The following is a 72,089-nucleotide window of genomic DNA, read 5'->3' as shown; positions in this document are numbered from 1 at the left end:
GGCAGGAGAATGTTTTTCCAAAACCCTGGCGCCAGGCTATAATCTTACCTTTCTCTAATCCTGGGAAAGATCCCAAGATTCCTTCAAACAACCATCCAATTGCTTTGATGAGCTGTCTCTGTAAGACCTAAGAGAGAAGGGTCAATGCTCGTCTTGTTTCAAACAACCTCCACTCGCCCACCCAGTGAGGGTTTCGACGACAGCACTCCACTCTGGACCACCTAATTCGACTTGAAACATCAATCAGAGAGGCCTTTCTCAAACGACAACATCTTGTATCAATATTCTTCAACATTGAAAAGGCTTATGACACAACAAGGAGGTATGGCATTTTGCGAGACCTCCATATATATGGGTTATGTGGCCATTTACCCATGTTTATTAAAATGTTTTTCATGGACAGAAGATTCCAAGTTCGTGTGGGTTCGACACTTTCCCGTTCTTTTGTACAGGAACTTGGGGTCTCCAGGGCTGTGTTTTGAGCGTCACACTTTTCAGTATAAAGATTAATGCCATCACTGAACAACTCCTTCTCACTGTTGCAAACGGGCTCTTTGTCGACGACTTTCACATCTCGTGTCAGTCGTCGAACACGAGATATATTGAGCGGCAACTACAAGCTGCCCTCAATCATGTACTGAAGTGGACCACGGCGAACGTCTTTAATTTCTCTCTCTAAAACCGTTTGCATGCACTTTTGCCACCAACGGGTTATTTACCCTGATCCTGAACTCCATATCGGTGAAGTTTCACTGCAAGTGGTCCCTGAGACCAAGTTCTTGGGGCTTATCTTTGACCGTAAGCTGACATTTATACCACATTTAAAGCAGCTACGGGTCAAATGCACAAGAGTACTGAACATCCTCCGTGTTTTCTCCACCACCAGTTGGGGAGCAGATCGATGTTCTATGTTAAAGATATATCGTGCTCTTATTCGATCGAAACTCCACTATGGATCAATGGTCTATGGCTCTGCCAGACCCTCGGCCTTAAAGATGCTGGACCCCATTCATCATCTAGGATTCAACTCTGCACTGGAGCTTTCTGCAACCCCCAGTTCAAATCTTATGTAGAGTCTCATGAACCTTCTCTGCACCTTCGCTGTTTGTAACTGTCTTTACTATATTCTTCGAAATTTCGTTCCTTACCAAAGCATTCCACCTGGGGATGTGTTTTCCTTCCCCAGTGGGCCATACGTTTTCAGAACAGACGATCTGCCACTTCTCATTTTGGCCTTTGCATCCAGGTGCAATTGGATGAATTGGGTCTGTTTTTGGATAACATTGCAGAATTCACTGGTTAGCCAATCCAACCATGGCTTATTACAGTCCCCAAATGTAACCTATCTTTAAGTCATCTGAGAAAAGCAAACGCTCCTGATTGGAAATACTGTCTGCTATTTGCTGAACATCTTTCGAACCATTCTTCCATTCCAATTTATATGGATGGTTCCAAATTAGGTAACTCTGTGTGCTCTGCCATGGTTTGTTGCAGTTGTTGCACGCAAAATCCCCTCTACAGCTTCAGTGTTCACTGTTGAACTGTACGCCATATCTCTTGCCCTGAATTATATTGAAGTTAAGCAGTACTCCAACTGCACTATTTATACTGACTCGCTTAGTTCTCTACTGGCTCTGGAATTGCTTCACGTTGGCTCACACCCTATTCTCGCTGATATTCAAAACCGACTGGCCCATTTCTCATTACATCTACTTCTATCCAGTTTTTCTGGATACCAGGCCACGTTGGTATTCGCGGGAACGAGCTTGCAGACACGGCAGCTAAATCTATCTGCTCTGGCACTATCGCCGCAGTGCCAATTCCATATATAGACTATGGTCCTGTATTCAAGGCTCGGCTCCGTGCCAGCTGGCAGTCGACTTGGAGTGAGCAACATGAAAACAAGCTTTTCCAAATAAAACCCTATATTAAGCTTTGGCCGTCTAGCTTCCGTAAGATTCGGAAGGAGGAAGTTGTTCTAACTAGACTACGCATTGGTCACAATTTTTTAACTCATCATTTTCTTTTATCGGGAGCTGTTGCACCAGTGTGTAGTTTGTGTAACATTCAAATCACTGTAAGCCACATTTTACTTTCTTGCCATCGTTACGACTCTCAACGACGGCACCATTTTCAACACGTTCTGTCCCAAGGTTTATCCGTAACATTGGACAGTGTTATTGGTGACGGTGACACTGTCCACATTGAGAAAGTTTTTAGTTTTTTTAATGGCCATTAATCTTTTTAATCTGATTTAAGTGTTTGATATTTATTCATTACACTTTTTTAATTGTGGTTTCCTTTTCAGAGTCTCAATCTCTCTAATTCAATTTGAAATTGGAAACTGGCCGTAACATTAAATAACTCGACACCAGGACTGGAAAGGCCAATTTCAGGTGACTGGTGGTAGTTCTTGTACTTGCCTTTTAGTATTCCTGGCGGGTTATGATCATTACTATTATACTAGAGAAAGTCCTTTACAACTTCTCTTACTCTGCTTTCTCTCTTAACATTGTGGACGAGGTGTAAACATTGGTTTTATGCATTTTCTGTTTTTCAGTGCTGTTTTGTTTCACCTTCATTTCCATTTATGTATTTTACTACATTTAATTTATTTTTACCTTTTTACCGGACGTTTGGCGCAAATAGCCTTGCTGCTTTGTGCCATAAAATACTAAATCAACCAACCAAATCAAATGTTCATTTGGTAAAAAAAGAGGGCAATGCCTAGCTAATTCTTTCTCTATGTTAAAAGTCCCTTATCCAGAAAGTGACGTCCTCATGGTTGAAGTGAACATTTATTTATATACCAAATTAGCGTTATTTGACTTTTAGGGTTGGATGTAACACATTTCGCATTTTATTATTCATATGGTAAAGTATTACCACTAATTTCACTGTTTTGTAGACAGTACTGATATTGTGGACTCTAAGTTGAAGCTAATTCTTGGACTGTTATGGTCACTTATCCTTCATTATTCCATCTTGCTACCACTTTGGGAGGGAGAAGATGGAGATCTTGGCCACGGATGCAAGAGTGGATCAAATCCTAAGCATAAGCTGTTTGGCTGGATCAAGAACAAAATTCCAGGGTTCTCTCTCAACAACTTTACTTCTGACTGGAATGATGGTAGAGCTTTGGGTGCCTTAGTTGATGCTATGGGTCCAGGTATGTGAGATAAGTGCTCTAACAACAGCAAAAGTAATCTAACAATACTTAATCTCTGGACCTAATTCATTCTTTATTTTGTAATAGTGTAGAATATAGTAAAATAAATGTTTGTTTTTCTGTGTAATGGTAAATGGTACAATATTCATAAAAAAAAAACTGCAAAATACATAACTGAATTTGTATACATCTTCATATGGACCAAACAAAGCATTATACCAATGCCAAATTTGGTTAAGATCGGTCAACAGTGGGTGACTGTGGTAAAAAAAAAAAAAAAAATGTAAAATTGCCCATAAAATCTATAATTGAATTTGTGTATATACCTCTGCATGAACCTCAATACCAATTTTGGTGAAGGTCCATCCATCCATCTATGAAGTAGTTACATAGACAAACAACACTATCATTGATAGAAACATGTATCTAGAATAGAGAGAGAAAAATGTTTTTTCAAAGTAATTCATTATATATTTTTCTATCATACAATCAGAGCTGATTTGAGAGGGGGTAATAGATCTTTTCAGTTTGTTGTTAGGATGTATTTGGAATGATTAGTGAGAACATTTGGAGAAAAATTACTATTAGGGAAGTAATTTTAATATTCTACATATTAATAGAAATGAAAATTAATTTGTTTTTAATTTACTGAAAACCAATTCTCAGTTTTTTTGTTTAAGTCTGGTTCAGGATATTTTTCAGAATTAATATTAATTCAAAGAGTTAATAAAATGAAAGGAAAATGAGCAATATTGAACCTTAGAGGATGTGAAAGACAAATTTTGGAATTGATGACGAATTTGAAAAGTTAAATTTACAAAAGTTAAAAGCACTTACAAAACTATTTGAAAGTTATGAATTTTAGTGAAAAGTAAATTAGGAAATTAAAAAGGGGTGTTGTGAGAAACAGCTGGTTGATAATGTTAAGTATTAACAGCAAGTTTTTACAATTAAAGTAAGAATGGAGATTTGGCCATTAAAGGATGCTGAAAAATTTTTGTTATGGGAGAATACGTCATTTAAATTTACAGCAATCTTTAATTATTGTGTACTATTATAAGGTTGGGAAAATCTTTTGTAGATCTCTTCATAACTACCCATTCTTGCAGAGAGGGAAACATTTTCTAGTTCTTTTCTTCCAACAACTACAACAGAGTTAACTCTGTTGATTAATCATTTTAACTTTGAGAACTCTTCCAGTGGTCATAATTATCTGATATTTTTCCCTTGTTTCATTTAGACTCCAAATACAATTTTATGGGGTCAAAGGTCAAACATCAAATTCATCTTGTGACAATCCATGGAGATTTTTGCTTTTCTTGTAATTTTGTAGCAGTGAACTGTTAAAGAAAATTGTAAGATTTAGATGTTTAGTATCCTATTTCTTTGCACAATGCCAACTCTCTCAAAATAAAGCAGTAAAGTATTAATTTACTTCTTTCTCGTAGGGCTTAAATATCAACATGAAGTTGGCATTTTGTACCCCCATTTCTTTTTTAATTAATTCATGTAAGAATCTGTACAGAGATGTATTGCAACAGTCTTTACTGAAACATACATTTAGGATTCATGAATCTTTTATTTCAGAAGTAAAATGAACAACATTGTGTTTAATAGTATATGCCATGTTCAAATAATCTTATTTACATAATTTAATTGTAAAATTTTGACATTGTGAATAAATTATATATGCAAGTGTACTGTACATTATAAAGTCTCAATTCACTATACTCCAATCAAACTTCATGAAACATCAAGTACATACTGTGTTGAGTTTCCATCCTTCTGTGTTGAATATTATTCTATCATGAACTTAAGGATCTTTTTGAAAAAGTTGAGTGGATTAAAGGGGGTGTGACATACATTTGCTTGCAAATATATAGACTTTTTATATTCAGCCTTTGTTGCATATCTCTTCTATTTTTGAGGTGGGGTTGAGTATATGAAAGTTAATGTTAATTTGTGGAAACTAAAATATGTTAGTTTTAATGTTTAATCATTCAGCAGTGTGATGCCTACTAATTAGGCTTAGGTTTCTGTTTATAAAACACTAACTGCTACAGTATTAAATTAAAAATTTCCATTTTATTAGGGCTGTGCCCTGATTGGTCAGATTGGAATCCTAAAGATGCTTTAAAAAATGTATCTGGAACAATGACTCTAGCAACTGATTGGTTGAATGTACCACAAGTAAGTCTTAGTTTTCTTCTCTGTAATCTTTAGACTTGTGTAATGTTTTTTTTGTCGGTTGATAACTTGAATATAATTTCTAGAAAGTAGCTTATGTGTGTAAAGTTCTAATGATGTGTTAACTAGCACACTGTTTTTATTGATAATTACTAATGACACAAATTATTTTAAATTAATTGGTCATATTTCACATTGGTGTTGAATAATGTAACTGATAATTATGTAATATAAGTTATAACTTTGAAATTTATATGAAACAGTGTATGATAAAATATTTTAATGCCACAAATAGTTCACTGATTTATGTATAAATAAGTTTTCTCATGTAAGAGAGAAACTTATTGATGTACTTCACTTACCCAGAATTCTATTTTAATTAGTTGCTTGTGTAGATAAAATATTTCAAATGAATATTGTTAAAAAGATATTAAGTGTATATTCTGTTCTAGACAGACTGTTGTTAATGTTTCACTTTAGTTGATCAAACCAGAAGATGTAGTAGATTCCAATGTCGACGAACTCTCTATGATGACATACTTATCTCAGTTTCCCAAAGCTACATTAAAACCAAATGCTCCTCTTCACCCTTCTGTTAATTCCAACAGAGTGCGCTGCTATGGTTTAGGTATTGAGCCTACTGGGGTCGTTTGTTATGTTCCCATAAGTTTTACTGTTGAAACTTTCAGTGCTGGCAAGGGTGATGTTAAAGTGTCAATTGAGAATCCCAAAGGACAGTTGGAACTGGTAAGTCTGATTCTATTGGATGTTTTTATACTTTTAGTTTTTAATTATGGAAATAAAGAATTCTACATATAACTGAAAAGTTCACTTAATGAACAGGTATGTCTGACTTGCAAAAAAAAAAAGACTTGGTTTTGATACCCACAGCAGGCACATTATCAGTAACCCATTGTGTAACTTAATGAAGAATGTTTATAAATAATAGGTGCAATTGGAATTTTTTATTATCAACACTTTGTTGTACGTTTCTGATGAATCTTGTGAAAGTAACCATTAAATATTAAAGTTAGCAGTACGTGAGTGACAGGTGACTAAAAACAACTTATAATGATTTCAGGCGGAAGTTAAGTTTAATATTGATGGAAGTGAAACCTACACAGTTAAATATACTCCCAAGATGGAAGGGATGCATAAGGTAATGTTTATTTAACTTAATTTTTCACATGCACATAAGTTCTTGTTAACTTTAGTCTCTTGTATTCATTATGGCTGACTGCAGTATTATAGTTTTTACACCAGACATTCCAAATTTGGTGACCAAGTTAATTAACTTTTATAGGTATATAACTATTAAAGAACTGCGGAGTTGGCTGAAAATAACCTTTTACAGATTTGTTGGAGTTTTTGAATTTTTAATTTTTGTATGAAACCTCCACTATCATGTAACTGGAGGACTGTAGATTTAAATAAATGTTAATTTTTGAGTGTTACTCTTGCAGGTAAATGTACTGTTTGCTGGAGAGGAAGTTCCAAATAGTCCTTACATTGTCAATGTTGAGGCCACTGTTGGTGACTTTAGAAAAGTGTCCACTAGTGGACCTGGGTTAGAACCTACTGGTGTGATGGTTGGCCGACCTACCTACTTTGACGTCTGTACGAAAGGTATATCCAGAGTTGATACATATTTCTTGGCTTTATGCTGGAAGCTATGGTTATTTTCAGTTTGTGTTGGATGCTAATTTGGTACTTTAAAAATACCAACAAAAATCTTAATTGAAGATCTTTTAACTGTGAGGTTGTTTCAATATTAACTAACATATAGACTAGATAGATGAAACAAATTAAAGGATTATAAAAACTGAGCAAAAACATCTAAATTCTGTAATAAGTTACAGTGTTGAAATAAACAGTACATTTCAATGAGTTTCTTTTTTGTTGTAGATGCTGGTAAAGGTCAGTTACAAGTAATTGTTTTTGACCAACAAAATAATCGAAACACCACCATCTGCAGATTAAAGAAAGCATCTGAGTATATCTATCGATGTCAGTATGTTACTCAAACTGTAGGAATCCATTCCATCAATATTTTCTTTTCTGGGCAACAGATTCCTTACAGTCCATTTAGTGTAACAGTTTCTCCTGGTAAGACTTGTTAGCAGTTTGTAAGAAGTGAAGAATTTCCCAGCTGATGTTGTTAGTCATTCTCTGTTCCATTGTATAATACTTGTAGGATATCATTTTCTCTGGTAGGAAACCTTGGGTTTATATATCCAATACCAAATCTTTTATTTGTAAGAAACAAAAACCTATTAAGTGTGATAATTTTGCTATTAAAAATGATTTACAAGTGTCAAAATTTCCATTTTTATATCTTGTGATTGTTACTAAAACACTTGGGTTATTTTAAGTACACAGATGAAAATGAGAAAGTATTAAGCCATTGGGTTTTAAGATTTGAATATATCTTTTAAAAATGGTGAACAGAATGGGTATGAAATTCATTACTATGGGATTTTTCTTCCATCTGTTAAAAGAACTGCACTAATGCACAGATGCACATTTTAGTTTATGCTGTAATAGTCCTTCATACAACATAATGCCTATAACATTGCAACAACCACATTGTTCCCAGCAGTAGTGTGTAATGAATATACTCAAGTCTACCAAGACACATTCCACAAGACAAACATATAAAAAAAATTGGATTTGGTTAAAAAATTCTGTACACAAAGGAGGCAGCATTTCATATTTTGATTGGATCTGCATGGAAACTCTTGACAAAACTAGTACTGTTAATAATGAATGCATTCAAGGTTCAGACTTTTTAAAAGTGTTAAACTATTCAAGGTATGCTTTTTATTAGACCCACAAATTTAGAAAAGATCTTGCCAGTGACTTAAGTTCTGGTGTATTACCTTTATAACAGTAAGATACACATCAACACAGAGTAGGTCCCAGTGGACATTTAACTACTTAAAAAGAAAGTTTAGAAACAACCAAACTAAAATGCTTAAATTACCATTAACTTAAAGCAGTTGGTTGAGCACTACTGAAGGAGAATGATCTTTAGAGATGAATTAAGATTGGTAACAATAAGAGAATATTATTGTGATCCATGTAAAATGGATGTTAAATCATCCTGAGAAACAAACACAAACATGGGCTCTGTTTCGGCCAGTGATGTTAGAGGTGTACACACAATTGACGGCACCCTAACTGGTAACAAATTTTAAATAGGTTCTTATCAATTTGGAACAAGACTGAGTATGGTTTCATCTTCTTGGAGAAGACTATGGTCAAAGGGTAAAGCAAATATGGTAAGAGGATACCTGGAGGGAAATAGAGGCTGATCAAACTAAAGAATGACTGCAAATATTGTTAATCAATATAACAGATGGCTATTAATTACATTATTGGTATCAGATAAATTATTTTAATCAGCTTCTGATTACTACTGTTTTATTCTGAGTATATTGATTTAATGAGCTTGAAGGTTGGTTAAATAAAACTTCCACTGACTTGTCAGAACACAATCTTGGCTTGACCTTGTATAAATATTAAGGCTGGAAGTCTCCTTAAGAGGACTGAGGTCAAAGAGCAACTGAACAGCTTGAAAAGTAAAACTGAACTTTAGGAAAAACATTTTTAAATCATTGCATACTGGTACATGGATGGCAGCATAGCAGTCAGGTTTAACAATGTATGTAAATACTGCAGTATTGTACAACTTGTTCATTTTTGTATATTCTAAAATAATGAGTCTACTAATGGTAAACTACTTGTTATTTGTGATTCCTACATGTATCGGATGTACTTCCGATACTGTACTTATGGTGTTGTCAGCACAAGATGGTTAATCCATACTTTGTTTCAAGTTATCAGCTCAGTGTGTGGAAAGCAACCTGTAAATGATGAATGCCTATAGATTTAGATTTATGACATCCTTTGTACCTGGAACATAGTTTAGCTACTCCTAGTACTACATTATAAAGTTAACCTATATTTACTGTTTGTTACAATCCAGATTATTGCTATTGTATTGTTAATGTGTACATGAGTTTGTTACAATCATCGTATAACACGTGAGGAAGTTTAAAATTTAAGTAGTGGAGAAATCAAATTTGGTTGTTTTCAATTCTTGGTTGGTGCTGATTTTTGAGACCCAATTTTACTAGGTTTAGTAGTGCCACTAAATTATTCTAAAATTCAATTACTATTCATCCAATTTGAATTTTTAGATAATTTCTAAAGACCAGTGTAACTTCTAGCATGTTATCTTTGTTCTGTACATCAGTAATGTCCACATAACATCAAAATGATTAATGATGACCACTCTTTTAGCACTTCATTCGTATCAACAATACTACATAATTTAACATTAAAAAAAAACTAATGTTTCTTAATATCATGAATGGTCAGTGTCTTTTAAGCACAACTAAGTTTAGGATTAATTGTTTTTATTCCATAAAATGTTAAAGTATTCCCTTAATTGTAAATAGAAAGGGAGTGGACAGCACTGATTCTGTGTGTGAATTTCATTTGTTTATAGAAGCCTGGAGTACTGCTACTGTCACTGAATTTTTAATTCTTGCTCCCCAATACATTGTTTTAGAGAACACTGTTAAATCTTTCTTACCAAATATGTTGATCAGACCATACAGCTTCAAGTTTCTTTCATACTAAAATTTGTTTTTGCCATAAAATAGGTTTAATTGACTTAAGTTTTACCTAGCAATCGTTGGGACTTTCAGCACAACTTTAAGGTTAATTCAAAACTCTACATACTTAACCTCGTGCGAGTGGACTAGGTAAGAAACTTTTACTTTAAACACACTAATGTCTGTTTGTTTTATAAACTTCATACAAATTACCACTACAAACATGTTTAGTATGAGAAGCGCGCGCGCACACACACACACACACACAGATTCTCTCTGTAGAAACATGATCTGGCTTTTAAAAAACAAAACTTTTTTTAAAGATACACAATTCAGTAATATATTGTGTTCAGTGATGCTGTCAAACCTTGTTTTATGAAGGTAGGCTACTATCTGATCATAGATTTTGTGTATGATTTAATACAAGCATTTGGTCACTCAATGAAAACATGGTCCTTATGTCAGTGTTTTGTATTCTTAAAGCTCACTTTATGTGTTAATAAAATTAATTCTTTTAATGTTCTGTTTCTTCTGAAAATTATCTCATTTGTATAAATAGAATTGAAATAAAGTTTTAAGAGACATGAATATTTTGGAAACACCTGTCATAATGAACATGCATACTGATTTAATATACTTTAAATTCTGATTTCTGGTAGGTAATCATGATTAGAAATATTTATATTAAAACAATTTTTAATATGTAAATCCAGTCACAACAGCAGCCAATAAATATTTAGTCTCAGTAGAATGACAGGCACTACAGCTATCAAAAATTGAATATTTCTGGTAGAGTATGTAACAGACTTTTCCAATGCCATATATTCATACAATTGACTGTCCCCCTGCTAGCACAGCAGTAAGTATACGGATTTACAATGCTAAAATCAGAGGTTTCTGTCCCCCTATGTGGATTTAGCAGATAGCCTGAGGTGGCTTTGCTATAAGAAAACAATCAGTCAATCATACAATTATATCACAAAGATGTATCCAGATTAGGACTTTAACATTCCTCAGACATGGATATCCCTTATTCTTAATGCCATTAGATATTGTTAAATATGAATCAACTTTAGACATTGGGACCCTCCAAAAAGAAACCTACAAGTGATATACTAACAACAATATCTTCTAACTGGTAAATTCATAAACAAGTCAGCAAGGAGGAACTGTCTACTTATCAGAGGGAACAGAATGCAACATATGTACCCAAGGTCACGAAGTACAATATTATAAGGTAGCCTCTGTTCACAAGCTCAGAATGCCACAAAGTAACTCATCAAACTATAGATAAGTCTTTTGATCTGTCATGTTGGAGTAATACCTCAAGATGAATTATCACAAGCCTTCAACAATGTTTCAGCTTCCAACTGTTCTATATTTTTAATCATGAAAGTTAAGGTATCATCAAGCCATTGACAGTAAGATAACAGATTCACCAGTTTGTAATATTATTAAAGTTACAGAAAAGTAAAAATGAGTAATAACTGTTATAAATCTTTACCATAATTCTGATAAAGAAACAACTTTCATAAAAGTGATAAAAATTATACCTTGCCAATTTACTCTACCTTGCATCATACACTTTTCATTTGTTAATTTAAATAACATCCATTCCATCGAAGCTAACCCTAGCATTGGTATTAACCAAGAGGCCTTGTTGGCACTAGATATAGAACATTGTATAACAATGTCAACCATCCATGATGAAAAGAAACCCACTTGAAATAATGTGTTCTCAAAATAGCTGGTGTGGGTATTAATACTTTAAACTACAGAATAATGTTTTGACCTTCTTAGGTCATCTTCAGCTAACAAAGAGTTTGCACTCTTCATTAACCTGAAGATGGCCTAAGAAGGTTGAAATGTTGTTCTATACTTAAAATAGTTTAAATACTCATACCAGCTGTCTTTAGAATACAATATGTCAACCACTATAATTTCTTAGGAATATAAACCTTCAAAAGTAAGATACATAGAACCCCCAGAAATTACTGGACGAAAACCAGATGCATCTTAATTTCTATTTTGAAAGCCCTCAATGTGAAACACTCAGTAAACAACTTCAAAATGTTCCTATATACTGGGCCTGACAAGGCCAGCTGGTTAAGACACTTGACTTATCATCTGAGGGTTGCAGGTTTGAATCCTTCTCACATTAAACATGCTCACCCTTTCAGCTATAAGGGTATTATAATGTGACAGTTAATCCCATATTTGTTGGTAATAGAGTAACCCAAAAGTTAGTGGTGGGTGGTGATAACTAGCTGCCTTTGCTCTAGTCTTACACTGCTAAATTAGGGATGGCTAGTTCAGATAGCCTTCATAGTTTTGTGCAAAAGTCAAAAACCAAACCTATATACTATGAAAATAAAAACTCTCACAGTTTTGACTAAAACAATGCATGGATTTTGTCATGATTTATGTAAATTCCCACCAATAGTATCTACTTGTACAATGGTAAAGAAAATATATAGAATTTACAATAAAATAGACATTTTAAAATATTGTACAATATTAAGTTTCTAATCTCAAACTTGAGAACTTGCTACCCCAGATTATAAGAATTATCTGTTTATATATTCTTCAAGAAAAATGAAACCACAAAATATTCCATGTGACTATAAGAACCTAGCCTAAAGTATTCTCATGGATTCCAGTGTTCCAAAGGAATTTAATATTTTTAGTTGCCTTTTACCATAAGGAACATGGTCCAACCATATTCCTTAAATTACAGCCAACAAAAAATGAACACGTAGCATGGAATAAAACAACTTATGATGGAATGTAATCTTCCAGATAGTTTTCTCTGAAGTGAATGTGACAGCTGCAGCTCATTTTGCCATTCTTGGTGTTTTGTTAGGCAAGATTTACTTCTAAACTGAGTACAGTTCTACACAAGTTTGTTTTAAGCTTGTGTGCAGCTTCACAGTAGACAAACCATTTAAGTTTTTTACACGTGAAATACTTTGTCTAAATGCTAAGTATTACTTTAAGACATAGTCACTATATTTTAAACAAATTACAAGTCCATTACTTTATTCAATAGAATAGGGCATAGTGCCAATAAACATAAGCAAGTAACTGAATTTAATAATTAACCACAAAAGCTGTAAATATTTAAATTATCTAACATTAATTTTAATGTGAACAAACTTGCACTAATTAAAAGAAATGGTAATTATCATAAATTAGTTTGTTGTCTTCATTAAATTGATTGAATTTTTGTGTAGCTTTAATCATTAATAAACATTCATAAAAACAGAAATGAACATTTTGTTCTGCTGTATTTTTATGTATTGTAGATTTTATCTTTTATAAAAACGATCATTTATCACCAACAATTTAACATTTCACTGAATAAATGTACTTAATTCGTATAGTCTGATAAAACACGAGTTAAACTATATTCCAAACATAGAGACAGATTATAAACTGAGTGAGCTAAAACCATCTCATGAGTTAAACTACAGGGTGTTTGGAAAGTCACTATGCACTTATATATTTATTAACAGACAAAACTGCAAAGTGACTTTCCAAACACCCTGTATATTCGAAACATAGAGACAGATTATAAACTGCTAAAACCATCTCATGAGTTAAACTATATTCCAAACACAGAGACAGACGTTCATTACAATAGTAGTGAGTCTACGACTACAGGAGTATATCAAATTACTAATTCACAGAAAGTCTCTTCAAATTAGAAACTAAACCACCCTGCATGAGTGTCAACTGGACCGAACTAAGCATCTGAAGGTGAAAGGAAATAAATATTTAAATTGTCTGAAGTTAGTTTATAACACTGAAAGATAGTAGTAGAGACCATTTAAAAAGTGTTTACTTTATCTGACAGTGAATACCATCCTTACAATGCTGGAAATAATTAAATTGTGACAAAAAGAAAGTATTCTGAAAATTAAAAACTGAATAAAGATAGGTATTCAAAAATATTTATTGTTACTTGACAATATTCTAGTGCTAATAATGACTTTCTATGGTGTAAAGCATTCTAAACCAAGAGATTGATTGAGTGTCACTTAACCCTTTCCAAACAAGTCAAAGGCCATTTCATTATGTTTGTTCACTTGCATTCAACACTTTATTGAATTACTATTTCATGAATACATGCCAATAAGTTTAAAATCAGACTGGAAATTATAATCTAAATATTAGTATTATACATTACTGAATTTATTAATTTAAAAGTGTTAAAAAACAATTGAATATTGATTTTTGTGAGTCACATGGAATGTTGAGTGTAGCATTGGTTCACATTATATGTTTGTGATGTCAAAACAAAGCCTGTAGTTTTGTAGGAACTCAAATTACTGATATTGACAAAGTAGAACATAAAATAAGGGCCTTGTACTTTTTCTGTTTGTTGAAATAAGGTTTATGTAGTAAATCAAACACAGTGCCCCATTTACCTCTCTCCATTTTTATAGATTGTCCCTTATATACACTTACTACAATATATGATGTGTGAAGAACCAACTGATGGCTTAGAATTTCCCCATAATGGTTTTCTTAGCCATTTTAAAGTGTCAGAAGATCACACTTTTTAGAACCAACATTTCAAGAAGATAAGTTGTGTCTTTAGTCTTCTCAAGATTTCATATTCTTTTTAATCCTAAATACAACTCAGTTACTGAGCTTGATAGATTACAATGGAATTCTGTGATATCGATATAGTAATTTAAGATGTTTTGGTTTATCAACTGTAAATATAAAACCTAAAAAAAAAAATTTTGTTTGATAATCTCCATGTACCATTTTAAAGGCTTAGCAACCTATGTCCAGCAGCAGCCAAGTACAAAGGTCTTAGCTAGAAGACAATTGTTTGCTTTACTTCTTTATTTATTGTTTAAAAAAAAAAGTTTAATAATTTATTTCTAAACAGTATTAATCTATATACATATATATATAATAACTGAAATGTGACTGTATATTACAATATACTAGTAAACTAAAATACAGCCAAGACAGGGAACACTAAAGGTCAGTTTTATATTACTGAATACATAAAATGAATGCATGTGCACTGCATCACTGCAAGTTATGTAATGTAAGCTGGGCATGGCTGAAATGTCAATATTACTAGATGTAAACATTTTAGGCTAAACATTTGTGTTTTTAGTATTATAATTTCTAGAACAAAAGAAGTGTTACTAATATGTACTTCCTATTGTTTTATGGAAGTTATAAGATCGATCAATCCTACTAAACTTGTACAGAGATTCACTCGCAAAATAAAACAAAGTTTTTTTTCTTAAGAAACATTTCATAACTATCTGGACATTATAAGAATATTGCATAAAAATTACTTTGCATGTTGGATAGGCAAAAAGAAAAGACAAAAGTCATGAGAGAAACATTGCTAAACAAACCTCAAGACTTAATAAAAAAAAACTGGTGTCTTTTGTACTATTGCACTGTAATGTTTGCTGATAATCTAACAAGTTTCATTAAAATACACTTACTAATTTAAATGTTATAGCATGAAAACTATGACAAGTACAAAATGGTTACAAGGTCAATTCCATGCAGTACTGAAAGAATCAAAGCTTCTTTGGAAGCTTCATTGTTCAGTGACAACTTAAAGGATCATTATGTTTATACAACATTAACTTTCATCAGAGAAAGCTTCTACTTAAACAACATCCCACTAATGTGTATTGCTAATTACACACAGTGTTTGATTTACAAAGATAAAATTGCATTGTTTCATCCAGTTGGGCATTGTTAGTGTTAGACACAATTTGTTTGTCTGTGTGAACTAATGAACCAAAAACTATTAAACATAAAGAGTCATAAATCAGTTTCTTCCATTTATTTACCTACATGTAACAGCAGAATGTTAGTAAAAAGTCAGTATTTGTTCTAGATTACTGACCAATCATTTTAAACTGGAGTTTTAAAAGACAGGTATAACCACTTACCTATACTACTGGTCTTTATTTTTATCCTGTATCAAATTAATGCATTATAACAACCATTTTTTCAGTGAAAATTGATGAACACAGAAACACGATAAATTAATGGACCTCACCCTTCACAGAGATGGAGAGCACAGTTAAAACCAAGCTGTTTCTTCCACAATTTTCTCTCATGTACACCAGTTTGGTGATTGTCAGTGAGTCAAATTACTATGATCAACTTTTGAACACCTAAAGTCCATTACGTAAAAACAAGGCAACAAAAACTGTTGTTTTGAGTTCAACACTTTATTACTTATGTAGAGCAGCCATGATACCTATTATCAACATTAAATCCATAACACCTGGTACAGAGGAGAATTCTGTAACTTTAACTGCTACAAATGATACAGTAACACTGCACAAGCTATGCCATAAATGTTTGGACAAGGCATTGCTTTCTTACATGTACAAGGTTTAATTTGAAACTTTTAACAAAATATCAATAATGAACTGATGAACACCTAGGAAAAAAAACAACAAAACATTTTGATCTCTGATTTGAAAGAACTTAAAACATTATTCAACAACCAAACACTGAGATTACATACATAATAAACTTTTCATTCCTAAAACATCAGTTTTTAAATAGATGCTGACAGAACCAAAATATTACTACCAGTTAAAAACAACTTGTTTCAATTAGAGCTACATTATCAAACCTAGGCTGACTAATGTCATGTTTCAGTATATCATTCGTAATCCATTATACAGCATTTTTATAAAATTAAAAAAAAATAATTTTTTAACTACAACTTTAACTTTCATTACATCTTTTGTAAAAACACTGGTAGCAGAGAATCACTGCCATCTTCATAAACAAAAGATAAATGAAATAGACAGAGGACCAATCTGATGTTATAACAATGCTGAATTTCAATTCCTTTAGCCTAATATCACTAAAGATAACCTATATTATAATAAACAAATTCTACCTATATGTTAATCATACAATCACGTTTAAAGAAACCAATATAAAAATATAATGACTGCTATAAAAACAAAGTATTTCAACAAACAGTGTCTCTAATAATAACTACTGTTTAATGAGTCTGAACGCAATGATATACCAGCAACTTCAGATAGAAACTAAACACACACATACACCAATCTTTTTAAACTTTACCAAATCATTTCTGTTTTATCTTCAGTTCTGCACTCATGAGTTTCACAAACCATTAACACGTTTTATCATATGACCATCCACACAACACCATACACCAGATACTATAGTTTGTAATGATCCAATAACATATTACATCATCAGACCTCCCACACAACACTGTACATCAGATACTAGTTTTTAATGATCCACTAACATGTTTCATCATCAGACCATCCACACAACACTGTACACGACACTATAGTTTTTAATGACCCATTACATGTTTTTCAACAATCTAAATCTCAGTATTCACACACAGACACACACACAGAGTTTTCATTCAGGTCTTCTTTTACCCTATACCTTAAGGAAGAAATGTTTAACAAACTGTTACTGGGTATGCAGTGAAACTGATGAAAAATAATTTGATAATTGTGTTCATAAACTTAATGAAGATGTTAACATGGTTTCTACAATAAAAGATTAAAATATACAATTATACTAATACATAATTTTAAAAGTTTTAAAACCTATCTCTATACAATACTTGTGAATTACACTGATTTGTACTTTACTTATATCTAGTTCTTTTTTCCTTAAACAAATTTGAGTTATCCTTACCACCACATATAAGAACAGTGACATCTTGCTGTGAAGAGAAACAGAAACAATGTTTTGTGACAAAATTAACCTTAATTAACAACAGACAGTTCCTTAAATTATTACCAGTAACAACACTTTGTTATTTTAACAGATATGTATTAGAGTAAGTTTAGGTAAAAAAACATCCAAATGTTGTGAGCTTTATATTTTTACAATAAAAACTAACTTGTTCCCAGTACCATAACAAAAATAATGGAAAATGTTACAACTATGGTTTTACACTGAGTATTGTAACCATGTGTAAGTAGTAATGATACATAACACAAATAACTTAATTATATATTTCCTGAGCAACTACAATGTTTAAATATTTGAGATACAATGGCTAGATTTTTTTTCACATCACTGCTCTTAATTTTTTGCTAAGCACATTAAATTCACTAAGTGATATGCCACATAGTCTAACCAACTGTAATGTATCAATCTTGAAGCATATAAACACATTCTGGTTAGATTAGCACAAGAGAATGTTAAAGTTAACAATTCTGAGGCAATATTCTTCAACCTGATCCTGGGAAAGCTTGAATTTTAATTACCGTCTACATGAATATGGCATACTGTTACCATGACATACCCTCTAATGATATCACAACTTACCTTTTAGTGATATCATCCCATACCATCTAATGATATTGTGACATATCTTCTACTGTTACCATGACTTACCCTTTAGTGATATCATGACATACCCTCTACTGTTACCATGGCATACCCTCTAATGATATCATGACACATGTTCTACTGTTACCATGACTTTCCCTCTATTGATGTCATAGTATGCGCTTACTCAAGACATATCCTGAACTGATATCACCAAATCACATAAAAATATTAAATATGAATTAAATGTCAATGAATACAGTTTAGCACAATTATAACTAAAATATCTATATTAAAGATTGGTGAATTAAACATTCCACTGTTCCTTATTACCATACACATCTGTAGATATGTTACACACACACTGTAAATTATGAAATGTTCAATAGCCCATGAGGTAAATCCATCACCATATAATCGTCAGAAGTCTACTAACAAGTAACACTTATCACTCGGGTCTTTTATCAAACACATGCAATGTTAGCCCATAAACTTTACCCAGAATGCAATTACAAACATCTCAAAGTCAAGATGTATCTCTTGTACCATTCATCTTTAGCACATTAGCTTTCTTCTAAAGCTGTAATTTTGGTTCATACAAACATACTCTGTCAGATATACACATAACAAGTAACTGTCAACAATGTACTACAAATGTATTTTAATTATGAGACACAAGGTCATATTTTGCCATTTTTAAATATAGTTCTCTAGTTCCAGGATTTATCTAGTGATCACAAAGGTTCATCACAACCTCTGGTATTGAATTATAACACACAACTATACATCTGTAACTAAACCTAATAACAAACTTCAAATGATTTCCTGTTTATAATAAAATGTGCCATATACCTAAATGTTTAAAGAAAACTTCATTGACTGTTGTAGTTAAAATTCTTTAATCTTTTTCTAGAAACAAGAAAATCACAAATATAATTACTGTACTGGTGTTATTATAGTTGAATCTAGTTTCTTCATGAAGATAAAATTACACTTATCAAATTCACGCACCTTTAATATCAAAATGTGTTCAAGCATTTTACAAGTGGTTAAAAAATTCAATCTTGTTGCTAATTCCCTTTTAAATAATGCAACAGAAACAAAATTTGAAATGTTTCTAATAATAGCCTAACATGTAATGCATTTTTACTTTTCTGTTGGTGCTTGAACTTATGTAATAATATAATCCAAACCTGAATGAGACAATTTCATCCCAGAACTTCAAGAGCTTCCGAAGCAAAGTACCTGACATCTACGTCATTATCTGCATTCAACTTATTCAGACAAGGCTTAACTTGGTTCTGTTTCACTGTTTGATCCAGAACAGGGCCAAGCTTCTGGAATGTTTTGGCAACATTGAAGCGAACATTAGCAACAGAATCACTAGCCAAACTCTGTACTATGGGCAACAGAAGATTGTTGGTGATTTCTGGGCCACAGGCTTCACCGAGGACGTTGATACAGAATAAACAAGTCATCCGATGAAGATAGTTCTGGTCTTGTGACATTGATACCACTTTTGGGATGACAGTTCCTTTAGCCCATTCTGGTCCAAATTTTTCCACCAACTTTTTTAAGTTTTGCGTAGCTGCTTCACGGATTGCATATACGTGATCAACAAGCCAAGTAAGGCACAGTGTGTTCAACTTCTCATTGAAGAAATCCATTCCCAGCTGACTGGCCAGGAGAGGCATGTATTCAATAATAGCTAGACGAACTCTCCACTTTGAATCTTCGGCAAGTTCCATGATGGCCGGAAGCAAGCTCTCAGAAAGCTGTTGGATGCCAATGACTTCGTTGACGCAGTCAAGGTTAGAAATAATATTAAGTCGCACTTCTGGGCATTCATCTTTTAGTTGAGACAAAAACAATGGTAGTAAATGTTCTACTGTGTTCTGTTTTCCAACAATGGGTGAAAGGCCCATAATGATGGAGGCAAGAGCAGTTTTAACATGCTGATTGGGATCAGACACCAGGTTTCGAATACATGGCATTATGTTGTTCATGATTACCTGTTCCTGAACATCAGCAGGAAGATTCTGACAGAAATCTCGGATCTTCTGGGCTGCTGCTGCTCTGACTTCTGCTTCACAGTCCTTCAACAAGTTTTGAAAAGCTGGGACCAGATCTGCCTTAGTGAGCTCTGGACCCACAGCTTTCTGCAACTCAGTGAACTTGTCAGCAACTGAATACCGGACTCTCCAGGACTTGTCATCAACTAGTTGTCGAAGAACTGGCATAACCAACTGTTCTAAATCTTCTTGTGGCAAAAAGTTAACAACAGATATGCATCCATCTACTGTAAGGAGCCTCACAGAATCTTGTTCATCTTGGGCCAAGTTTGCCCATATGGGAATGAGTTCAGACTTAATATATTCTTGCTCAAGTACTTTAGCAAAATCTCCCAGTTTGTTTGCTGCTGCTCGTCTAACCATGGGAGTGTCGTCTTGACAAAGATTTCTAAAATGATTGCGTAATTCAGCTTTGTTTGCATCAGACACTCTTGGATAGGATACGCTAAAAAGACCACAGGCTGATGTTCTTGAAGTAAACCAATCTCCTGATGCTAGCCTTTTTACTAAGGGAACAAAGTGCTGTTCTAAATTTTCTTGGCTATGCTGATGGCATATATTTTGTAAGGACTCTAATGCTTTATCTCTAACTACTGTCTCTTCTACAGTTGCTAGACTTTCTAAGGGTGGAAGAAGTGTATGCACATATTCTGGTCCACCAATTAGAGGCGTAAATGTCCCTAGTTGTTCAGCAAGTGCTAACAGAACCTCATCTTCATCATAAATCGTATCCGTCAAGAAGGGAAGGAGTTCGCTTCTCGTACGCTCAACACCAAGGGCAAGGGCAATAGTTGATAACTTCTTAATACTATTCAAACGAAGTTGAACGTCTTCATTTCTTAGTTCGTCTATCAGAATTGCGATTGGGTAAAGGGAATCTTCTGGCATTTCTTCCATCTGGACGTTAAAATATAAGCGCTTCACGTTTATTTTCTATTTGCCTACAGGCTACAAACAACACAATTTTTGAATATTAGATATTGTTCCAGCCTAAGCCTAAAATGTTGTCTTCGCAACGAAAATATTATTTTATGTACTACACACTAGAGGGCACATCATTGTATATAAATTAAACCATGTAATAAATCACTGGTTAATTTTAGGACATTAAAAAATATGTATAAGAAAAGGTTAGTTGTAAATGTAAAAAGTAATAGAAATAATTTCTTTAAATATGTCAATGAGTAAACAACATCTTGAGATATGATAAAAAAGGCTCGTATCTTGTTAACTTTTTTTAACTGTGAACTAAGAAGGTCAAACCGTTGTTCTCTATTTTATTAGTGAAGGTGTTAATATCCATACCAGACCTCCTGAGATACACTTGCTACTATTTAAGTCCTTAAATAGTAGACAGGTACCAAAAGACTTGAAGTTAGCTAATATGACTCCTGTTTTCAAGGAAAGTGATAAAAACCATCCCAGTAATTATAGTCTTATTAATCCTGCCTCAATTGTGGAAAAAAGTTTTGGAAAGTCTGAAAAAAATATGTTTTGCAAAGTCGTTTAACAAAATTGAGAATTTTATTGAATAGTCCAAATGGTTTCACTATAAGTAAATCTTGCCTTGCAAATCTTTTGATTTTCTTTAAAAATGTTATCGTTTATGTAGATGAGGGTAAGATTTGGTGTATCTAGATTTTCATAAAGCATCTGACAAAGCGTTACATAAACTGGTTGTAAAATTACCTCTATAGAAATAGGGGATAAGTTAGCAAATTGGATAGAAAAGTGGCTAGATGTACGAAAGCAGATGGTTGTTACAAATGAGTTCAGTAAAAGTGCATGAATGTCACAAGTGAAGTACTTCAGGACTCAGTGTTAGGACCTTTGATCTTTTTTAATTACATCAGTGACATAGATGAAGGAATACTAAATGAATTAATTGAATTTCGGATAATATTGAGGTATTGGGTGTTGCTAGCTCTGAAGAGGATGCTGCTGATTTACAAAAAGATTTAGATCATTTAGTGAGTTTGAAAAATAAGTGACAGATGGCTTTTAATTATGATAAGTAAAAATGGGTTATCATAATTTGGATTATAAGTATAATATGGATGGGAATAACCTCAACTGTGTCATGAAAGAAAAATATCTTGGGGTAATGGTTGATCAGTCTCTTAAACCAGTGTGCTGTTGTTAGTGGTAGAGCAAATAGAATTTTAGATAATATCTACAGAAATATTGAAAACAATTCTAGAGAAGTTATAATTTCATTGTCACTTGTTAGGCCGCACTTGTGATTTTGTGTTTAGTCTTGGCCTCCTTACCTTAGGAAGAACATTTAATTGATGGAAAGGATTCAGAGGAAGGTTATTAGAATGTTATCTGAGTAATAATGGATTTAGGATCTTGCTACAGCAGTGATTCTCAACCAGTGTGCCGCGGTGTTTTTGAAACACATTCAACTTTCTTGGGATTTTACAAGCAAGTCGAACACATCAGTTAATAAAAGCTACTGTAAAGACACTCTAAAACCTTCCAAAACATTCAATGGTTTTCATTTAACTCGAGCACTGAGAAGTTCATACTTAAATTTCATTCTCGAGTGCAACAGATCGTTTAATTTTGTTTAATTGTGGCGCAAAGAGTTTCGTACATCATAAATGATGCATCAAACTGCTTTCTGGAACACGTTCTCATTCTGCGGTAAGCTACAGCTACTACGCTGTAGGTAGGAATTTTATATCAACTGCAGAACTTCGTGTTTATCGTGTATGAATTACAGTGTCTGCGCCAAGATATTTTCGTTGGGAGGGCTAATATGGGGGCTGAGGTAAACTGTGGAGAAGCTTCCCAAAATGCCATCAATATGAAGTATAGATGGTAAATTATAATAAAGTAAATACCAAGGTAGATTTTAGAAAGGTGTGCTATTTTGAACTGCGTTTTCAATGCAGTTTTCATTGGAAACTCATACTTAATGAAGACGTTGAGTTCTACAGATCTATGTCTCTTTGATTTTAATTGTTAAGCAACAACAACGATTGTGTTTTCCATATTTTATGAATATATGTAGGTAACGATATTGGAGGCTCAGGGGGCTTGGCTCATTTAGGGTGGTCAAGTCCCCCATTTGCGGCGTCACTGATTAATTAGTTTTATCATTTATCTACGGAAAAAGTAAGTCTGGTACTGCAAAGGTGAATGTGTTGAATCAAAAGCAAGGGATCAAACGAAAGTACAAAAACGAATACTTCGAATACAATTTTATCGCTTTGGAATCGGAACATTCTCAATTACCATTCTGCCTGATCTGCAATGTAACTTTATCGAACGAAGCGCTTGTTCCTAGCAAACTGAAGAGACACTTGTAAAGAAAACATTCGGCTGTGAAGAATAAACCAAAATAACCTGACGATGACCGAAGAAGGTCGAAACGTTGTTTGCTCTCATCGTAAAATATTTTCTCAACCCAAACGAGCCGTTTTTACATATATATTAAACCAAAAGAATACTTCGAGAATCTCGCGGCTCAACAACATAAACATTCAAGAAAGCTTGCAAACTAGATGAAGCTGCCCGAAAAAGGATTGATTGCAAGTTATAAGGTTGCTCAATTGTTGTCAAAACGCAAGAAAGCGCATACGGAGGCCGAATCAGCCATTACGCCAGCGTTAGCAATCATCGTTGAAACTATGCTTGGAACGGATGCCACCAAAAAGGTTAAGCAAGTTCCACTGCCCAATGACACAATTTCGCGCAGAATTGTAGACTTGTCGTCGGATTTGAAGGATCAAGTTTACGGACACTTCAAAGCGCCTGAAGATGAATTGTCTCTGCTATGGTCTCTTCAAGTTGATGAGACTAACTGACGTTAGTGGAAAAGTTCAAGTTCTGGCTTTTGTTCGATTTATAAAAGATAGAAAAATCGTAAACGAATACTTATTTTGCAAAGATTCAAAAAGTACAGCGAAAGGTTAAGACATTTTCGAGTTGATGAATGAAAACATTCTTCTCTTCAAATTATATTGAAATAATTGTGTCAGCGATTGCACCGATGGCTGTTTTTCAATGCAAGGAAAAAGAAGGAATTCTTCACTCTGGTACGCCAACAAAATCCAAACATTAGGATTGTTCACTGCATGATTCACAGAGAGGCGCTCGCCTCCAAATCTTTGCCGAAAGATTTGCAGTCTGTTATGAATCAAGTTATTCAAGTGGTCAATTTCGTCAAGTCTTGGCCACTTCAATCTCGACTTTTCCTGTGAGGCGATGGATTCAGACTACAAAAAGCTACTGAATCACACTGAAGTTCAATGGCTTTCGAAAGGAAAGGTGTTAAAGCGTCTTGTCCAACTAAAAACTGAAGGAATTTCTTTCTTGGAGGTAGAGGAAGCAGGTTTTGAATTTTCTTTTCATGATGAGATCTGGTGGCTGAAAGTTCAATTTCTCTCCTACTTGTTTGACCAGTTAAATTCTCTGAACTTAAGGCTCCAAGGGCCATCTGCAAATATTATTACTGTAACGTCCAACTTGAAGGCCATTGATGAAAAGGTGACGCTGTGAAAGAATAAGATCTCGAAAGGAGTTCTTGGTTGTTTTCATTCTATTAACAAATGTCCGTCAAAGAAGAAAATTGTCCCTCAAATTTTGAACACATTAAGCGACCTACAGTCTGCACTAAAACATTACTTCCCGTCACTTGCTGTCGACGAATATAACTGGGTGACCTATCCATTCGAAATCAACGAGGCAATAAATCTTACAACTGAGGAGGAAGAACAGCTCATTGATTTTCGAAACGACAAATTTTATCAGTCAGTTTCCCAAAAATAGCTTGGATGAGTTTTGGATCTCTATTAAAAAATTCATATTTTGCAATCATTTCAAAAGCAGTTGAAGTTCTGTTTTCATTTGCATTTTCGTGGTTTTGCGAAACTGGATTTTCAGCATTGACTGAAATTAAAGCCAGAAAGAGAGAGAGGGTTCTTACAGTCGATGATGAAATGCGAGTTTGTTTGTCTACGTTAGAGCCTCGCTTCAATTTGATTTGCTCTCGGAAGCAGACACAAGCGTCACGTTGAAACATATGTAAAAATAAAAAAGTTTTGATTTTACTGCTATACCACAAAATCGTCACAAACCTTAGAACGACACTTACGGCCAAAGCAAGCGATAGTATTGTCAATGTGCAGATGACATTAATATCGCTTGCTTTGGCCGTGATTTTCGTTCTAAGGCTTTTTAAGTTAACTCTTCTGTGTTACGTCTATCTAAACGTGATGCACCATGACATTATTATCGCTTGCTCTAGATGTGATTTTCGTGCTAAGGCTTTTAACGCTTGCCGAATTTCGCACAAAGCTACTCGAGGGCTATCTGTGCTAGCCGTCCCTAATTTAGCAGTGTAAGACTAGAGGGAAGGCAGCTAGTCATCACCACCCACCGCCAACTCTTGGGCTACTCTTTTACCAACGAATAGTAGGATTGACCGTCACATTATAACGCCCCCCACGGCTGAAAGGGCGAGGATGTTTAGCGCGACGGAGATGCGAACCCGCGACCCTCAGATTACGAGTTGTACGTCTTAACACGCTTGGCCATGCCGGGCCAGAGTGACTATGAAAAATTTACGAACATGTATAAACAACGCATTGATTAAAGTTTGTGAATATGATTTATATAAAGATTATTATTGCATTTGAATTTATAAGTAAAGTAATATAAATGTGAATTATTTATTTAAAATAGTCACGAAATTGTATCTGCATCTATTTGTATTATTTTGTTTTGTATTGTCTTACGTGTCTACGCGGCATTTTTGGTGCAAAAACGAGACACCCTTTCGAAATTGGGTTGTGCTTAGACATAAGAGGAAGTAAAATTACTTTCATTGTGAACAGGATCTTTGTATTCGATATTGTCATCTCAATGCCCCGTAAAACTGTTTACTGTCCTGCACAATATAAAACGGCATCGACTATGGTTGGCAAGATTTATTCATTATTTTTTACATTGTCAACAGTAATTGAATTAATAATTGAATTGCTTCGAAGTCCAGGATCACGCACTTGAGATTAATTGTCGGATGTATACTGCTTGCTTTCCTTTGCAATAGTTCTTTGACTATTGATTGCTCGGTAACTCTTTGGACTTATTGCAGTTATTGAACAGAGGTTTCTTGAAAACACCCAAGTTTTGCTTTTCCATTTTTTTGTAAAAATAGAACACAAAGCAAACACCACTCACATTTGTAACTTGTGTGATTACTGTAAGTAAGCCACTTGTAATCACGAAGTCATGCCGATTGAAAAGCACCAGTCTTAAATTTGTGTTCTATTTTGAACGTTTTATTGTCAAACTTGTAATGTGAGGGAGGTTTTCAGGAAAGTTCCATAAATTCTGCTTTCTCTGCGCCACTCACATCTATTGAGATGCTTTCATCAAGTATAGATATAATATCTGTAATTAATATGGTGTCTTTTAATTGTAAAAATGAAGTACTTACTTCATAAGACTGTCTTGTAGTTGTCTGATTCATCAGGTCTTGGATATTGCTTTGACCAAAATGGAAATAGGAAAGACAATGTTGCTTTAGACGCTTAACTGGTAGTTTGTTAGACATGATGAATAACTGAAAAATATAATATGTGAGTGGTAGACATCAGTAATATTAATTAAACCTGAAAGACAAGTAAAATGTAAAGTGTAATATAACAAAATTATATACACAGTAAATATGTTATAAACTTACAACGGTGTAAATTGCTTGTAAGAATAATCATTTGCCAACGTGCGATGTAAAAAAAATATTATACTGAATGCTTGTGAGATTCAGTTGAGTCTAAATTTATAACTTATCAACTGATAGAGATGCCAAAGGAAATCCAGCATAATGCTACAGATATATTTATTAATCTGAGATATTATCCAATCAAACATGTTTATGTCTTAGTCAACTTTCGTCAGGTAGATCTCGGCTTTTAATTACACATGTAATAAATTATCAAGTAATCATTAAATAAGCCATTTTCAAATGTGTGAAATATAATATTTTAAACAATATAAAATGGGGATGGCCACTTTAGCCACCGTCATCCCTAAATCCGCCATTTCTTGTATGGAGAGATTGAAATCTCTCTTACTCTTTTCCCTTGTAAAAAGAAAAGTTAAGGAGATCTGATTGAGGTGTTTAAGACTGTAAATGGAATTGACAGTGTTGATCCATCGTCTTTTTTTCATATTTAACAGTGAGAATAATAGAATTTTGGGACACAAATATAAATTTTAGCGTGGTAAGAGTTAGCTGCAACTAAGACAGTTTTCTAACTGTCAGATCTTCAGCATCTTCAGATGCTATAAACACAGTAAATTCAAGAGAAAGCTTGATAAGTATATGAATGATAATGGCGAACTTTAAGATTTTTGAAAAATTATTTATTAATAGTTTTAGTATAATTATGAAAATGGGGTAGCCGAGACAGGCCAATACGTCCCATGTTGTCCCAGAATATTATGTTATAAATAGAATGTTTCACGCCACTACTTCTACAGACCAAACAAGTTTAAAGAAATTTTCATAACTTGCTAAAAAGAAATAAATAAGGCAAAATTTAAAATATATATAAAATAATTAAACTGCTAGTGTACAAACAAGTGTTGTAGTTAAATGTTTCTTCACAGAACAGAAAATATTCGAAATATGCAACTATTTAACAATATTGCATTAGAAGCACTTACAAGACACCCAAATATGTAAAATGCGGAATATTATTATAAGACTTTGATCAAATTTCAGAACATAAAATTAATTGTGAAAGTTTATACTATATAATAAATTAAACGTTTTTTTCAGGTTCAGTTTTAAATTCAATGTAAACATTTTCTATAGAATTCACTGTGCTTGTACATTTACAGTATATTAAAAATAAAGCATACCGGGTTACTAAGCTATAATGAAATTATATCAGAAAAATGAATTAGTAAAAGTTATAATCAGATTATATTCATAATAAATTTGTTCTAACAGTGAAAACTAGTAACCCCTCTCACCAAAAAATAAGTTCTGTTCTGTAAACTTAGACGAAAATTCGTAATCCCATTTTTAGAGGCCTCTTAAATTAACCGTGTTTGAATAAAACAAAGAAATACAAATATTAATTACTCTCCAATGAAGGATTTGTTGAAAACAAAGTACATCAGTGCTGTGATGAATACAGTAACAATCATATAAGTGTTGTCGACTCGTTCTATACAATAATAATAATCAAAAAGGCATAGCATGAATTAAATTTCCGTTAAATATCACCAGAGATCTATAGTAAAACGAGGTTTTTACATATTCTTTGAATAATATAATAATTTAAAATGAATAATTGGCTCATATTTCTTAAATACTCTCAGAATTTTAAAATTGTACAATCTTCATTAATAAATGTGATGTTAAATCACAGATATCAATTAATTTAATATACAGAGTTGTATTATTCATTTGAACTGAGTGACGCTTCTTGAACTTACTACACTGCTGGCCAAAATCTTAAGGCCAATGAGCATAAAGAAAAAATATGCATTTTGCGTTGCTAGACTCAACTGACTAAATTTCGTTACGTGTTCACCGATTAACGCTTCGTTTCAGTGTGGTCTTAAACTTTTGACCAGCTAGTATTTAGGCTAATTTCACGGTGTTCACATTTTCGCTATTAAATGCTAAAAAAATATTTTATTTTTATTTTTCCCTTTTCTTATTTTCATCCTCCGAAGCTCTACTTAAATAAGTGTTTGAGTCTAACAACGCAAAATGCATATTTTTTTCTTTATGTCTATTAGCCTTAAGATTTTGGCCAGCAGTATTTATATATCAACGGCTTTTACGAGAGAATTAAGTTTCATAGGGTAAGATTTTTATAGAAGGCGTTCCAAGGAGATTAATCATGGTACATTTTACGTATATGGTGCGCTACGGATGTTGGATCCAATATTTAGGAAACATTTAACATTTTCTCATGATGGTTCTACTTATCATCCAGCAGAGGAATCATTAAACTTATCAAACCGTCATGAAAACAAAAATATGCTCAAATTATACAGTAGAAATCTCTTTCCCTAATAAGAAATTAAAAGACGAAAGATAAGAGCATAAACAAGTGTCTTCAAACTGAATCCATATATGTTTTACCAGGTTAAACAAAAAAATTGTATCCAATGTAGTCCTATGAATGTAAAGATTTTGCACTTTAGACGAAACTCTTGTGATGAAGTAAAGTAACTCAACATATTAAACTCGATTGAATAATACCTGAAAATCACCTTCATCAAAACGTACGAAATGAATTTATATCTCGATCGCATGGTGGCATGGTACTCCGTCGCTCAGTCCAACAGAGGAAGGAAGATGTTCATTGAACGAAAAACCCCTTGGCAGTGACTTTGACCCCTATCGGCTCAGCGATAAGTCTTAAGGGTTAAAACACTGAAACACAGCTTAGATACCCAAGGTGGGTCCAACTCATGTATCCAATTTTGTTGCTTAGCGGTTACCAACCAACAAACGATCGAACACTGACTTGTCGTAAGCAAAATGTTAGTTTTAAACGCGTTTGATTTTGAATTTACAAGGGACAAAGTAAGGTTTCGTTTGTTGTGAATTTCGTGTAAGGCTACACTATGGTTATCTACGCTAGTCGCCCTTAATTTAGCAATGATAGACAAGAGGGAAGGCAGCCAGTTAACATTACCCTTCGTCAACTCTCGGGCTTCTATTTTACCAAACAATAATGGAATTGAGTGTTATATTATAACGTCTCCACGATTGAAAGACTGAGCATGTTCGGTGACGAAGCTTCAAATCTGCGACTTGCAGGCTGTGTGTAAGTCGAGCTCATTAATCATTAGGCCTTGACAAATTGAGAGGAATGTGAAATAAAACACACATCTGCAGTCAACATTTTATCGCAAATTGTAGGCTCATTAATTCTAATGCTTCACCGAAGTTTAATCAGTAAATAATAACCTGACACAATCTTCAGATTGTTATAAGTAACGTTAAAAGTTTTACAATGTTACTAAGTTCATTTAATGTCCACACTTTTGTTGTATATGAAATATTTCTGTAAGGATTTCGGTAGTTTCTTAAGTAAAGCCAAAGTGTTGTAAAGAATTGAATAATATGCTCAGAAAATAAAAACAATTATCTTAATTTTACGGCACAGTTTATCCTGTGGTACAGCTTTTGATTTCATGGGTGGAGAGCAAGATATCCCCCACTACCACCAATATTTAGCTGCGAATGCGTTATACCTTAATGTGTATGGTGGGTGTTAGGGTACTGTTGACTGGCCATTTTATCTCTGATCAGTAGTTCATAATTAGGGATAGCGCCGATAGCGAAGTATCTTTGACATGCGTCTCCCAGAGGCTCAGTGGAAAGTCAGAAGGCTTATAATGCTTGACACTAAGTTTCCACATTTGTGGTAGACAGAGCAGAAATAGTTCATTGTTAGCTTTGTACCTAACAACAAACACACACACACAACAAAATAAATTTTAAATTAAATTCTAATATGTTTTGTCTTTAAAAAAATCAACAAGTGCGATATACAATCATTTCATCAGAATACACTAACCATGATGATAAATAATTGCCTGATTTATTAATAGCCATTAACTTACTTCAAGTTCTTTTAACAAATAAGCTTGTCTTTGTCCTTGTGAAACTGTATGTGATGTGTTCAGCCATGTATAATACTTCCACGCAAACAAAAGTATGCGTTTCTTTTTCTTTTGAATTTCGCACAAAGCTACTCGAGGGCTATCTGTGCTAGCCGTCCCTAATTTAGCAGTGTAAGACTAGAGGGAAGGTAACTAGTCATAACCACCCACCGCTAACTCTTGGGCTACTCTTTTATCAACGAATAGTGGGATTAACCGTCACATTATAACGCCCTCACGGCTGAAAGGGCGAGCATGTTTGGCGCGATGGGGATGCGAACCCGCGACCCTCAGATTACGAGTCGCACGCCTTAACACGCTTGGCCATGCCGGGCCTAAATTATGTGTTCCCCAGTGGCACAGAAGCACAGAGTTCTTGCGAACTCACATCGCTAGGTTGAGTTTTCACAATGGCGCTAAATATTTCGAACTTTTAGGTGAGTTAGTGCTGTATATGTAGTGCTAGTCTTGCTGTTAAGTAGGTTGTTCTGTTGGATGATTGTCTGGTCCAGTGGTTCTCAACCTGCGGCCCGCGAGCATGCGATGTGCGGCCCGCAGATCACTTTCCAATGATGACATCCTAATATAACTCAAATAATCAAAAATAAAAAATATGCACTGTATATAACATGTACATGTAGGCTACTCACTGTGGTATGTGTGTGTGTGTGTGTTTACGCTTTCCTAGCCATTGCCTTGACCCATATGCAATGAAACTTAACTTTGACTCGATACCGCGTCGACAATAGTGACGATATCTCTCCAACGTTTCTACCGAGTCGCCAACAGCAACGAGCTTTCCTCCGATCACGTTCATTCTGGTTTCACCGCCCATTGCGCCCGCTCCTGCGTGTATTCGCCATGACTCATCTTCTCTCCATTGTTTCCTCTAAGACGCTGATTAGCTGTTCGAGTTCGTGACGCACTATTGTTGTGACCTACTTCTCACTTCTCCCCGTTTGTCGGCTACGGCTGTCGCGAATCTCGTGTTCCGAAGGGCTTGAATTAGGTGAGGTGGTAGTCATAGGAACAATATACAGTGAACGCTAAGGCGTGTCGCTTGAAAATTTGTTATTTGTAAAAGACCCCATTAAGATGAACACGCCGCTGCCAAAGAAAGCCCGCACTGTTTCAGACGAGAATCGCCGTTTCAACACCGAGTGGGAATTAGATTTTTTCTTCATAGAAAAAGAAGGAAGATGTTGTTGTCTTCTGTGCAATAAAATCATAACTGTGATGAAGCGATCTAACTTAGAACGCCACTATCGTTCGCTTCACTCCTCAAGCCTGGATAAATACAAGGAACATGCACGTGAGGCCAAACTCGAATCCCTGAAAAGGAACTATCGAACTCAAACAAACATATTCACAAGAATTGTAAACGAATCACGGGATGTAACTCTGACGTCCTACAAGCTTAGTCATCTGTTGGCAAGTCGCATGAGACCGTACACCGATGGTGAGATCCTGAAACAAGGCATTCTTCTATTCACTGAAAACTGCTGCCCGACTTCAACTCAAAAGGCAACGAAACTGCAGCTGAGCAACGACACAGTGACCAGACGGGTTGAGTGCATTTCAAACGACCTACGAGAACAATTGATGAGTGAGTCAAAGAATTTCGTTTGCTATTCGATTGCCCTTGACGGTACGAAAGACATTGCCAACATCGAGCAGCTCGCTTTTTTCATTCGCGGAGTTAAGCCTGATTTTACCATCACCGAAGAACTTCTTTCTATTCGCTCTCTTCATGGTTCGACTAAGGGTGCTGAGATCTTCCAACAGATGATGACTGTCCTCAAGGATGCGGAGCTTGATCCAGCGAAGTTAGTCGGCGTAGCAACCGATGGTGCTCCTTCTATGCTTGGCCTCGGTGAGGGGCTGCAAGGTCACATTACAAGATGGCGTCAGGCCGAGGAACTGAAACCTGTTGTATGGCACCACTGTATCGTTCACCAAGAAAACGTAGTTGCAAAATCGCTGAAATTTAAGCATGTTACGGACATAGTTTTCTCGACCGTGAACTGGATCCGTGCGAATGCGCTTAATCATCGCCAGTTTAAGCAGTTTCTTGTTGATATCAACGCAGACTACGGCGACGTCATCATTTTCACGGCAGTGCGCTGGCTGAGCCGATCGTCTGTCATAAAAAGATTCCATGCTTTACTCCCAGAAATACGGACTTTCCTCCAGGAAAAAGGTGAGGATGTTCCTCAGCTCAACGACAATCAGTGGCTTCAAGATCTCGCTTTTTTTGTTGACATAACAGGTCACTTGGCGCATCTTAACCTGCAACTTCAAGGAAAGGATAAAATGTGTCACGAGTTGTTTGCCACTTTTACTGCATTTACATCGAAGTTAGAGCTGTGGATATCTCAGCTTCAGCGCGGCAGTACTCTTCATTTTCCGACTTTGGCTGAATTTAGTGCTTCGTCGTTTTCATATACAGAAGTACTTGTGGATCTCAAGGTTGAATTCGATCATCGCTTCAAGGATTTCAAGACATCAATAGAGGAACTGCATTTTTTCTTCGCACCTTTTCAATGCAACCCGAGTGATGCACCCGCACAATACCAGCTAGAGCTGATTGACCTGCAGGCAGATATTTCGCTCAAGACTGCCTTCCATGGAAATTCTCTCATCGATTTTTGGCGACGCATGCCTCAAAAAACTTTTCCTCAGCTCCTTGAAAATGCTTACCGTCAGGCGTGCATATTCGGATCAACATATACTTGCGAGATGGTTTTCTCGAAATTAATTCGCATAAAATCGAAATTCCGCAGTCGTCTTACTGACAGTCACATGACCCAGCTCCTTCAAGTCGCTTCAACAACAATGACTCCTCGTTTTGATTCCTTGGTGGACTCGCAGAAACAATTCCAACAGTCACATTGACTAATTCACAAAGACTTGCAGGTTCATGGTTGGGTGTTTAAATTTTATTTTTGGTTTGAATAGCTTCGAGTGTGCTGGATATGACTTGGAATATTTTTGTATATATTTTCAATAAATCCATTGTCTGTCTGGTCATACTGACATTTTACTTATTTACACCTCTTAAAATAATTATTACTTATAATTTGTATCGGTATACAACTTAATAACATACTAACGTGGACCAAAGTGAAACGATATTCAGCGTTTTTTCTTTGGCTTCCTCCGCACAAGAAATAATTCATAACATACGTTGCAATGCAACTAAAAGTGTAATAGGAGGTAACCACTCTAATAATCGAACCATTCAATAAGATGTAAAAGGACGGCATCAATTTATCAGAGAATTTACTATAATTTAGTGACTTGCGGCCCGCGAGTCCAGATCGGGTCATCATGTGGCCCGCTGACAAAAAAAAAAGGTTGAGAACCACTGGTCTGGTCAGTAGAGATCACTATGCCTGACTCTTAAGTTGTCTGATCTGGTCAGTTAACCCGCATAAGGTGAGAATAAAAAAAGCCCAAACCTCGGATGCATATAGACTCGCTACTTTTCAAATTACTTTCCAGCTTTTTATTTAATACTTTATTGGCATATCAATCTGTGTATAGTCGCCTTTCTTTAAGCATTACAGACCAGGTTTAGAGCTCAGGTATACTCGAAATTAATTTTGACTGACCGACTAGAAAGAATCATCTGTTGCCACAAGGAATTTGACCAATCATTAAACGGAATAACAGGTGTGACTATTATTTTTCTAATGCTCCCAAAGCTGAAAGTGATGAACATGTTCAGTGACATAACGTTTGATAGACTGGATCGTTGGTCAGCAGTTAACCGCTAGACTTCTAAGTACTACAGTTAAAACTAATATATTAAACCTTAATTTATTGATATCGGAAAAAATAAAACGTTATGTAACACATGAGGTTTCTGAGTAATGTTATAACGTGATGACGAAGAAGTATATCCCACTATTTTACTTGCATTAAGTTCTGGTGTTAGTCTGGGATTGACGTCCTTTAAGAGGAGTTTGCTATTGTTGTAAGCTATATTTTTCAAGTTTTAATTTAAAAACTAGCAGGAGGGTGAATGATGTTAAGATCAAGTAAATTCATAAATATAGTCCCAGAAAGTTTTCAATGATTTCAAGAACCTAATAACTTCGTTTAATATCCGGACATCGGAAGATTAGCTGGAAACACAAGTAAGTAGTTAGTTCAGGAAACAAGTATATAAATAATTGATCGATAAAATACTCGCCAAGTAAAGCTGTTTACAAAAACTTAGTGTTTCTGTAGGTTTATCAGTGCAATAAAAAGTACTGTTGTTGTTTTTGAATTTCGCGCAAAGCTACTCGAGGGCTATCTGCGCTAGCCGTCCCTAATTTAGCAGTGTAAGACTAGAGGGAAGGCAACTAGTCGTCACCACCAACTCTTGGGCTACTCTTTTAGCAACGAATAGTAGGATTGACTGTCACACGGCTGAAAGGGCGAGCATGTTTGGTGCGACCGGGATTCGAACCCGCGACCTTGAGATTACGAGTCGAACGCCTTAACACGCTTTTTATTAAACAAGGAAAATCTAAAACGATTTTAGGCCTTATACAGTAACAACGTTTAACAGAAATTAAGTTGAAAAGTTTGTTTGTGAAGTTAAATCTGCAAACTTCGTCAAAATTTAACGTAGCCAGTAACAAATGTTATTTAAAATTAAATTAATTCGTTTGGGGTTAAGTGGACTAAACAACGCAACTATTTTCTCAAAATAATTTATAAAATCCCGGCCATTGATATAACACCTTATAAAACTACAAAAAACTTCAGGAGTTGGTGTTCTTTTCCTCGGGGTGTAGAAAAATCATAGTCGAACTGATTTACATTTTTACTTCAAGTGGGTTTCTCGTCATCACGAATTGATTTAAGTGTTTAAATGTTACAAGCTTACTTTTAAGTATGAATTTGATCAGAAACTTACTTTTGAGGAATATGAACGATAAAAGAAATAAATAAACAACAGTAAAAACAAAACAAGTGGTCACCACATAAACCGCCATTACGCTCTTTACGACTTGTCTGATGTCGGTCAGCATGTTGTTGATAACTTCTTATCTCAAGACTGTAAACGTTCACCTTATGATCTGAACTAACTTGGTGAATCCCAAGACCTTTTAATGACAATCTATGAATAAAACGTTGCCTCTTTCATACACACATATATATATATATATGATTAGAGGTGTATATTTAGTTATGATGTTGACACATTTCAAACCATTTGTCATATTGAGGAAACTGCCCAGAGAATCGCTAGCTGTGTTTTCCACATTTTTTGTTCAACATGAAAATCCGGATATTCCGGAAGTTGGACTATTACTGGTGGGGAAGCAGGAAGAGGCGTTTCTTTAACTGCCTCCTATGACCCTCAATTCGAAGATTTTATCACACCAGACGTCTTACTTTTACAAACAGTTATAATTTTATAACATACATTCCTTTGCAGACTTAACTGCGTGGTTGTAATGGATTAAACACCGGATTAAATTCAAAAGAAAGAGTTGTTGTATAAGACGTTGGTAACTAAAAAACCAACAAAAATAATTTTGTTTAGTGTGTGTTGATGGGAATTTAAAGTTATCTCCTAATTAGAGATTAAAGAGACAGCAACAGTTAGATTAATTGGTTCTGACTTGATTTCACTGCGTATGATGAGCTATGAAATACATCTACTTAACAACATTTCAAACTTCGGGAAATAAGAAGTCGTAGAAAGTTTTATTCCTTTTAACTTTTCACAAACTTCACTCTGAAATCGGAAATCATGATAGATGTTTGTACACTTTTCGTTTTTGTGGTTTTAACATCTCCTGTTTATATCCAGGTAAGCTCATCTGAATTTATCTTCAATTTTTGTGTTATCTGTTTATTAATTTTAAACTTTTTAGTCTTATGAACGCATTACTGATCTATAGTTCAGGTGAAAAGCTTTCACTTATAACGTTTATGTATAAACACGTATTTACAGACATAAATTTAGATTTGTGTTTTTTAATGTGAAGCAGAATGTTTGATTAAATTAATTATAGCATACATATTTTTATTAAACAAAAATTTTCTTATATGATATACTGCTATTTAGCTATGACACGGCCCAGCATGGCCAAGCGTGTTAAGGCGTGCGACTCGTAATCTGAGGGTCGCAAATTTGCATCGCCGTCGCGCCAAACATGCTCGCCCTTTCAGCCGTGGGGGCGTTATAATGTGACGGTTAATCCCACTATTCTTTGGTAAAAGAGTAGCCCAAGAGTTGGCGGTGGGTGGTGATGACTAGTTGTCTTCCCTCTAGTCTTACACTGTTAAATTAGGGACGGCTAGCACAGATAGCCCTCGAAAAGCTTTGTGCGAAATTCAAAAAACAAACATATAAACAGCTATGACATGATTTTTATTAAGTGTAATACTGAAGTTAGGATTACATTTATAGCAAAGCTATGAAGGACGTCTCCCTCCATAAATTTTAACTACTACCCAGAAAGAAAGCATCCATGCAAGTAACACGCTAGATCCTGCCTTCTATATTGCCACTATTATAAATGGGGGCTGTTTTACAGTATTACAAATATTCGAACCCGTTTCTCAAGTTCCGAAATCTGAAAATTAGGAAGCTATTTGTTCACTAATTACCATTGCATTTAGTAGTTACCTATAAAGTAAGGAAGAATTTGTATAGGAAATTCACGGCGTTATACATAAAGTAAAGAAAACAAACTCAGATATATTCATTAAGCCTAATAACAAACATACGAAAAAAATTTGTCTTCAAAATTCAAAACCTAATGTTTTAAATTTTAAAAAAGAATAACTTGTCAAGAAAACTTGCTTAAGATACAATTTACAGGAAACTTAACTACCCCTCAACAAGCCTAACTCTAAATAGCCCGCTATTAACAAGGGTTTTAAACATTCATACAAGTTATGAGAACTGATTACGCCTCCCTGGTGTATCAACATTTGTGCGGACCATTTATGTCCCACTTATAACTACTTGAAAGTTATATACCATCTAAGTCCTTTTTTATCACTTTACAGTTATATTAATAGTTTTTGAATAATCAGGAATGATAACATAAAAATAAATAACCTTACGCAGGGGGGTGTCTTGGGGGTCTCTCCCCACGTAGAGGATGTTACCATCTTAATTACGTTTTTTTTGTTGGTTTTTTACTTGAAAAAATCACACCCGCGTACATGTTGTGGGTAACACATTGTTTATAATTTTTTGTGAGTGAGAACACAGATGTAAATTCAAGTCAGGTGACTTTTTGTGGTTTGTTGTACGAGCAGTATTAATTCCACCTACTGCAGAATAATAACAGGTTTCTTACGTCTATATATAGGCAAACTCGATGCAAATGCATCAAAGACAAGGGGGATTCATGCCCTAAAGGATGTCAGTGCCAACCGGCTTATCTTTCTCACACCTTGATGGCTAGATGGTTCAACAGAGAACAGAATTTACGAGCCACTCTTTGTGTACTTCAACAAGAAACCAACATTCAAAAGTTAATTGATCAAATTCCATCAGCAACAGAGATGCTTACGATACTTCAGGCACCAGATGCACCCAACGCTACTGTTACAGAATCCATGTTGTCTCGTTTATCAAAGCTGCGAGGCATTGATTTCCAAGGATCAGGACAAAACCCTTATAAGCTGAACCTAGGACCTTGTGCTTTTCGACAACTTCATGATCTTCAATATATTTCTTTGCAGAAGATAAATTTTGTAGGCAAAAAAGTGTTTGATGGGTTAAAGTCGGTAGAAGTGTTACAAATATCAGAGTGCGATATTGAAATTCTCTCTTGGAGACTTCTTGCTGAGCTTTCGTCTTTGCAGGAAATAGCTCTCATGCGAAACGGGATAACCTTTTTAGAAGATTTTTCATTTTATGGGACCCCAGACTTAAAGAGATTGTCTTTGTCGCACAACAATATAGTGACCTTACAGGCTGAAGCTTTAGTGGGATTGTTGAAGTTGGAAGTTCTCGATCTCAGTAACAACAATCTGGACAGGATCTCTGGGGTTTCATTCCCACCCCTCCCACATTTGCAATGGCTCGAGCTAAAACATAATCCGATTGAAGTCATCTTTCCAAATTGTTTCCAGTTTCTAAATGGTACTTATCGTTTGAGCCTTGGTCACGCCGAAAAGTCCATTCATCTGCTAAAGTTCAGTTTTCGAGGTCTAGAAAATTTAATATATCTTCATATTCCGAACGTTAACAACGACATTTTATTAGAACACATGTTTTATGGGCTTAATTCTTTGACACACTTGACCTTAGAGGGTAGAATTACCGCGATTGGCGACCGTGCTTTCATTGGTGCACACCGGAGGTTGGAAAGACTTAGCCTTCACAAGTGCAAGTTAACAAGGGTTGCAAAGGGTGCATTCCATGGACTTAATCTATTAATATCTTTGGATTTATCTTCCAACAAGTTAAGAGGTATTGCCAGAAATTCCTTTGAAAATCTAGAGCGACTACGTGAACTGATTCTAAATGACAACATGTTACACGTTCTGCCAAATGAACTCTTCCTTTTGCCACAACTAAGAAGTCTAAGACTCGACGCAAATTCATGGAACTGTACTTGTGAAATGGCCAGTTGGCGCGAGGATGTAACAACTCGTGTACGAAGAGTATTGTCCAATCTATGCCCACAAGGGAATCACAAATCAGACTGTATGGGGTTCGAGTCCACATATGTTGTAGATCCCAGAGTGACACCTAGGTGTGATTACCCACCACAGGTTCGAGGAATAACTGTGTACGAGGTTATAAGACACCATCTTGACTGCTACAAATGAAACGAATGAATGTGTTATACTCGAACCAATGTATACTAAGAACCACATGTGTTATATTTTGTCAGTGTATCTTTAAAAAAATAATAAAATAATCAGAAAGGATCACTTTGAAAAACAAATCTATGGATGAGCTCTGATGTCTGGTTGTTAGTGTTCTTTAGAACGAACAACTTTCAGTTACAAGTTGTACATTTTAATGGAGTAGTTCATTCAAAAGCATATATATATGTGTGTGTGTGTGTAAATAATGATAATAGGGAAATGGATGCTTGAAACTTAGAAACAGAGAAAGTAGATTTGTTGAACACTAAATTTTATATTAGAAAAAATACAATATGTTTTGTTTAAATTTTCTATTGCTGTGTGTAATATACATATATACATAAAGTACTATAATTGATTCTAATAAAGAGAAGTATGCAATTAAAAAAAATTGTTTTGTGTTTGATTATTTACTATAATTTTTTTCGAGATTATTGAATGTATAAATATAAAAAATATATATAAAGAAATAAAGAAAGAAGGCGCTTTTTCATCTTCGTTTTAGACTGAGTAGTTTTGATTCCATAACTTATCGAAAATTACTGACAGTTGATCTGAAAACAGGTGGTTTTAGCAATGTGTTTTGCAGGTAAAAAAGTCCTGAAGTCCACATGTCTTCATTATAGGACCGATCTTTGGTAATTAAGATTAATTGAGTGTTTGTGAGATTGTTAGAGAACCATGAAAAGTTTTTATATCACAGATTATCTTCTAGAAATATCTCAAGTCAGTATTTGATGTCTTGTGTAAATTTCTGAGTATGTTAATAGACAGACCCTTCGCTAGTACAGCGGTATGTCTCCGGATTTACAACACAAAAAATTAGGGGTTCGATTCCACTCGGTGGGTTCAGCAGATAGGCTGATGTGGTTTTGCTCTAAGAAAACAGACGGTTAAAAAGAGTCAACTTGCCTAACATGGACAATTAAAAAAACATCAAGTTTTGGTACATGAAAGGCTTAAAAAATAGAAAAGTTTATACAGATAATATCGTTTACGCCCTAGAATGCTTTATAAGAATGTTGTAGTACACACACAATTTAAAAAATACATTTTTGTATCACGCCGAAGATTAGTAAATACATATTTATTATATCCCACAATTTATAAAAACATGCATACTATTGTGTCTCAAGACTTACATAAACATATTCTTTGTGTTTCAAAACTTACAGGTACACCCTCTTTATGTCTCAAAACTTACAAAAATGTAGTCTTTGTGTCTCAAGACGTATAAAAAAATATCCGTTGTGTCCCAGAAAAGTTTACAGAAATATTCTATTTGTGTCACACGGAAAGTTTACAGAAATATTCTACTTGTGACACATGGAAAGGTTCAGGAACACCCAGAGCTTCACTCTGCCTTGTTTTTCTTCGGTCATCGTCAGGTTCACTGACGATCGTGAACCATATCCTCTGCCTTGTTTTTACAATATATGAACCATATCCTAAGACCCTTTATGCTCAAATATTGACTCTACCGCCTAAGAGCTGATAACACTCCACCATAATAACCTGTTTGACACATAAAGGATTTACTGAATATAGTGGTCTGTAATCTCACCAGATGTCATACACGGTAACATTACTACAGATAATAAAGATGTCCTGGACTTTGTGTTTTTATTGATTTTTGTGATTTTTTATGACGCTTATTTCTACAACAAATACTCTCCTGTAATTTCAACTTAAAATTAACTTTCCAAAAGTGGCAAACGTTTAAAAAAGGATGGTCTTTCTCCACCTAATACTAACCATAGTACGTTTTTTTATCGTTTCCTTTTGACACTAGTCACTATCGGGTTGCCCACAAAGATATCTAATTTGTATAAAATAAAGACTTTTTTATGAATGTTTCAGGGAATATCAAAGACTCTAGTGGTCTGTCTCTAATAATATTTGTATTTACCAACTAAATCTTCCGGAGTCTCTTATGATAAGTCTATTCAGAATCATACCAGTTCTACCATCAATAATTTCCCACAGTATGTAGCGTATAAACTCGTGTACCAATAAAATGTAAAAAGATTCGTTTGTGAGATGTTATATTCAAAATTTACATGATTCTTTCGAGAAGTTTGTACGTTTTTCTCACATAAAACAAATATTTCATAGAGGGCGCTACTTTTGTATCACAAGTATTTATGCTTTTTTTATTTATATTCAATATGGAGTAGCAACCAGTATAGAAATATATTTACTTTTAATTTTGGGATTCGATTCCCCTCGGTGTGCTCCGCAGATAGCCCGATGTGGCTTTGCAATAAGAAAACACACACACAGTATATAATAATAAATATAAGTTCTTGAAACATCAACATTTTTAAAATGTCAAATTATTCTAGTTTTTATTTTGTAATATAGCTAACATTCGTCAAAAGCATTTTTCCTTTTAATCATTCTGTAACCAAGTTTCTGTATGACAAGTTGACAAACGCCCTGAATTTCCTGTAGTTCAGAATATGTTAATTTTTTGGTCCACTGACGTGCTGTTTTAGTGGATTCTCTGTAAGTCAACGGGTATTGAAGTCGTCCCTTGTTATCAAAGAATGTGTCATTATTTCCTTTTCTTGTGTGGAGATAAACATACTTCGTTATTTCTTCGTGCATTGGAAAATTTAAAAAACGAATCAGTTTTTCTGACCAGGTTTTGGGTTGCATTGCTACGTCTTCATAACGCACTCTCAAGTACTTGATCCCGTACTTGTATTGTAAAACATCTCCTATCAACAGGTCATCCTGCAAACTTCGACATAGGAACCGAGGATCACGACAGTCTGGGGTTATGCACCATCTCTTCTGCTTGCGAGAGGCAATCAGCCCCCTTGGGTCTCTTACCAGGTGAATGACGTGTAAATTTGGAACTTTTTTGTCTTTCAAAATTTCTATCGCGTGTCTCAGTCTTAACCTAACGATTTTGATTACGAGCAGTTTTGCATTTCTGCAGGCTTTTTCTAATAGGTCTGTCTTTAAACACATCTCTGTTGGATATCGTAGGCAGTCCCGCGTGTTTTTACGAAAAACACAGAGAGTTTTGGGGTAAGCGTGACAAGGAAAAGAATAGTTTTTAATCTTGAGCAAAGTATCACTGTTCCACTCCTCTTTCTTAACTAATTGGAAATATTGGGGGGTATTTGTATAATCACAGAGTAGTAGGTGTTTTAAGACCTGTACTGCCTCCAATGCTTGACTAGAATCAATGTGTCCAAGAAGATTCATGTACATAAATGGTTCAAACCTGTAGAATGTGTTTGGATAATAGCTAAGCATCTCCCCAAGAAATGTAGAGCCACTCCTCCAGTATGTCAACAGCAAAACTCTGGGGTTTTCATGGGCCTTTTCCGCTGACTGAACTTGGAGAAATGAACCAATATGTAAGTGGGTATATTAGAAGTAATGCACGAAAAATCCACTTTTTAACATTGTCCACTTAATTTTTTTAAAAAGTTAAATGTTAAAAATTTAATTATATTAGCCAAATAACGAATGTAGTGATTTTATTATTAAATTATATTATCTACACGTTTCACATTCCATTTTAAATACACTTATAAGCAAATTTTCATGTCGGTGATATATCAATTGATTTAGTTATTACAGAAAAATAAGTAAAACGTTAACTAGGATTGTTTGTTAGCAATGTGAATTAGCATTATATACGTTTGTTTGGACTTAAACTAGGGCTATATGTTAGTTTGTAATGTAAATAAGGATTATATGTGTGAGACATTAGATAGAATTATTTGTTTATTTGTAATACGAACAAAGGTTATACGTTTATAATGGAAACTAAAGTTATACGTTTGTTTGTAATGTAAACAGATGTTATATCTTCACAAAGTTAACTAAGACACTATGTATGGTAGCAATGTTAATTAGGACCATACGTTCGTTTGTAGTTTTAACTAGAGTTGGATTCACACTTAAACATTCCTTTACATTTAAACACCATCAACTGTTATGCAAGATAACGTTTATCTTTGCTTTCTCTCATTTTTAAAGCTGCAGATATTCTAAGTTGAAAAAATGTTTCTATCAAGTTACTGAGTATCTAATTAATAAGTATACGATATGTAACAGTGAGTTTAGAACGTATGTCTTAGAAAATTTGATATGATGCAACACTAATAACATTTGAAAATTCGGATAACGCATGAGGAACATATATTCTCATTAGTCGTGTAAACCAACCTCTGAATAAAACCAGCAATCTCATTAGAAGAGTCAGTTTTCAATGTGAAAATCCTAGACAGGGGTAAGAGTTAAACGTTTTTAGGCTTAACAAAGTAGCTAAAGTAGCACAAACTAAACGTGTTTTTAACATTTTATTTAGCTTATAATAGATTCTGGGAGCGAACTGTACGCTCATCCCTCCCATCCCAGAGAAGTTCTGGCATTAATCAAACGGAAAAGAGTAATTAAATATATATTAAGAGTAGGACTTCGATTTCCTGACAGTGTGTATCTACTCGGACAAATATTAGAGAAACCCATATAAAAACTACAACACTACAAGCTGTATCAAGATAAGATATTTTATACATTTAAACCATTTTCCCCTAATTATTCCTTCATCAAAATACTTAAAAGAATAGAGCACGCCTTTTATCCGAGATATTTAATAGTAACTGCCTTTCTGTGGGATGTTCAATGGTGTTTTTTTTTTTTTTTTTTTTTCCGGCTTGGCATGGCCAAGCGTGTTAAGGCGTGCGACTCGTAATCTGAGGGTCGCGGGTTCGCATCCCCGTCGCGCTAAATATGCTTATCTTTTCACCTGTGAGGGTGTTATAAAGTGATGGTCAATCCCACTATTCGTTGGTAAAAGAGTAGCCCAAGAGTTGGCGGTGGGTGGTGATGACTAGCTGTCTTCCCTCTAGTCTTACACTGCTAAATTAAGGATGGCTAGCACAGATAGTCCTCGAGGAGATTTGTGCGAAATTCAAGAGACAAACAAACTTTTCTTTTTCTGTGTAGTTTTCCTGCTAACAGTAACAACACGTCTACATTAATAAACGTGCTGAAAAACAACTTTCACACACTTTAAAAAGGTAATGAAGTTTTATTTTGTTCGTAAAATTATAAAATTTGTATACATTTTCTATTTTGACAGGTATCTAAGAGTATAACATATAAGTAATACAAACCTATATACATTAAGATTATCCAAACCTTTGTATTCAACACTGAACTGATTGATATGTGTATAAAACTGAAAAAGGCTTAGGGTGAGAGAGTATTTTCTTCACGACAGGTTGCCTCCTGGTGTCTCAGAGGTAATCTTGAAAACTTATAATTAAAATTGATGTTTCAATTCTGCGGTAGAGACAATACAAATAGCCCATTGTGTAACTTCGAACTACAAAGTTGAAACTCATTAGTTTTACGACTGACGCCATCTATAGTTGGTTTGTAGTATACACCAATAAATGTATATTTCAACATATTGTTCAACCTATTACTTAATTTTGTAGTATACAGCAAACAGGCAATCAAACTCATAGTTGTTAGCCATTCTTTTCATTAAACTATAATATAAGAATATTGTGTAAACAGAAAATGTAATATAACGAAGCGCACTTGCGAATTTGTTAGTACAAACATTGGTTGTTTGCTTTTAACATTTATTTCTCCGTGGAAGAAATCAATGCATATATTCGTTTGTTCAATCGATAAGACTTACCGTTTGATAGTTCAGGCCTTTAGTTAAGTGTCCTTCACTTGTCTGTTGAGGTAACTTCGTTACAAAATATATAACTAGAAATAACGTCACTATTAAACATAACAGTAAACGTTTCACATTAGTTCCCGGTCCTGGTAAGATAACGATACGTTTTGGTTGCCATCTTGAGATCTTTAGGCCTACCATGTTACACGTATTAGCTTGTCCTTCAACCATTTCAATCTGTTTTCACAACTGACAACTATACCGTGTTTTAACGTTAGAAAGTTTCTGGGAACAAATATATGAATATTTTTATTGTAATATTCACAACGCTTCTAATAAGACAATTAGTTATAACATCCTTTCTAGACGTATTGGTTACTGTGAGGTTCACTATAATCGACCCTTTTCTTTTCTTTTTTCTGGAACTAACAGCTCCTATATATTCACACACCTGTTCTGTCAATACCAGCTGGCTAACGTACGATTTACGTAAAGTAGTGTACTAGGTTTAGTTTTAGTATTACACGAAAAATAACTTTATATATACAGTATGAAAACAAGATCTGATTCTACAAATATCTCATTAATTTTTATTTTGCTTTAATACGTATACATATATATAAACATATTTACTTGTGTTGGATAACAATGGAAATATAAAATGCAAAAAAAAAAAAAATGTTTCGACCTCCAGGTTAACACACATGTCAAACTTACACAACAAAGAATTTAACTAAAAATAGATACACGCACTGATGGTCTTGTAGCTTCTTCAGAGAGACACAATGATTTAACTTGTATGGAAAACAACATATGGTAATCATCGATGTGTAAATATTACGTTATTTTGAAACTACGTACTCGTTGAAATACTTCCATTTCTCTTGGAAAAAAATATCAATTATATTTTTTTATGTATACTAAAACAGAAGTTAAATACATAATAAAATAAAACTCCAGGTATTTATTTTATTGTCGCTTCATCCAAATATCACATTTTGAGAAATTCATATGACGTGTAACATTATATCAGAAACGAAAGTACAGAGTAACACTCTTCATGTTGAACTACAAAAATGTAGGCGGAAACATCTGCGTCTATGTTTCTTTATATACATATTTATGGTACTTGAATACTGATTTATTAAATCAGTTCAAAATGCGAAATACAAAAACTTGATCACATTTTCGATCATTTCATACTTCGATCTTTGCAAGAGTAAAATTTGAGAACAGACAGAAAGAGGGGTTACAGAAAACAAAAATGTGTGTCTGCGTAGTTTTCTTTTCACCCTTCAAGATACGTTAAAATAATTTCCGCACATGCTTACTCAAAATATTCACCATAACACAAACCTATTCTTCCCTCCAATACGTTGGAAAGTATTGTTATAAACTATATCTTATAACGTTGTAATTTATTTGATATCTGTAGGTTCTAATAAAAACTATGTTTGGTATGGAAAATTGTAACTTTGGTTCCAGCTTTTGTTGTACATTTGAAGCTAATATAAAATTACAAGATAGAGAAGTATTTGGAGTTTTTTTAACATAGAAAGCTGAATCAGTTAATATTTTTTTGTGAAGTATTTCAATCTCTCTCTCCTCTACAGTATTTTTGTATTAATTTACAAAAAATTGTTTTATGTTAATCCTTCTATTAGAAATGTTCGAATGTCATTCGTAACGTAGGCCTACAAAAGGTTACGGTAGCGTGTAAGTGTTGAAACTTGTGTCAACGTTAAAAGAGGAAATAAACAATTGTATAAACAAAATTCTGAGTCATTTTTACCAGATTTCACTACTACCATCGTCAAAAACAACAATAAAAACGTTACAACAGTGATGTAAGAAATGGGATATAATTTTAGTGGAAACAAAATAGAATTTTGCTCATTAGCTTTCCTTCAATATCGCCACAAAGATATAAGTTAAGATGAAAAACCAAAGAGAACATGACAAACTAATATGCAAAGAGAAATAAACTAAAAGTGACAAAGTTTAATTTGTTTTTTAATTTCGCGCAAAGCTACACGAGGACTAACAGCGCTAGCCGTCCTTAATTGGCCCGGCATGGCCAAGCGTGTTAAGGCGTGCGACTCGTAATCTGAGGGTCGCGGGTTCGCATCCCCATCGCGCCAAACATGCTCGTCCTTTCAGCCGTTAGGGCGTTATAATGTGACGGTCAATCCTACTATTCATTGGTAAAAGAGTAGCCCAAGAGTTGGCGGTGGGTGATGATGACTAGCTGCCTTCCCTCTAGTCTTACACTGCTAAATTAAGGACGGTTAGCATAGATAGCCCTCAAGTAGCTTTGTGTGAAATTAAAAAAAAATTGCTTTCTCTCTTTGTATTTCCGAGAATCGTCTGCCAGTTTGTCAAAGACTACTGAGACTAGTTTAATTACTTTAAAACAACTTTTGACAAAATAAATTATTTTTATTATCTCTTTCAACACTTATTCTCATGTAGTATATCAATCGCTAAGGCTTCCTTCTCTGTTCAAATATCTTTTACATGATTTTACTTTGTTTCTTGTCTCCTGCGTCTTTGTCTGTCTGCTGTTTCCCGCTCATCTTTATTATTTAATCGTCTGCTCGTTATATCAATAAATTTTTTGGAAGTTAAATAATCTTGAAATCAATGAGTAAACAAGCACAACTTATGACTCTTATCAAGTCACACAGCTAAACTTGTCATAGCATTTAATTTAAAACAATTGATTCTAATTATTTTGCTGAGTACAAAACTAAATAATCATAAAATATTCAATCAAAAAATAAATTAATTAATAGCATCTGGACTATACTGTCTTTTAAAAATTGCAGCAGTGAATTTCTTTAAGTTATATATTTATTGAATATAACTTTAACTTTATTAATCCAGCTTCTATACTGGATTACTTTAAGTTCTCCTTTTTGTCCGACTTTTGTGAGTGTTGAATTAAGTTTGAACCTTTCTTACCAGCAGTCGTTTGTATTTCTCTTTCACGATGTCTTAGTTACAGGTGAACACGATAGATAGAAGAATAAATACTAGGCAATGAATTATATTAGAATTTATAAAATAAAATGTTGTGCAAATTCCTTGGTTATGTTATGCAGAAATAACTGCCGATTATCCTCTGGCAAGAATAACGAATTGTTTGATATTTACTTTTATAAATGTTCGAGAAGAAATGTTGTATAGAAATGTCTCTGACCATGAATTATAATTTAATTTTTTCCATATTTCTGTGATTAAATGTAACATAAAGGTAACCCTTATATTTATGTTATGAAAGTGTTCTTTCTGTGATTAAATGATGATAAATAGTAAATAACAGTTAGCCTACCAGAGCTCTCATGTAATGGATTTTGAAAAGGATGAGATTCTGCGTTAACATAAACACCGAGGGGAGGCTTTCATTTGTGTGAATAGAGGAAAAAGGTTCTGGAGTTCTTCTCCGAAAAAAAAATTAGAGGTAAAATCGTGTATCATCATCAGTTTTAAGACTTTGTAGGCAACATCGTCAAAAAATGTTTTATTTTGGAATTCTTTTAAAACTCTGTAGAATTTCTTAATAATACCACGACGAAATATCAATACTGCTTCCACGACAAAGACTTTGCATGATTTTATTCAACATTGAAAATTCAGTTGCATGTACCAGAATATTGTTTGTTATAACTCTATGCAGCATGTTTTATAAGTCCTTCGAGGGTTCATATTTACAACAGGATTCTTTGTTGACTGTTATGGTGGTTTTCAGAAAGTCAAGTGTTCCGTCAACTTGAAGAGATGCTCAAAATGAGGATTTATTTTTGGATCAGTGAAAATAGATGTTTTTCTCGCGTATTTGACTTTATTAGAATCAATATTTTTTTCTTCATTCCTAGAGTCAAACATGTTGAAATTTTAAAATATAAAAGGTAAGTTGTGATTGGTTGAGTGTTGATAATTGACCAGTGAATATGACCGCTAAGTGCACGCAATATTTTACTTACAGAAATAAGCAAATTTAGATAAACAGTGGCGAATGAAAGAAATCAATTCGAGCGTTTGATTAAAGAAAGATATCGTTGACATATTTCACATAAAATCCATGAGATTTATATGTACAGCACGAGAGCGTATAAATGCGTGACACTTGACAAGTCTGGCCAACATAGCTCATCAAACTTGTTGATACCTGTACTTTTGTCTGATTTAACAAATGTGTGATTATAGAAAAACCTCGCAAGGTAATGTATAAACATATGAGATCTTTAGTTTTTATAAACTTTTAGTAGGTTTATAAATAAGCTATCATGTGCTTTAAATAAAATAATAGGTTGAAATGTCAATAGGATGTTCAACCTATTTTTTTATTTCTATATAGCCAAGTGATAAGGGCGCTTCACTCGTAATTTGAGGGTCACGGGTTCAAATGCCCTTTTCACCAAACGTGCTCGCCATTTCAGCTGTGGGGACGTTATAATTACCCGGTCAATTCCACTATTTATTGGTAAAAGAGCAGCCCAAGAATTAACGGTAGGTGGTGATGACTAGCTGCCTTCTCTCTAGTCTTATACTGCTAAATTAAGGACAGCTAGTGCAGATAGCCGTTGTGTAGCTATGCGTGATATTCAGAAAACAAACAAATATTTTGATATTTTTGTCGTCTGCGCAGTTTTAAACTCTATTTTTATAAGCCATATTTGCTTCGATATTTGAGTTTGTGGCTACGTGACCAACCTTGACAAACATTACCTTTATTTTTAACTCGTACGGTTAAATTGTAATTAGAATTTTTATCTAATAACAACATCTTAACTTACCAGGGCACAGATTTGAAGATTTTCATATGCAGCCTACAGAATACATATAATATGAAAATTTAAATAATTTACGTTTCAAATTTGTCAAAATGGCCCCCTCTTTCCACAGAATTACGCCTATTGAACAAAACCAAGGCAATGCATACAAGAAGATATTTATATTTGTAAATGTAAAAAAATTTCCGATTAAGTTTGTTTGGAATTTCGCACAAAGCTACTCGAGGGCTATCTGTGCTAGCCGTCTCTAATTTAGCAGTGTGAGACTAGAGGGAAAGCAGCTAGTCATCACCACCCAACGCCAACTCTTGGGCTACTCTTTTACCAACGAATAGTGGGATTGACCGTCACATTATACACCCTCACGGCTGGGAGGGCGAGCATGTTTAACGCGACGCGGGCGCGAACCCGCAAATTACAAGTCGCACGCCTTACGCGCTTGGCCATGCCAGGCACTTCCGATTAAGAACAAAGTAATAACAACATTTATCACAGTATTTTTAATAATACCGATTCTGTAGAATATTATTTTAAATTTTTTATACCTAAAAAGACGGTATCATTTCTCAAATTATTACAATAACCTACAGTCGATCAAGTAGGCCTACTGATATTTAAATTTGACCATTACGCAATTAGCTCTAGTAGACATTTAGGAACTTTGCTATGTTCCATAATTATTTTTTCGATTTTCACACAATTATTCTAAAGCAAGATAAACGATAAAAATCGTTACATTTGCCACTTGATTTTGAGATAACGTATTATGAGAATAACCTGCTGTACTTTTGCCTCATATTATTTATGAAACATCTGCAATCAATATTAATAACTTCAGGAAAGTACATTATTTATACCTTTCCCAGATATTCAACTTTTTCATGGCGTAATCACTCCAGTGAATCTCAACAGTCAGGGTAAGTGCATTCTTTTCTGGTTTTATTTTTATGAAAAGAAACTATAACATACAAATCTCGTGATATAAAATAAAATGAGTGTTAACATTTTGCAGACTTCAATCTAACATAGCTATCTAATTACAGAGAAATTACTAATATTTGACTTACAGTGATTTATTTCTCTGCGTTGCACAAGGCTTTCCGCTAAGTTCTATTTTATTGCATACAAACAGTAGCTCGCGAACCACCAGAGTTTATAATCTAGTATATTATTGGGTTCTAAACGTCAGTCATGCCATAGGAACCAATAGGATAAAAGCTATACATTTGTTCGGTAGAATTAACAAGTTTATAACCCAACTTTTGTAAAACGTCTCCACAGACTCTTTGAATGGTTAGTATCTCTTCCAAGGGAAGTTCATCGACCCACCGAAAGATGGCTTTAACAGGCTTTTTGTGAGTTGAAGGACTCTGAAGTTTACCATCGTGGTCATAAAAAGTGTGAGTAAGAAAAGTGTTTAGGCGCTTTCTCAGGAAAAAATCGATTCGGGGATGGCTAGGAAGTTGAAGAAAGTTAAACAGTTTCTTAGTTGTCTCGTATGGCCACAGGGAAAGATCTTCGAAACGAAAATGAAAAAACTGCTGCGGGTAAAGCCTTTTCAGCGTTTCGCCAACTTCGATGTCCTTACGCATAGCTTCACAGAGGAACACTGGGTTTCTGCAAGCGTCGGTTATACACCAACGACGTTTATTACGAGATGAAATTATGGCACGCGGGTCACGAACTAAATTAATAATTTTTAAATGATGGAAAGCAGGTTCGTCTAACAGCATCGCCAGTTTAGCCAGTCGAAGCCGAACGATTTTGAAGAGCAAGCTGGAAGACCTTCGACAAGCCTCGGAGAGAAAGAGTTTACCCAAGCATCGTTCGGTTGGTTCAGAGAAACACAGACTTGGATTTGATTGATATAAACAAGCTTCTACAGGTCTTCGAAAACAGGGCCATGAACAGTTTCTGTAATGGAACAATGTATCACTGTTCCATTCTCCAAAACGAACCTACGATTAAAACATTAGTATTAGACATCTTACATTCTTGGACATTACATTTATTATCTAGTCCCTTAGGAATTTACAATAATTACAATAATATCATTCCAACCTCACCATACATGTCATATCCACCGTTGACAACACGTGTCACTCAATCCTAAATTCTTGAGATGCGACAAACACAGTAGTGGTCGTAATATTATAGGTATATATAAACCACTTGATACAATAATAAATGCGGTTGTAAGCCCTGTGAAGGCCGATGAAGAATTATTTATAACTATGCTTGTCACAGGGCATTAGTATTAGGCCTATTACATTCCACACACTTCAAATAACACAATAAGAACAATTTGTACAAACTTAATACTGACTTACGTATAAGAGACCATAAATATAATGGTGGGAAACACAACCTGATGAACTTAATAAACAACAGAACAAAGAAGTAAATAAAGTTACTTGAAGGCCTCACAAAAACTGCGTGTACGGACTTTATAAACGTTAATCAAAGTAAGTCTTGGATAACTATAAATTAAATACTGGTAAGAATAATGTTATTTCGAACGTTTTCTTCATATCTAAACTGACACGTAAAGTGTTTTAATACATGGCTCTTAAAAAAAAACATTTTTCCTCCTCGTCACACACTGAAAGAACCGTTCATGGTATCTTCAGTTAATTAAAACAGTTAGTCCTGGATGATTTATATCGATTAATTCTGAATTATGAGTTTGATAACCTAAAAAGGTAGCAAAAATCCATAGATAGCAAAATCACCTTGCGAAAACAGAAGAAAAGCGTATCATATAACGACAGCAATTAAAAACATTATTGTAACGTGTTCTATTGTAACGTTTGTTCCTTTGGGTGTGACGGGTTCGAATCCCCATCACACCAACACATGCTCGCCCTCTCAGCCGTGGGGTGTTATAATGAGCGGTCATTCCCATTATTCGTTGGTAAAAGAGTAGCTCAAGAGTTGTTGGTGAGTGGTGATGACTAGTTGCCTTCTCTGTGGTCTTACACTACTAAATTAGGGACGGCTAGCGCAGATAGCCCTCGTGTAGCTTTGCGCGAAATTCAAAACAAACCAAACCAATCTTTTGGGTTATTAAAAATAATGTGAAGTTCAGCCCGTTCATGATCAACAAATAAGTTCCACGGTGGTATAGCGGTAAGTCTACGAATGTACAACGATAAAATCAAGGGTTCGATTCTCTTAGGTGGACTCAGCAGATAGCCCGATGTGGCTTTGCTATAATGAAAACACAAACATTAATAAATAAATTTATCTCTCTAAGCACATTTTATACAAGCTACATTCACTGGTAGGCCTAACTTCGCAAACAATGTTTCAGCATAAATGTCGAAACTGCGTCAATGTCATACACGAAGCTCACGTTACTTTCTTTCTATTTATCGCTAACAAAAAGTACTCTGATTGACTAAATTTCTAAGCACCATTCACCAGACTAACTAAACTGATTAACTCTGACTCACTCAGTCTGGGGTTTTATAATGTATATTATTTTACAAACCGAGATGTCACTAAAGCCTAAGCTTTCTTGAAATTTCTTTTATTTATCGCAGTTATAACATCATGTAAAAACTCCTTCTAATGAACAAAACATTAAAATATCTAAAAAACGTAGCTTACAGTAACATGTTTAAACGTTTCTGAATCAATATTCATATTATTAATACTTTTAGAAAGAGTTTGTAAACCATACGATATTTACATATTGTAGTTTAATTTAAGATCTTTTGTTATTTTAGAAAGATTTTGTAAGAGTGGAAGTTGGGAATTCCATACACATGTAGTATAAATGTTAGGGTGGGTTTAATTTTTACTTTAGGAGTTATAAAAACTGTTAATGGTAACTTCCTTCCCACAACTGGCTACAGACAGTGAAAGACAGTATCAGTTGAGATAATGTGGGTATAAGCACTCAACTTCAGACCCTTAACTGGCTAGTATAACATCAGCGCTTGGATTTTGTCTATTAAGTCGAATATCCCCAACCCATTTAGGAGCTATTACCACAATTATTATCCGTTACGACTTTGAGGTGCCAACTGGGGTTAACAGTGGATTCTTTGCTAAAAACATGTTAATGCTAAATGTATATTAAATTCATTATTGTTTTAGAGCGCTGATTTTAATTGCCGATAAGCAATTAATTTAATTAATAGTATTAAAGCTATTTATTTAATTATACATATATATGTTTGTATGTATATCACTACGTCTAATATGCACCATCACATCTTCCATGTATATATATATATATATATATAATTTTTTACAAGGCAGTATGCACTCTTTTGGTAACCTGTGGCTTTAATATATATTTGTATTCAGATGTCGTTTTGAAAGATAACTATTTCATCTCTATATATGAGTTGTTTTTTATATGATGTGCTGGATGCCATCTGCTCTTCAGGTTCCAAAGTTACTTGAAGTTCAAGTTTGGGATTCATTGCGCATAATTTCCCATTAAGTTTGATCAAATGTTTTATAACTCATTCCTATTCTGCTTCAGATAACATAACATTAAATTTAGGGTCTAGATATAACGATCTATATAACATAATATTACTCAACTTTTAAGAACTTCTTTTCTCTCGCATTCATTGGTTCTATGATGTTGTGAGCCAGCAGACATTTGATTTTGGATGTTTTTTTTGGAATTTCGCACAAAGCTACTAGAGGGCTATCTGTGCTAGCCGTCCCTAATTTAGCAGTGTAAGACTAGAGGGAAGGCAGCTAGTCATCACCACCCACCGCCAACTCTTGGGCTACTCTTTCACCAACGAATAGTGGGATTGACCGTCACATTATACGCCCCCACGGCATGTTTAGCGCGAAGCGGGCACGAACCCGCGACCCTCGGATTACGAGTCGCACGCCTTACGCGCTTGGCCATGCCAGGCCTTGATTTTGGATATTTCACACTTACAAACAAATCATATCTTATAGAAGCCCTCCAGAGTTAAATTTTTTTCTTGTAAGTCTACTGTAGTTTTTTTTTATTCGGTTCTAATACGCACATGGCCCGGCATGGCCAGACGGGTTAAGGCATGCGACTCGTAATCTGAGGGTCGCGGGTTCGCATTCCCGTCGCACCAAACATGCTTTTCAGTCGTGGGGCCGTTATATAATTACGGTCAATCCCACTATTCGTTGATAAAAGAGTAGCCCAAGAGTTGGCGGTGGGTGGTGATCACTCGCTGCCTTCCCTCTAGTGTTACACTGCTAAATTAGGGACGGCTAGCGCAGATAGCTCTCGAGTAGCATTGCGCGAAATTCAAAAACAAACAAACAAATAATACGCACATAATGTCTTGTAATTTCTTCCAAGATTGAAGAGAAAGTTTTAAGTCCATTCCAGTTATTTCAACAAACAGTTGGAGTTCCGCCGAACGGAAGATCATATGTTGAGCACCTTCTCGTCACCACGTCTACGATAGGCATATAATATTTCTTTGTCTTTTAAAATATTCATTACACTATGTAACAAGAATTTTACTTTTCCTTGTTCCTGGGCAGAAAGTGTTATTTCCCAATTGATTATGCCTAAAGTAAATGGAAAAGACCTATTTTTCTCTTCAAACTTTGCTTTTGCGACCTGGGTAATGAAATTTTCAAATCTACCCATTTTCCAGAACATTTCAGGTAAATTCAGTGCTCAGTAGCTGGAAAAGAATTTTTTCGAACTTACAAGAATTTTCAAGAGCTTTCCATAGTAATATATACATAGGGGCTCACCACTCATCACTTCAGTTTAGTTCTAGCTGCTTAAGTGAACACATAGACCTATCTGATTTTATCAGAGATGGCATCAAGAAGCTGCAAGCATTCTCCAGACGCATTCTGCTATGTATGTGGCCAATTTATCAAGACAAAAGGGAGAAAGTACTCTGTAACAGCATCTGCTAAAACGTGTGAAGCCTACAAGGCATATTTCAGCATGCCTGTAGGGGATCAAGACAAACTCTGGTTACTTCATTTTTCCTGCGAGCACTGCAAAAACACTCTAGAAGGTAAGACGGACAATTTTTACTTGCTTGAATAGTAAGATTTATATTATACAAATTTTAGACCATTTAAAATCTATATATCCTTGGTTTACCTCAAAGAGGAATACAACAGCGTCAAGACCTTGCTAGAAGCCTTGAATTATGATGAGTTTGACTAGGAAGTTATCGGAGACTTCAAAATGATGGCATTCCTGATGGGTCTCCAAGGAGGCTTTACCAAGTTTCCCTGTTATATTTGCCTCTGGGACAGTAGGGACACCACAGTGCACTACACAGGAAGCACTGGCCACAACGGACCGAGTTCACTGTGAGGAGGCACAAAGTCAAGTGTGAGCCACTAGTGAACCTCAAGAAATTGTTGGTCCCACCATTGCACAAAAAATTGGATCTTATGAAACAATTTCTCACAGTTCTTGGTAAGGAGTCTGCAGCCTTCAAATACCTTCGAGACTTCTTCCCTAAGCTGTCTGAGGCAAAGCTCAAAGCTGATGTGTTCATTGGACCACAAATAAAGAAGATCCTGGAGTGCACAGAATTCCCCAAAAAGCTCAGTAAAAAGGAAAACAAAGCTTTGGGACAGCTTTGCCAGAGTTGTTCGGGGCTTCTTGGGCAATCACAAGGTTGAAAACTATGTGGAATTAGTTGAGGTTCTGGTGAAAAACTACGGCAAAATGGGCTGCAGGATGTCCCTGAAAGTCCATATCCTTGACACTCATCTTGATAAATTCAAGGAGAACATGGGAGCATACTCAGAGGAACAAGGCGAGCGCTTTTATCACGATATACTGGACTTTGAACGCCGCTACCAAGGAACGTATAAAGAAAACATGATGTGAGACTATATTTGGGGGCTCATACGTGAAAGTGATTTACATTACAGTCGCAAGTCTCAAAAAACTACTCACTTCTAAACATTTTGTATAACTTTAGTATAAATACATGTAAATCTTGATTCATATGTTGTTTTATTCAGACCTTATGTAAATTAAAATGTGCAAGTTTGCTCCTTTATACACAGAAAATAGGTTAATTTTTAAATTTCATTATCCAGGTCACAAAACAAAGTTTGAAGGGAAGAATGGCCATTTTCTGTATTTTTATAATATAAGCACTTAACAAATAACACATACTATCCAGGATCAAAATTTGTGTTACATAGTGTTGTAGCTGGATTTTGCAGCTTTTTAGACAATTTTCGTGCCTGAGATATAGAATTTCCACACAGTTCTCCATTTGATGCATCTTTTACTGAAAGCTGCAAAGTGTGAGCAGCACATTTAACAGAAAAAAATCACTGCTTAGTTAGTTTAATACCATGTAGTTCACTTATATCACTTGTTTAATATCATGTAGTTCACTTATATCACTTGTTTAATATCATGTAGTTCACTTATATCAATTTCATCACTGGCAGTCTCAGTTCCCTCATCGGAAATCAATTTCACGGCTTTAACCATATTTCTAGCATTATGAGTAATGGTATAATACACGTGATTTATACTTAAATTGTATTTCGATAACATATTTATGACTATTTCTTTGATTTTTTACCCGAATGAGTTGAACATAAGTTTGTAACAGCTAACGTTCTTATTTGAAGAGAGTCTCTATTAATGACTTGGACATTAAAGACTAGCATAGATCAATCCAAACAAGTTGCGATGTCAATTTTCAGTGAAAACATTCTATTTTGCAGCTATTCACGTATTTACTTCACAATTTTTGTAGCTTTTTTTATTTCATAAAGTCAAATTTTTCTTCCGATCCATTGTTGTGTTAAGCGTCTTTTTAATTGGATCGATTACTTTACATAAACCACTGCCCTCTACTGTAGAAAAAGGTCTCGCATTTAGGGTTACCAACTCAACCATAGAATTATTAAACGTTTTTATGTCCATTGCAATATTTATTGTTGTACAAAAAACTCGTGGTTTTTGCACACTTGGTGTCGCTGTGGTCTTGCGTCTTCTCATCTTGCGCGAGTGATCTTTTCATTGTTTGAGCTTCACGTCTTCTTACAAGATTTTCAAATTCTGCTTTATGGTGTCTCTCCATGTGTTTTGTTAGATTGATAGCACAAGGATTTTTAAAACCATAATGCAACCAGTTACACTACAAGTTGATTTTGTGTGTTCGCGAAAACCAGCGATTGTGAAATATAAATATACTTCATTAGTTTTGTAACACCCCATATTTGAAAAGGGTAGGAAAACGTATAAAATGGCGACCAGACAAAATATTCGAAAGAACGGTCTTCCCTGGTACGATTCAGATGGATTAAGTAACGTTCACTATTTCTCTTTAGCTTTGTCTGCAGCAGATGAGCGCTGATAGGACTATATATTGCCCAGTGAGCAACCTTTGATATTTCGGTAGAGTATGGGCGGAGCTTAGTGACGTCAAGTGCGCCTCTCAGTTAGCCCCACTTTACTCACTCCACAAAATTTCCCTTGATAAATAATGGCCTAAGTTTGTGTCACATTATACTAAGAAAATGTTATAGAGGAAAATGTTTTAATTGCCAGTCGTTTTCTAAGAAAAGAAGAGAAATAGCCAACATGGCAAGTAATTGTACCGTGTATGGATATTTCAATAGTAAGAATAGAACAAGTGAAAACGAATATTTTTTACTTTCGTTTTCTAAAGAGAATGACATAAAAATGCAGTAGATTCATTTATACAGACGCAGGTACCATAAGAATACGGATAATGATTTCAAAGAATGATTATGCTGACGATATGAAGTCGCGTATTTTCGAAATCCCAAGTTAGAGAAATGAAAGATGATTGAAGAAGGTTGTAGCGCCATCTCTATTCTTTCACACATCTATGTTGGTGTTAAACATGTTCATTTTATGAATAAACAAAGAAATTCATAATAATCTTATGTCATGAATCGATGTAATGTTGTATGTCTTAACTAGCCACCTTTGCATTTCTAACATCTTATGGACTTTTTCAAGAAATAAGATATCGACAAATATATCAGCAGATATTCCATGAATACTGTAAATACAATAATAATGAAATTACTGAACAAATACATTACTCCTGTCATGGAACAGAGTCGACAGAGAATTTCTCTCATGATATGTGACAAATGTAATACATATGGTATCGCATGAGTGTATTGATGAAAAGTGTTAACAAATGAACGGTACTGTTGTTACTGTTGAATTATTCAATCATTATTTACACAAAATAATTTTAATTTTCATTTGTCTACATTGTTTTCCTTCTTTCTTAGTATACTCTGTAATGTTACTTAGTAATTTCGTCCTTATTTAATTTTTATGTACTTTTATCTTTAAAATATTTTTATATATATGTATGTATATATATAAACAGTATACTGTGTATATATGTTTTATTCCTTCAATTTTAATCTAAAAGTGGTTCATATGAACTAATTTATATCACAATAACTATAAAATATATATCATTAAAAAGATTCCTACATTACACTTAATTGTCATAAGAGACGCTTATCATCCACTGTACCCAGCAGTATTGCATCCAAGCTTTAGAACATTACGCTCTCCAAACGTGCTATTTAGCATCCGAGTTGCGTCTGAACTTAATATATCAAAAAATATCTTTTATATCACTTCATAACTTCTCAGACCTATATAGTAGGTACTCGTTTATAACATACTGAAAGTTCACGGTTCCACCAATAAGCTATAGTGAAATATACTGCAATTTTATTTGCATCCGGCTTTTAATAATGTCTCATTGTTAGGACATTTTCTTTTTTCTCCGTATAATGTCTCATCTCGTTCTTTAGATGTTTATGAGAAATATTCACATTAATAATAAGTTAATTAATTTAAGATACCAAAGGCAGCAGATAAGAGCAATGTATAATGACACTGCTGAATCAGAAACGTTTACCAGATTCAGGGCTATCTGGATTTGGTCAAAACGAAAGTAGCTGAATATTCATTCACTGAAAAACATGATAGCCCTTGTTATGTTTCTAATTAACAAGCTTCCTTTGAGACTATTTGATCACGTTGACATCAAAGAAAGCCGATTTTAGGCTTAATGAAGTTAAATTCTAATTATATACTGACCAATGATTTGGAAAGGTAAGCAACTGGTCATTCTCTCAAAAGGTCATTTTTATAATTCCCAAAAAGGTTCAAAGGCGCCGCTTCCTTCTCTATTTTGTTCCGTGTTGCCATTCTATAAATACAGTCAGCGGTCACTTTCCAGGTAGCAGCAGCCTCATTAAAAAATTGGGAACTTACAACAATTGAGCCGAATAGATTTTTGTAATAATACCATTTCTTTAAGAGGTTTAATACAGTAGAACAGATTAAGGGTGGATGGAAGGGTCTAATCAAGTCAATAAAAATGTAAGGAAAAATAGAGATGGGCGACATAATGGGTACTCAAACACAAATGTAAGTCTGATCTGAGGATTTGGATTCATAAGGGGAATAACACGTGCGAGTGATTCTCTACTGATGAAAGCTTCCTAGAGAAACCGAAATACAAACCGATATTTCTTATCGATTCGAATTCAAATTTAATTTTTAACATCATTTCAATTCGATTTTCAATTTAAGTTTTTAATTTTTTTTCGAATCGATTTTTCTTCTGATTTCGGTTCGTGAAAAAGTATCAGTTTTATCAGTTTATCGATTCAGTTTCCTATCCCTAAGTTTATACGCATAAGGTTCTATATTTGCATACACACAGTATCGTGTTTCGGATATACTGCAGATAACATATTGTGTTTAGATTTTTCTTTATGTTTAAGTAGAGATTAATATATTTGTAGTTTTAAAATAAATATACACATCTATATGTACATTAGCTTACTGTATTCACATTTTTAATTTTTTTTAAATAACTTTCCTAAAGTTAAGAGACAAAATGACTCTGCAAAACCTCGTGACAGTGATAAACAGTTCGTTTTTAAAGAAAAGAGACACTAAGAGGGCCTTTTTAACATAATATTTAAGGACAACAACGCACCTGTTAGTCCATCTCATCCTCTAAGAAAATTAAAACTATTAAATAAAAAAAAACTGAAGCCATCCCTTTTCAATGGGGCCCGACATGGCTAGGTGGTTAGGGTGCTATATACGTAATCTGTGGGTCGCAGGTTCGAATCCCCGTCATACCAAACATGCTTGCCCTTTCAGTCGTGGGGGACGTTATAATATGACGGTGAACTTCAACAGCATGTAACTCACACTTTACATATAAAGCCACTCCTTCCCCTTTCTTTACTGCTCTGTCCCTATTAAATAGCCTAAAACCATGTATTTCAAGGAAATTTCTGTCGTCAAAAACATCTACATTTAACCAAGTTTCAGTTATTCTCATTATATCTAAAGCTTCTACTCCTACCAATGTCCTAAACTCATCTATTTTATTTTTTATACTTCTAGCATTACAATAATAACAATTAAGCTTATTCTTATAACTACTTTTATTTTGATTTCCTACACTAAACTTTCCTTTACATCACAATTTGTTTCATTTTCCTTATCTTTGCCCTCTCCACTGTCTAATCCTAGTTTAAAGCTTCCCTAACAGCTGAGTTAATAGCCCTTACAAACATGCCAGACCATTTCGTACTTAAATATAAACCATGCTTTCCAGAAAATTCTCTCCTCCCACTGAACTGATCCCATAAGTCCAACCATTTAACATGTTCATCCTTACATATTAATTTCAGCCCCAGTGACCTACTCAAAATTTCATCTCCGCAATTAATTATTAGTAGTACATATAAATTAAACATTCTCAATACTAGCGTCCTTAAAAGTGTATTGTAGTCCAGAGTTCCCAAATAAAACCCATTAGTTGCACCTATAACACCTAACAAACTAGGAACGCTTAACCCCTGAAGTAGTCTTAATCATTGTGTTACTTGTAAAATTAAAGTAAGCGCTTGATACTATAATTAAATACCAATAGCCTGTTGTTAACACTGTTGAGCCTAAGTCTGATAGTTAACCAGTTTTAAACTATATTTATTAAATAAATCAATATACTTAATTTGTCTTACAATCTAACTGCAAGTTGAATTATAACTAAGCCTAATCCAACGTTATAACTACTACTAAAATCTAAATTAAAAACTTATAGCTACTATTTTAATCTCTAATCTTATTAAATCTAGTTATTTTTGTTATTCAATTCTAATTTCTAAAAGATGAAAACAATAAAACCACATAACATTGAAAAATCTGCAATTTTATCAGAAAGTAGCTTTCTAACGTCTTTTCTTTCAACATAGCGCCTTCTGTCTTTATCTTTATTTCGAATAAACGAAGAAACCATTTTACAAATTAGAAGTACAACACTTTAATATAAGTGATAAATAAGGTATTAAAATAGGTATAGATGATAAAACTATCGCACCCATTTGATACCTTTCCTCGAATAGATGTATAATATCACATAAATATTATTTTGTTTGCTACCTTATTTATATATTTATGATATAATGTAATACAACTTTTATCAGAAAAGTTGTTAAAATATTCTTAATTAAGACAAACAGAGAAAACTACAAAAAGGCCTATATGACCACACTGCTTTAAATTAAGCCTTCTTTGTGAAATTAGTCATGTTATTTCTATTTAGAAACATACAAATGGTAATATATACATAGCTATTAGTTTAGAAACAAAAAGAAGTTTTAAATCCTAAATGTAATTATTAATGTATATTATTTACGAAACGTAAAACTGCATATCATGCATTATTATAATGCATAAACCACAATATTACAGCCGTCCGTTAGTTCAGCGGTAAGTAGACGAACCTACAATCAGGCGTTCGACTCCCCTCGGTGGGCTCAGCAGATAGCCCGCTGTGATTTTGCTATAAGAAAAATACACACACTCAATATTAAAGTGTGTTGTTAGTCCTTACTCTGAAATCAGATTTATATTTAACATGACTAAAATTTATAATAACGACAGTTTCACGTAATGTGTTTTGTATCATAACTTAGTACTATAAATACCACTTGAACCACAACATTTTGTGTGGTGTTCTAAGCAGCATGATTAACCCTGATATGTCTCAAATTAAATGCATATAATTTTATGAAAATAAAAACTGTGTTGAATAAACAATGAAATGAAGGATTTTTCTATTTCCCAATAAACTTTTATTTATTTATTTTGATTTTATAACATATATATATAACAATTAATAAATAATTGCTACCTGCTGAAAGAATTCGTCAACATTTTCATATTCGCAACGTGCGAGGTGACGTAACGTCTTTAATGCAAGTTTTGTTTGTTCGGGGTCAAGTTCTCTGAAAAGATCGAGGTACATAAAGGGTTCGTAACGATAGAAGACTCCAGGGTAATTACTAATCAGTTCTCCGGTAAATGTAGACCCACTTCTCCAGTAAGTTTGCAGTGTAATAACGGATTTCACTCGATTTGTTGGCATTGGAAAACGTTTCTTACCAGAAACTGGTGTTGTGACTTCATCTTCTAACATTTAAAAATAATTTTTATATAAGAAAAACTCTCCATAAACAACTACTATAAAAATTTGACATTTTTAAAAAAATTGAAATGTAAGAATGCAATATTATACTTTTTTTTTTTTTTTTTTTTTGCAAAGTGTAATCGACACCAACCCAGTACGATTACTCGTATACAAAACATGTTAAACTGAACGTAGCGTACGTATTTTTTTGTAGCGAATTATTTTGTAGTCTGTTTATCGTGACCATACAGTTCTGAATGGTTAATTTATTTGTTATATTAGCCTGGCATGGCCAAGCGCGTAAGGCGTATGACTTGTAATCCGAGGGTCGCGGGTTCGCGCTTGCGTCGCGCTAAACATGCTCGCCCTCCCAGCCGTGGGGGTGTATAATGTGACGATCAATCCCACTATTCGTTGGTACAAAAGTAACCCAAGAGTTGGTGGTGGGTGGTGATGACTAGCTGCCTTCCCTCTAGTCTTACACTGCTAAATTAGGGACGGCTAGCACAGATAGCCCTCGAGTAGCTTTGTGCGAAATTCCAAAAAACAAACAAACAAACAAACAATTGTTATATTAATTCTTGACTTCAGCAGAGAAATTCAGACGATCAAAGAAAGTAACATCAAGAATAAGGTAAACACAATCAAAGAAAGGTAACATCAAAAATAAGGTACACACAATCAAAGAAAGGTAACATCAGGAAAAAGGTACACACAATCAAAGAAAGTAACATCAAGAAGGAGGTACACACAATCAAAGAAAGGTAACATCGGGAAAAAGATACAGACCATCAAAGAAAGGTAACATCAAGAAGAAGGTACACACAATCAAAGAAAGGTTGCATCAGGAAAAAGATACAGAAAATCAAAGAAAGGTAACATCAGGAGAAAGATTCATACTACCAAAGAAAAGTAACATCATGGAAAAGATACAGACGATCCAAAACTGTAACATCAGGAGAAAGATACAGACGTTCCAAGCTAGGTAACATAAAGAAAAAGACACAGACGATCAAAGAAATGTGACATAACCAAAATTATACAGATGATGAAAGAAAGGTAACATCAGGAAAAAGATACAGACGATAAAGAAACGTAACATCAGGAAAACATACAGACGATGAATGAAAGGTAACATCAGGAGAAAGAGAGAAAGATACAGACGATCAAAGAAAGGTAGCATAAGAAAAAAGGTACACAAGATGAAAGAAAGCTAACATCAACAAAAAGATACAGAAGATTAAACAAAGGTAACATCACATGAAAGATACAGAGAATCAAAGAAAGGTAGCATAAGAAAAAAGGTTCACAAGATGAAAGAAAGCTAACATCAACAAAAAGATACAGAAGATTAAACAAAGGTAACATCACATGAAAGATACAGAGAATCAAAGAAAGGTAACATCAAAAAAAAAAAAAAGGAACGAACGATCTAAGCAAGGTAACATAAAGAAAAAGATACAAACGATTAAAAAAAGGTAACATCAGGAGAAAGATAGACACGATGAAAGAAAGGTAAGATAAAGAAAAAGATAGAGATAATCAAAGAAAGGTAACATCAGGACTAAATACAGATGATCAAGGAAAGGTATCATCAGGAAAAGATACAGATGATCAAAAAAGTTAACATCAGGAAAAAGATACAGACGATCAAAGAAATGTGACATAACCAAAAACATAAGACTATGAAAAAAAGAGTAACATCAGGAGAAAGGTAGAGATGATCAAAAAAGGTAACTTCAGGAAAAAGATACAAACGGTCACAACAAGGTAACATAATGAAAAAGATGTTACGACCAAAGAAAAGTAACATCAGTAAAAAGATACAGAAGATAAAAGAAAAGTAACATCACGGAAAAGATACAGACGAAAAAGAAAGATAACATCAAAACAAGGTACACACGATCAAAAAAGGTAACATCACGAGAAACATACAAACGATCAAAGAAAGGTAACATAAAAATAGATATACACGATCAAACAAAGGTAACATCAGATGATCAAGGACAGGTATCATCAGGAAAAGATACAGCTGAACAAAAAAGTAACGTCAGGAGAAAGATACAGATGATCAAAGAAATGTGACATAACCAAAAACATACAGACGATAAAAGAAAGGTGACATGAGGAAAAAGAACAGATAACAAAACTAGAGTAACATAAGGAAAAATATACAGATGATCAAAGTAAGGTGACATGAGTGAAAAACCAGACAATCAAAGAACGATGACAATGAAAAAGGTACAGAGATCAAAGAAATGTAACATAAGTAAAAAGATACAGAAGATCAAAGAAAGGTGACCTGAGACAAAAACAGACGATCAAAGAAATATAACATAAGGAAAAAGGTACACATAATCAAAGAAAGGTAACATAAGGAAGAAGATACAGATAAACAAAAAAAGATGACACAAGGAAAAACAGACGATGAAAGAAAGGTAACGTAAAAAAATACACACAATCAAAGAAAGCTAACATAAGGAAAAGACACAGTCGATCAAAAAAACATAACATCAGGAAAAAGGTAGAGACTATTAAAGAAAGGTAACATCAGGAAAAAGATACAAACGATCAAAGAGAGATAACATCACGGAAAAGATACAGACGATAAAACAAGGTAACATAAATAAAAAGATACAAACGATAAAGGAATATAACATCACGGTAAAGAGATATACGATAAAAGAAATATAGCATAAGCAAAAGATAAAGACGATTAAAAATTGGTAACAGTAGGAAAAAGATAAAGACGATCAAAGAAATGTGACACAAAAAGAAAAATAGATATGATCAAAGAAAGGTAATATCAGGAAAAATACAGATGATAAAAAAGGTAACATGAGGAAAAAGATACAGATGAGGAAAGAAATGTAACATCAGGAGAAAAATAGAGAATTTCAAAGAAAAGTATTATGAAGAAAAAGATACAGAAGATGAAAGAAAGGTAACATCACGGAAAACAGATATACGATCAAAGAAAGTTAACATAACGAAAAGATAAAGACGATTAATGAATGGTAACATTTGGAAAGACATAGTAAAAAGAACAGACGATTACAGAAATGTAACATAAAAAAAAGATACACACGATCAAAGAAAGGTAACATAAGGAAAAATATACAGATAATCAAAGAAAGGTGGCATAAGGAAAAAAAAGACGATGAAAGAAAGGTAACTTAAAAATATATATACACACGATCAAAGAAAGCTAACATAAGGAAAAAGACACACTCCATCAAAGAAAGGTAACATCAGGAAAAAGATACAAACGATCAAAGAAAGGTAATATCACGGAAAAGACACACTCCATCAAAGAAAGGTAACATCAGGAAAAAGATACAAACGATCAAAGAAAGATAACATCACGGAAAAGATACATATGATCAAAAAAAGGTAACATCAGGAGAAAGATACAGACGACCAAAAAAAGGTAGCATAAGAAAAAAGATAAAGACGATCAATGAAAGGTAACAGCAGGAAAAATACAGATAAACAAGGAAAGATAACATGAGGAAAAAGATACAGACGATCAAAGAAAGATTACAAAAGTAAAAAGATACAGAAGATCAAAGAAAGGTAACATCACGGACAAGGTACAAACGATTAAAGAAATGTAACATAAGGGAAAAGGTACAAACGATTAAAGGAAGGTAACACAAGTAAAAAGATACAGATGATCCAAGCAAAATAAGAAAAGCATAAAGACAAAGACGATCAAAGATAGGTAACATCAGAAGAAAGATGTAGACGATAAAAAAAGATAACATCAGGAAGAAGATATACACAATCAAAGAAAGGTAACAGCAGGGAAAGATACACATGATTACATCGGGATATAGCTGCTCCAGTAGAATATTGCGAGAACAGTTTTCACCATAGTATTCAAATATTATTGCATATACTATGCGCAATTGAACTAATTACCCAGTTTCCTTCACGTTTATTAAACGTTTTAGACCAGAAAGTAAAATTTAGATTGGATAGGGGAGATAGAGTCATTAGCACCGATCGTCAACTCTATAATCGTATATTTGGATTTTACTGTCGCTCTTTTTATTCATTATATCGAACCCACAACCTGACGGTGCGTATAAAAGTTTTTAATACAACAGGACTTAAACCACTGGGATTCACAGTCCAGAACATTAATTACTAAGCCTCGCTCGGTCAATGGTTAAACTAAAATGATTTAATATATAACTAATAAATGTTTTATCCCAAAGCCACATAACAGACTATCTGAACCCTGTCCAGCACGAAGAAAAATAATATCATGATTTTACCAAACGTTTTAATATTTGTGATTTATAAAACCTTTAGTGAAAAATAAACATGAACGATATCATAAAGTTGAATGGCAGGATGTTTGAATTTTGAACATACAGTAAAAATTAAACAACGAAATGACAAAACTATCTTGGAATAAATGACTGAAGTGTGGTCAATCCCGTTTAACCAGCTCAAGTCAACATTTTATGACAGAAATTTAATCTCAAGCGATCAGTTCAGCCCCACACCCAATATTTTACTGATACAAATATGTTGATGATACAGTTGTTGGATTCACATCTACAGAACACAAACGTATTTTTTCAAACACGTGAACACTTTACACATCAACATTAAGTTCACCTGTGAACAGGAAAAAGAACTAGCCAAATAGCATTTCTCAACCTTAAGATCACCAGAACTGACCTACAATTCAAAACAGAAATCCACAGAAAAATCACCCATACTGAATTATACATTCCCTGGGATTCAGCACATAAAACAAAACAAAAACTCAATATATTAAAAAACCAAATAAATACTGCCATAAAACTATGTTCACTCGATAAAATTAACGGTTTTTTGGGGGAAATTTGTTGAAAAAAATTATATTCACACACCTAGATCAACAACAAACAACAATAAATCCCAAGATACAACAGGGCCTGGCATGGCCAAGCGCGTAAGGCGTGCGACTCGTAATCCGAGGGTCGCGGGTTCGCGCTCGCGTCGCGCTAAACATGCTCGCCCTTTCAGTCGTGGGGGCGTTATAATGTGAAGGTCAATCCCACTATTCGTTGGTAAAAGAGTAGCCCAAGAGTTGGCGGTGGGTGGTGATGACTAGCTGCCTTCCCTCTAGTCTTACACTGCTAAATTAGGTTTATGTAGGTAATTGTAGTTTTATGGTCTACAAATATATTTAAAACTCGGATATAATATATGAACATCTTAATCTATTCCCTCTTGCTTTCGCCAGGTGGCTAGGGATTTCAACTCTCGAGTTGAGGGTCGCGGGTTCGAATTTCTATCCCAACAAATGTACTCATTCTTTCAGCCGTATGGGGGTTATAATGTAACGGTAAATCATGCTATTCGTTGATAGAAAGAATTGGCGGCGTGTGGCAATGGCCAGCTATCTTCCGTCTAGTCATTCAGCGCTAAACTGGGCTTTGGTTAATGCAGAGAGCCTTTTTGTGGCTTTTCGCAAATCCTAAACAAACAAACCCACTTGTTTTCGTCATCACCACTAGATTATGTTAGCAGCATAATTCTACAAAATGTTTAAAAATAAAAAATAATTTCCATTTTTGAATTACTGACTAAAGGCACAGAGGTATTGAAAAGTTGGGACGTACATTGAAAATCTAAATCTGAACCTCTGACTATGTCTGATGCAAGTGATCAACAAAGTAAATTTGAATCTCTGACTACGTCTGATACAAGTAATGATTTTGATATTGATACCTGGTTTCTAGGAGTAAAAATTCGAAAACTACTGTTGTGGCACTGAGAGCCGGTTGGGATGTACACTATAAAAAGTAATAAAATCTAATGGTTATGTTATGATAAAAACGATTGTGATTTTTTAATGTGAAATCTTATCAAAGCGGACTAATTTTTAAAATACAATGTTTCAACAGGAACTTCCGCTTTCATGAAAGGTTTTATTTTTCATGTGTATTACTGTTTTATAACTGGCTCAAAAGACCTTCGCTTAACTTAAAAAATATTACACAAAGAAATAAAAGTTTTTGTTGTTTAAATTTATTGACTTCGTGGATAGGCCTAACGTATTTTAACAAGGTTTCTTTAAAACAACTTTTTGATTATGCGAATAAACTTACCGATGAGTGTTTTTCTCTTATTATTGGTTTTAGTTGAGAAACGCTGGTTGTCATCCCTGAACAACGATATTTGTAGACATGCCACCACAAAATACGTAACCACTACAAAACGTATTGCATTCAATAAACGAGAAGGTCTAAGCCATGTTAGAAACATAGTATCGCTGTTTTACTAAAGTCACTTTATCCATAATATATACTATCGCAACCTATTGTTACTGATAGAATTCTAAGAATGATTCTGTTAGTCAGCACGTTGAATTTGAAATTGGTATCCGAGGAACTCGTGTTTTCAATAATGATTTGTCGTAAAAATAAACGAAGAATGGCGGCAACTTTGGTTCCCCAACAAAACCATCTGTTTCCAACTTGATTGTCATTTGACTAAAATAGTATCTATATTTTCTAAGGTAAGCCATTTGTTCCGGCTCTGTCCTACGCTTTACAGCTGACATCATTGTTTTCATTAATATTTTAATTTTTGGCCTTGTATTCATATGACTTTCAAAACATGAGATTTTGTTTTAGTAACATCGCAAGATCGAACTAGAAACTGATATTTTGTTTTGGAAAAAAAAACACCTAAAAACTTTAGTCATAAAGAATAAGTTAAACAATTTAAAAACTCCGTAAAAATTTTTAACTAGTAATGAAAATAGGATATATAATAATAAGCTTTAAATGCTATCATAAAATATATTTTCAATGTTTTAATTCGAATGTTAGTTATGATGTGTATGACATTAATAAGTTTGTGAAAGCTAGCTTAAAAAGTTTTAAGTTTGACGTCATAAAAGCTTAGGAAATATGAGGATCACAAAAGATGAGAGTTCTTGATAAATACGAGAATATGTGAAACTTTGAGTCAGTGTGTTTAGTGAGCGAATTATGATTAGTGAATAAGTATTGAGGGCAGTTAATTTAGTTCAGTGAAATATTTTGATCAGTGTTAATTATTGTGAATGTTTAGTTATTCGATCGATTAGCTGTGAAACTATCGAAGTAAGTTTATTTTTACGTAAGTCCCAGCATCGTTAGTGAGATATTTCCATTTAAACATCACTTGTAAACTTAGGCCTACAAGTTACAAGTGTAGAGGCTTTTAGAAACATTAAGGATAGAATCAGAGGCCTGTGTCCCAAATCTGCAGTTGGTGCCTTGAAAAATAGAAAACCATGATCAAAATTATAAGAAATTCCTCGTGCCTATCAGCCGAGACTCAAATCTTTTAGGCACCTAGCAGTGCCTCTAGAGAAAATAACTGACCTGTTATCGTTACATGGAATGATTTTTGAATTATTTTCACCAAATGATTTGAATGACTTGCCCAATATAATAACAACGTCACTATAATATAATGTGTGGCGAAATGAACAGTCTGTTTTTGAATATTTCATGGGAAGATGTTCGAGGGTATATTTACGCTATCCGTTCTTAAATAACACTATGTAACACAAATGTTGTTCCTGGATAGTATGTATTATTTCTTAATTGCTTATGTTGTAAAAGTACAGAAAATGGCCATTATTCCCTTCAAACTTTGCTTTTGTGACCTGGATAATGAAATTTAGAAATTAACCTATTTTCAATGTAAAAACGGGTAAATTTGCACATTTTCATTTAGATAAGATCTGAATAAAACATCATATGAATCAAGATTTACATGTATTTATACTAAAGTTATACAAAAAATGTTTAGAAGTAACTAAGTTTTCGAGATTTGCGACTGTAAGATAAATCAGTTTCACGTATCAGCCCCCAAATATAGCTTCCCATCATGTTTTCGTTATACGCTCCCAGGTCACAAAAGCAAATCTTGAAGAGAGAAATAGGTCTTTTGAATTTACTTTAGGAATAAGCAATTGAAAAATAACACTTTCTGCCCAGAAACAAGAAAAAGTAAAAATTTTGTTGCATGGTGAAATACGTGATAGACTAGAGGAAAGACAGTTAGCCAACAAGAGTACATTATAAATACATGCATGAATTTTTTTCTATAAAGAGAGTTTGTAGTTACACATTCCGCAGCAGGGGAAGGGAGCGTTACTCTACATGTCAGAATCTGTTAGTTACTCCATCCAGTGTAGCAGGTGCCACAAAGTATTTATTGAAGAAACAACCTATAGACTGGGTGATTGTTTTTGTGAACA

The 72,089-nt window shown here is 34.2% G+C and overlaps 6 protein-coding genes across 8 annotated transcripts in view; 3 read left to right on the top strand and 3 right to left on the bottom strand.

The window, feature by feature from the left end:
- LOC143253517 (filamin-A-like) overlaps positions 1-7,682 on the top strand; it is a 15,747-nt gene extending 8,065 nt beyond the window's left edge. The window contains exons 2-7 of one of the 2 annotated variants that reach the window (XM_076507528.1): positions 2,909-3,169; positions 5,262-5,359; positions 5,837-6,103; positions 6,438-6,515; positions 6,820-6,982; positions 7,262-7,682. In XM_076507528.1, coding sequence (XP_076363643.1) covers positions 2,909-3,169; positions 5,262-5,359; positions 5,837-6,103; positions 6,438-6,515; positions 6,820-6,982; positions 7,262-7,476 — 1,082 coding nt within the window. In that variant the 3' untranslated portion in view covers positions 7,477-7,682. The remainder of the gene's footprint in view (positions 1-2,908; positions 3,170-5,261; positions 5,360-5,836; positions 6,104-6,437; positions 6,516-6,819; positions 6,983-7,261) is intronic. The other variant, XM_076507529.1, reaches the window with a different exon arrangement.
- An 8,507-nt stretch (positions 7,683-16,189) lies between these two features.
- Positions 16,190-21,430, bottom strand: LOC143253515 (uncharacterized). 2 transcript variants are annotated; one of them, XM_076507526.1, is made up of 2 exons: positions 19,518-21,430; positions 16,190-17,710 (listed from the first exon to the last, which is right to left on the bottom strand). In XM_076507526.1, the coding sequence occupies exon 1, from the start codon at positions 21,291-21,293 to the stop codon at positions 19,533-19,535; it is 1,761 nt and encodes a 586-aa protein (XP_076363641.1). In that variant the 5' UTR covers positions 21,294-21,430; the 3' UTR covers positions 16,190-17,710; positions 19,518-19,532. The 2 variants fall into 2 exon arrangements, with proteins under 2 accessions (XP_076363641.1, XP_076363642.1); XM_076507527.1 differs by having other exon boundaries at positions 16,190-16,420.
- Positions 21,431-32,144: 10,714 nt separating this feature from the next.
- On the top strand, positions 32,145-33,944 carry LOC143251701 (general transcription factor II-I repeat domain-containing protein 2-like). Its single transcript, XM_076502950.1, has one exon. It carries the CDS (start codon positions 32,145-32,147, stop codon positions 33,942-33,944), a length of 1,800 nt encoding a protein of 599 aa, XP_076359065.1.
- A 2,482-nt stretch (positions 33,945-36,426) lies between these two features.
- On the top strand, positions 36,427-40,284 carry LOC143253514 (uncharacterized). The gene is made up of 2 exons (XM_076507525.1): positions 36,427-36,864; positions 38,381-40,284. The coding sequence occupies exon 2, from the start codon at positions 38,469-38,471 to the stop codon at positions 39,849-39,851; it is 1,383 nt and encodes a 460-aa protein (XP_076363640.1). The 5' UTR covers positions 36,427-36,864; positions 38,381-38,468; the 3' UTR covers positions 39,852-40,284.
- A 1,896-nt stretch (positions 40,285-42,180) lies between these two features.
- LOC143251444 (carbohydrate sulfotransferase 4-like) lies at positions 42,181-46,012 on the bottom strand. The gene is made up of 2 exons (XM_076502746.1): positions 45,574-46,012; positions 42,181-43,241 (listed from the first exon to the last, which is right to left on the bottom strand). Exons 1-2 carry the CDS (start codon positions 45,787-45,789, stop codon positions 42,258-42,260), a joined length of 1,200 nt encoding a protein of 399 aa, XP_076358861.1. The 5' UTR covers positions 45,790-46,012; the 3' UTR covers positions 42,181-42,257.
- A 5,130-nt stretch (positions 46,013-51,142) lies between these two features.
- Positions 51,143-70,241, bottom strand: LOC143253513 (carbohydrate sulfotransferase 4-like). The gene is made up of 3 exons (XM_076507524.1): positions 69,940-70,241; positions 63,551-63,828; positions 51,143-52,312 (listed from the first exon to the last, which is right to left on the bottom strand). The coding sequence occupies exons 1-3, from the start codon at positions 70,094-70,096 to the stop codon at positions 51,533-51,535; spliced, it is 1,215 nt and encodes a 404-aa protein (XP_076363639.1). The 5' UTR covers positions 70,097-70,241; the 3' UTR covers positions 51,143-51,532.
- Positions 70,242-72,089: the final 1,848 nt, after the last annotated feature.

The sequence above is a fragment of the Tachypleus tridentatus genome, chromosome 6, assembly GCF_004210375.1.
Source record: "Tachypleus tridentatus isolate NWPU-2018 chromosome 6, ASM421037v1, whole genome shotgun sequence".
Classification (NCBI taxonomy): Eukaryota; Metazoa; Arthropoda; class Merostomata; order Xiphosura; family Limulidae; genus Tachypleus; species Tachypleus tridentatus.
Note: the sequence above shows the minus strand (reverse complement) of the source record. Positions and strands in the feature narration are given on the sequence as shown.

What these genes read in the sequence shown, in the direction of transcription:
- LOC143253515 (XM_076507526.1), bottom strand. Translation starts at nt 21,293, where the DNA reads ATGGAAGAAATGCCAGAAGATTCCCTTTACCCAATCGCAATTCTGATA.
- LOC143251701 (XM_076502950.1), top strand. Translation starts at nt 32,145, where the DNA reads ATGAACACGCCGCTGCCAAAGAAAGCCCGCACTGTTTCAGACGAGAAT.
- LOC143253514 (XM_076507525.1), top strand. Translation starts at nt 38,469, where the DNA reads ATGGCTAGATGGTTCAACAGAGAACAGAATTTACGAGCCACTCTTTGT.
- LOC143251444 (XM_076502746.1), bottom strand. Translation starts at nt 45,789, where the DNA reads ATGGTTGAAGGACAAGCTAATACGTGTAACATGGTAGGCCTAAAGATC. An exon ending in AAGGCCTGAACTATCAAACG is followed by an intron (nt 43,242 to 45,573) that starts GTAAGTCTTATC and finishes CTCCAAGTTCAG; the next exon opens with TCAGCGGAAAAGGCCCATGA.
- LOC143253513 (XM_076507524.1), bottom strand. Translation starts at nt 70,096, where the DNA reads ATGTTTCTAACATGGCTTAGACCTTCTCGTTTATTGAATGCAATACGT. An exon ending in TAAGAGAAAAACACTCATCG is followed by an intron (nt 63,829 to 69,939) that starts GTAAGTTTATTC and finishes TTTAAATGTTAG; the next exon opens with AAGATGAAGTCACAACACCA. An exon ending in TTGACGAATTCTTTCAGCAG is followed by an intron (nt 52,313 to 63,550) that starts GTAGCAATTATT and finishes TTTTAATCGTAG; the next exon opens with GTTCGTTTTGGAGAATGGAA.